The 72089-nt window shown below is 39.4% G+C and overlaps 5 protein-coding genes across 6 annotated transcripts; 3 read left to right on the plus strand and 2 right to left on the minus strand.

Annotated features, from left to right (window-relative positions):
- Positions 1-16631: 16631 nt before the first annotated feature.
- Positions 16632-19296, minus strand: LOC122010858 (U-box domain-containing protein 7-like). The gene is made up of 5 exons (XM_042567329.1): positions 19246-19296; positions 18944-19129; positions 18748-18858; positions 17550-18667; positions 16632-17478 (listed from the first exon to the last, which is right to left on the minus strand). Exons 1-5 carry the CDS (start codon positions 19294-19296, stop codon positions 16632-16634), a joined length of 2313 nt encoding a protein of 770 aa, XP_042423263.1.
- A 3651-nt stretch (positions 19297-22947) lies between these two features.
- On the minus strand, positions 22948-29817 carry LOC122009165 (mitochondrial inner membrane protease subunit 1-like). 2 transcript variants are annotated; one of them, XM_042565192.1, is made up of 5 exons: positions 29572-29817; positions 29256-29480; positions 27828-27938; positions 23776-23831; positions 22948-23073 (listed from the first exon to the last, which is right to left on the minus strand). In XM_042565192.1, exons 1-4 carry the CDS (start codon positions 29740-29742, stop codon positions 23787-23789), a joined length of 552 nt encoding a protein of 183 aa, XP_042421126.1. In that variant the 5' UTR covers positions 29743-29817; the 3' UTR covers positions 22948-23073; positions 23776-23786. The 2 variants fall into 2 exon arrangements, with proteins under 2 accessions (XP_042421126.1, XP_042421125.1); XM_042565191.1 differs by lacking the exon at positions 22948-23073 and adding an exon at positions 23195-23652.
- A 337-nt stretch (positions 29818-30154) lies between these two features.
- Positions 30155-32177, plus strand: LOC122010859 (pollen receptor-like kinase 3). Its single transcript, XM_042567330.1, has 2 exons — positions 30155-31511; positions 31609-32177. Exons 1-2 carry the CDS (start codon positions 30155-30157, stop codon positions 32175-32177), a joined length of 1926 nt encoding a protein of 641 aa, XP_042423264.1.
- A 1372-nt stretch (positions 32178-33549) lies between these two features.
- On the plus strand, positions 33550-34420 carry LOC122011992. The gene is made up of 2 exons (XM_042568438.1): positions 33550-34087; positions 34169-34420. The coding sequence occupies exons 1-2, from the start codon at positions 33805-33807 to the stop codon at positions 34279-34281; spliced, it is 396 nt and encodes a 131-aa protein (XP_042424372.1). The 5' UTR covers positions 33550-33804; the 3' UTR covers positions 34282-34420.
- A 4105-nt stretch (positions 34421-38525) lies between these two features.
- Positions 38526-39248, plus strand: LOC122010860 (secreted RxLR effector protein 161-like). The gene has a single exon (XM_042567331.1). It carries the CDS (start codon positions 38526-38528, stop codon positions 39246-39248), a length of 723 nt encoding a protein of 240 aa, XP_042423265.1.
- Positions 39249-72089: the final 32841 nt, after the last annotated feature.

A 72089-nucleotide genomic window follows, 5' to 3' on the forward strand; every position in this document is an offset into this window, starting at 1 on the left:
AGGATATTTGATCCTGATTAGGTGAAGACTGGATGTGTGATTCCAACAAGTCAGGATGTTTGATTTCTGGCAGGTTGAAGTCTAGATGTGGGATTCTGGTAAAGGTCGGGATGTGCGATTCTCGATTGGAGAAGACCAGATGTGCGATTCTGGTAGGTCGGGATATGCGATTTTCGATTGGAGAAGACCGGATGTACGATTTCGGTAGGTCAGGATATTTGATTCTCGAAATTCAGATGTGTGATTCCAGAGATAATTATACATATGGTAAGTATGTTAGGATCGACGGTCGCGGCTAGAGAGGGGGGTGTGAATAGCCGACCCCAAATCGCTCGTTTCTTCCTACGATTAGGGTTAGCGCAATGGAAATAAAAGTAATAGAAATGAAAGCGGAGAAATCAAACCTTAATACGCGTCAATGTAACGAGGTTCGGAGATATACTCCTACTCCTTGGCGTGTCCGTAAGGTGGACGAAGCCTATCAATCCGTCGGTGGATGAGTCCCCGGAAACCCGGCTAATAATCACTCCTTCTGGGTGGAGAAACCTCGCCACAATGTCTTGCAACAGCAAGATAAACAGGAGTACAAGAATACAGCAGGAAACTAAGTACAATACAAAAATGTAATAACCCTAGCTTGCCTTCTTGTCGACTGGATGAAGCAGCAACTTCACGGGAATCCAACCACAGCACCAACTGTCCAGTTGAAGTCCCAGTCGAGGGAAGCTCACGCGAAGCTTCAGCGAAGAAGAGCTCAACAAAGCTCAAGCGACAGCAAGAAGAAGGTAGGGAAGAAGAAGAAGAAGGAGAGTTATTAGTGCCTCTCGATCCTTTTATAACCTCCGATATCCCGAGCCAACCTGCGAACCTACAAGGCAAAAGGCGAACACGAAGTTCGAAATAGCCTGGCTTGAGTCACAGCGACCGATCAGCTTCACCGATCGGTCCAGGTCTTGATCGGTCATGGGGACCGATCAGGCTCTGCTGATCGGTCCCTAGACCGATCAGCCCTTCCCCAGCTCTGTTGCCTTCTTCTGATCGGCCTCCTGATCGGTCTTCAGTCCGATCAGATAACACACAGAAGCTCACTGTGTGGTTACTGATCGGTCTGGAGACCGATCAGCCGTATCACTGGATCGATCCACTAATCGATCCAGAGCTTGGTTTTCCTCAACACCAAGTCCCAAGTTTCTCGAAACCAACATCCGGTCAACCTTGACCTGTTGGTACATCATGTTTAGCATCCGGTCACTCCCTTGACCTGCTAAGGCTCCCCACCAAGTGTCCGGTCAATCCCTTTGACCCACTTGGACTTTTCTCTTCGTGCCAAGTATCTGGTCACTCCCTTGACCTACTTGACCTTCTCAACACCAGATGTCCGATCACCCTTGATCCATCTGGATTTTCCCTTGCCCGGCTTCACTCACCAAGACTTTCACCTAGCTTCACTCACTAGGATTTTCACCTGGCTTCACTCACCAGGATTTTCAATCTGCCCGGCTTCACTCACCAGGACTTTCCAACTGCCTGGCTTCACTCACCAGGACTTTCCCACTGCCTGGCTTCACTCACCAGGACTTTCCCACTGCCTGGCTTCACTCACCAGGACTTTCACCATCCGGTCCAGAGAACGAGCTACCGAGCCCTCTCTGACCACAGTCTGGAGAACGAGCTACCGAGCCCTCTCCGACTTCCCATGTGCCAAGCTTCCATACTTGGACTTCTCCGTGCCAAGTCTCCATTCTTGGACTTTTCCCATGCCAAGCTCCCTGCTTGGACTTTTCACCATGCCAAACTCCCTGCTTGGACTTTTCACCATGCCAAACTCCCTGTTTGGACTTTTCCCATGCCAAGCTCCCTGCTTGGACTTTTCCGAGTCAGGTCAACTCACCTCGGGTCAACCAGGTCAACCTTGACCACGGGTTGCACCCACAATCTCCCAAGCTTGTATCCTTGTAAAATATCAAGATACAACTTTTCTGTTCACGTCAAACATTGTCAAACATAACTCGTCAAACATCAAAACACAACTCGAGTCAAGTCAACTCGAGTCTGGTCAACCAGGTCAACCTTGACCTAAGGTTGCACCAACAATCTCCCCCTTTTTGATGTTTGACAAAACTCATAATCAAACTTAGGTTTTCTAATGTTCTTCCTTGAACATTCTCCCCAAACCTACACTCTCCCTCTTTTTGACACACATCAAAAAGAGTGAATCAAGGTCAAGAGTTTCTTTCTAATGAAGGTCTCATACCTTTCATTGAAACCCTTAATTTCCCCCTTGATACTAAGGTCAACAATTAACTTAGTGATAATCTCATATCACTCAAGTCTTTAGGAGTAAAAACTCCCCCTAAAAGTCAACTCCCCTTGACTAATAGGTAAAATTCTCCCTAAAGGTCAACTCCCCCTTGACCATTGCACCAACAATGTCTTGGAGAGTTTCAACCCTTTAGAAATCTAAAACACCAACTTCATTGCTGAAATTTCAGAAATTTCAGACAGCACAGTCGAAACTGGCACGCCCTGATCAGGTCTTCCCTGGATCGGTTACAGTGACTGATCCACAACTGCCTGGACCGATCAGACTCCCTTCTGATCGGTCCACAACCTCTGATATCAGTTTCTGAATTTCCTTCCGAAATTCAGAAGCCCTTACAAAATTTCAGAAAATTCCAGAAATTATAAAACTTTGAGGATACATTCCTCATAACATATACTATCAAGGAAAAATAGTTTTCTATGAAAATAGCTTCCATTTTTCAATCTTGATACAAAGTTCACAAGTCTTTGAGATAGCTCAAAGTTAACTCATCTTTGTATCACCTTGTTCAATGATGAATGCTATCACTAGAAAAGCTTCATCAAGATTTTTCAAATCAATTTTAAAATTATTTTAAACCCTTTAATTTGGGACCACAATCTTAGGGCTAAATGTACATGACTTGTACACAAGCTTTCCCTATGATCCCCCTATTAGAATTAGGCTCATCTAGGTACAAGAACTATGCACCTTGATCCTAACTCACAATCCTAATATCTCACACACATCTAAGGTGTATCAAACACATCCAAGTCAATTTTGATGTGAGATATGAGTTTAGGTTAGCTTAATCTAAGTTCTCATGCATTTTTCTAAATAACAATTTGATCTCCATATCAAATTGTGTTTTAGTCCTTAAATCAATTTCATTGATCATTAATGCACAAGATGATGACATAGCATAAAATTGTATCATAAATGGAAACATGTGCCAATGTCATGATGTCATGGCATAAAGTATGAAACTTAAATAAAGCATGACATTTAACTAACCTAAGCATTAACATGACATTTTAAATGATCATAAACTAAATATGATGTCATGACATGGCATATGGCAAATAATATATGGCAAATAACATGTAAAGGTACAGAAGATACCTAATTCTAGCCTTAGTTGCCATTTTTGATAGTTTTGATCATTTTGCCATAGGTTCTATATTCCTAAGTGTAATAGACCTAAAATCATATACCAAAGATTTTTAGATCACTATGTGCCAACTAGATTGACTCTAGAAAAATTCCTCAAATGTGGTTGGCACATCCTAATTATCTTAGGAATAATTTTCACTTTCATTTTCAAGGCTTGATTAGACCTTGAAAATTCCTAAGGTGCCACCTTTTGTCATGATTAGGTTAACTACCTATTCAAGTAAGGTTGGCACACCCTAAACCATCTAGTGTGATGGAATCATGCTCCTAGGAACCCAATACCTATTGGAGCTCATTGGGTTCACTAAGTATTCACTAGGGATGACTTCCCTAGCAACCCTTCTAATGACCCTCCTAGGCTTTGAAGCCTTGGTCATTTGGGACTCATCAAGATCAACTCTAGGGGTGACTCCCCTTGTGACCTTGGTGATGGTCTTCCTTGCCCTAGATTTTGTTCCATAATCTAATGGAACATTGTGATAAGTGGGCTTGACCACTTGGGACTTAGGTTTGTGACCCAAACCTTTCATGTCCTTGGGCTTTGGTTTTTGCCCCTTAAACCCTAGAGATGACTTCTCCAAGTTCTTAAGAGTCTTTTCCAAAGTATCAAGTCTTGACCTCAAGACTTGATTCTCCTTCTCTAATACCTCAATTTTTAATTTTTCATTTTTCTTTGAGGTATTCCTAGGCATGTGTCTAGTTGATTTGGGATTCCTACCTGAGTTTTCCTTAGCCTTAGATGGGTTAATTCTAGGGTTGGCTTTCCTAGTGTTATCCTTATCTAGGTTAACATGTTTGGCTCCTAAGCTCATGTATTGGTTCCTAAAGTTAACATGCTTATCATTATTAACAATTGCAACAAAACTACTAGCATGTGTCTTATTGCAAGAGTAAGACTTAAATGTTACCTTAGGGTTTGCCTTCGCTCCCCCTATAGACGTGCTCGATCTTTAGTCCTTGTGAGGTTGCCTCCCCCTCGGACATTGACTCCTATAGTGTCCCCTTCGCTTGCATTGGAAGCACACCACGTGCTCCTTGCCCTTGCGTGTTGGGACTCCGGCTTCCTTGACCTTTGGCGCCGGTGGAGTCTTTCTAACCCTCTTTGGACATTTACTCTTGTAATGTCCAAATTCCCTACACTCAAAGCACATTATGTGTAATTTGCTAGAAACTAAATGGCTTGAGTTACCTAGAGTTGAGGATGGATGAACGCTCTCTCCTTCATCCCTTTCGGAGGTAGAAGCTTCTTCTTCTTGCTCCGAACTTGAAGAAGAACTCTCCTCCTCTTCTTCTTTAGATGTTGAGTGGCCCTCAACTTCTAAATCCATTCCTCCATGAAGTGAGCTACTTGACTCACTTGACTCCTCTTCATGACTTGAAGTGGAGTTCTCCTCATGGAACTTTGCCAAGTTGTTCCACAACTCCTTGGCATCGTTATATCCACCTATCCTACACAAAACATCATTAGGTAAAGAAAATTCAAAAATTTTCAATACCTCATCGTTGACTAGGGATTGGTGGACTTGTTCCTTGGTCCACTCCTTCTTCTCTAGGGTTTCTCCTTTCTTGTCCATCGGAGGCTTGAAACCTAATTGAACACAACTCCAATTTTCAAGGTTAGTCATGAGAAAGTACTTCATTCTTATCTTCCAAAACGCGAAGTCGTCGCGATCATAGAAAGGTGGAATTGTGACGTCTTCTCCAAATAACTCCATTCTCTAGCTCGTGCTCCCCCGGGTGTTGATCCAACGAAGAGCGACCTCGCTCTGATACCACTTGTTAGGATCTTAGATGGCTAGAGGGGGGTGAATAGCCTCTTGAAAACTTAAACACAAATTTCTACAAAGAAACTTGTTAGCACAGCGGAATTAGGAAACTAAAACAAGGAGGAAACAAGCACACTAACACAAGGATTTACGAGGTTCGGGGATAACTTGCCCCTACTCCTCGGCGTGTCCGTAAGGTGGACGGCCCCTCGATCTTCGGTAGATCGCACCCCGGAAAAATTCCGGCTAAAGATCCTCCTTCTCGGTGGAGTAACCTCTCCACAAAGTCTCAAGAAATATATATGTTAAAGCACAAGACTTACAGAGCTCGGTGGCAAAGAAGAATGAACTAACGCTTACAACCACGTGAGGATCAGTGGAAACAGAGAACTCACAGACAGCAGTTTCTCACCCGAGAGCTCAAGAACTTAGCACACCACAACAATCAACAGAACGTATTGTTTTTTCACTTTCTTGCTTTCTTGTTGTGCTTTCCTCTCGCTTTTTACTGCTTCTTAAGCCTCTATTCTCTGCTGTCATGGATCGTGGTCAATCTACACAGAATCGTCGATGCAGCCAATCCATCTTCCTCCTTACCTGGTTCTCTGAACTCACACCAATGAAATCACAGCCTTCACTGGTGTCTTCTGAGCTCGAACCAATCACCAGGAGTCAAGCGGATCGCAGCCAGATCACACCAGTAGCCGTTGATGCCTCAAATGCACCATGCGCCGCGAATCATAGCAGAAAGGTCATTTGTCGTATTCCTCTTATGGACTTAATTTGAAATTAGGCTTGGAATGATACCTGTGATCCTGCAAACTCAAAAGCTAACAGCACAGAGGGTTATATGAATCAGGCAGATCAAATGCAGTGGAGGAATCGCAGAAACAAATCTGATTGTGTGTGTGGATCGGTCACCAGACCGATCCATGGACCGATCAGGACATATCCTGATCGGTCCACATCTTGTCTGATCGGTCGTGGAGACCGATCAGACTGCAGGTGGATCGGTCGGCAGACCGATCCCCTGCCTTCTTTTCTTCACAATATCATCTCCTGATCGGTCTCCAAGACCAATCAGATTGCACTCAGTGTGCTACTGAGTGTTTCCTGATCGGTCTACAGACCGATCAGATTGTACTCAGTGTGCTACTGAGTGTTTCCTGATCGGTCTACAGACCGATCAGATTACACTCAGTGTGCTACTGAGTGATCCATGGAAACTTAGTTTCACTGGATCGGTCTGCCGACCGATCCACTGTCTTATGTGTCACTAGATCGGTCTGCCGACCGATCCAATGTACCATGGAATGTCCACTTAGGTCCCTTTCTGACCTAATCCGGAGAACAAACTATAGAGCCCTCTCCGACTTCGTCCGGTCCAGAGAACGAGCTACCGAGCCCTCTCTGACCTAGTCCGGAGAACGAGCTACCGAGCCCTCTCCGACTTCGTCAGGTCCAGAGAACGAGCTACCGAGCCCTCTCTGACCTAGTCCGGAGAACGAGCTACCGAGCCCTCTCCGACTTCGTCAGATCCAGAGAACGAGCTACCGAGCCCTCTCTGACCTAGTCCGGAGAACGAGCTACCGAGCCCTCTCCGACTTCGTCAGGTCCAGAGAACGAGCTACCGAGCCCTCTCTGACCTAGTCCGGAGAACGAGCTACCGAGCCCTCTCCGACTTCGTCAGGTCCAGAGAACGAGCTACCGAGCCCTCTCTGACCTAGTCCGGAGAACGAGCTCTCTCCGACTTCGCGTGCCAAGTTTCCAACTTGGACTTTTCCCTTCCACTTGATCAACCTTGATCATTAATCAAACCAAGTTTAATTAACATCTGATACAAACTTAAATCCGTGTCAACATCAAAACAACAGCCAGGTCAGACTGTATCAACAAAGTAGAGGTAAGTCATTGGAGGAAAGTGACTAAGTGAGGATGTGTCCCCGTTCAAAGGAACAGTAGGCGTCGGTGTAATTTAGGTCCATTTCATAAACCTAAATTAAGACTCTAACTAGATCATGGTCTCGAGGAGACATAGTCCAATTACTACTTCTTATTATTATTATTCTAACATTTATCTTGCAGGTTATTGAACTAACACTTTTTATAGGGCAAAAGGAGTAAAAAGGACTCGGGTGAATAGTACCCAAGGCGCCTTCAAGTTTTGGAAGGCCCCTTCATACTATTCATAGAAGGTGCCTTTGATGTTGTGGAAGCCACCTTCTATAGGATAAACTTTAGACTTCATCGCAGATAAAGAGCAAGAAGTTTGGGATCAAACTTTGCAGGTTCGAGGCACCTTCAAGTCTATGGAAGGCACCTTCCACACCCTTTATAAGGGTATCTCGACCAAGCTTCAAGAGTCAACTTCTATATGAGCTCCTACGTGCTTGATTTGGCTTTCTTATTGGTTCGGCTTCCTACTGCTGCCCTGTTGCGACTCTACTAAGCCCGACTGACACCTAGAAGCTGTCCAAACATCGAGCTCAAGGAGACCATCTATCAAAGTGTTTGGTAACATAACATAATTTCTATTTTTAATTTTTGCAAACAAAAAGTGTAGTCTGCTACACTTCTTCAATTCTTTTATACTTGATCCCCTCTTCTAGTAGTTCTGGAAGAGAGTTTTAGTGAATTACTCATCGATAGGTCCGCGGGACCTGAGTCTTAGAGTAGAAGTCGCCAAAGGCTCCGAACCAAGTAAATTCTTGTGTTTGTGTCTTTTTTTTCATTTTTGTCTATTTCTTTTTCTGCTACGTACTCTTGTTTTAAAACAAAAAGTCAAGCTTTTGAAAACCACATGATCCCCCCCCCCCCCCCCCCCCTTCACGTGTGTCTCAATCCAACACCATTAACACATTGGTATTGTTATTCAGTGAATATGATAGACTTAACTTCAACAGTAATTTTGTGCCAAATTTATTCAAAATTGTATAAATTTCAAAAACTTACAATAACCAATCTAAGATGTAAAACTAAGGTTGGAGTGCATAATTATACTTACAAGACACTTATGAATGCATTGGTCCTCGTTTGGGTTGAATCTCATAAGCATAAGTCCATCAATGTGTTTTAGCCAAAAGTGGCTATCAATCCAACTATAGAATTTTAGACAAACTCACTAATAATCATACAATGTTCAGAATATGAAATTTTCAACATGGTCAAAGTCAAGGAGTCTTAGAAATAAATTGGTGATGTTGTTGAATGAATATGATAAGCATAAGTCCAACAGTGTATTTATGCTAGATTTACAAAGTTGTATAAATTTTAAAAACACATAACAACCTATCTAAGATGTGAAACTAAGGTTAGAGGACATGATTACAATCAACTCTGCAAATATTTCTAAGTTAAAAAAACTCTTGGTTAAAGAATATTTTGAAATTCCTTCGAACCTTTAGAATTTTTTTTTAAACGTACTTTGCAACGAACTCTTCAAATATTTTGAAAAGTTAGTTTGAAAATATCTTAGAAGTTAGTTTTAAAAATGTTGATATTATTTTGTTAAAGTTAGCTTTCAAAATCTATTATAAATTTTGAAGACTTTTTTCAAATTATGTAAAAAAAATTTAAACCACTTAACTCCTCCCTACAATAAACCTACAAGTTTTTATGCTTCTTTTAAAAAAACTTATACTCACTTGTGTGTTTTAGTACTTTGGTATACTTACTTGCATATTTTTTATGAATGCCAAAGGGAGAGGATAAGGATTAAGTAAGAAAAATGGAAAACAAAACTATATATTTGAAAACCTTAATCTTAAAATGATTAATAGAATAGAACTTGCTTAATTACTATTCCTTCTGCATTATTTTTTTTAACTTTGACACAGGTTGGCATTACATCAAAAAATGGGAGATTGTTGGTGCAGTCAGCACCAATGGTCAAACTTGAGTTTTGATGAATGACAAATAGGCTAAAGTTAGACATGTTGTTATCTAAGCTTGTTACCGAGTGTGCAGGGTTGACTAACCCCAATCAGGATGTTTGATCCTTATTAGTTTTAGACTGAATGTGTGATTCCAGCAAGTCAGGATGTTTGATTTCTGATAGGTTGAAGTCCAGATGTGGGATTCTGGCAGAGGTCAGAATATACGATTCCCGATTGGAGAAGACCGAATGTGCGATTCTAGTAGGTCGGGATATGTAATTTTCGATTGGAGAAGATCGGATATGCGATATCGGTAGGTCAGGATGTTTAATTCTCGAAGTTCAGATGTGTGATTCCAGAGATAACTCTACACCTGGTAAGTAGAGGTAAGTCATTGAAGGAAAGTGACTTAGTGAGGATGTGTTCCCATTCGAAGGAACAGTAGGTGTCGGTGCAATTTAGGTCTATTTCATAAACCTAAATTAAGACTCTAACTAGATCCTGGTCTCGAGGAGACATAGTCCAATTACTACTTCTTATTATTATTAAGCTAACATTTATCTTGCAAGTTATTGAACTAACACTTTTTATAGGGCAAAAAGAGTAAAAAGGACTCGGGTGAACAGTACCCGAGGCGCCTTCAAGCTTTAGAAGGCCCCTTCATACTGTTCACAGAAGGTGCCTTCGGTGTTGTGGAAGGTGCCTTCGGTGTTGTGGAAGGCGCCTTCTACAGATAAACATTAGACTTCATCGCAGATAAGGAGCAAGAAGTTTGGGATCAAACTTTGCAGGTTGGAGGTGCCTTCAAGGCTATGGAAGGCGCCTTCCACACCCTTTATAAGGGTATCTCGACCAAGCTTCAAGAATCAACTTCTATATGAGCTCCTACGTGCTTGATTTGGCTTTCCTACTAGTTCGGCTTCTTGCTGATGCCCTGTTATGACTCTACTAAGCCCGACTATTGCCGAGAAGTTGTCCAAACACCGAGCTCAAGCAGACCATCTATGAAAGTATTTGGTAACATAACATAATTTCTATTTTTAATTTCTGTAAACAAAAAGTGTAGTCTGTTATACTTCTTCGATTCTTTTATACTTGATCCCCTCTTCCAATGGTTCTGGAAGAGGGTTTTAGTGAATTACTCATCGATAGGTCCACAGAACCTGAGTCTTAGAGTAGGAGTCGCCGAAGGCTCTGAACCAAGTAAATTCTTGTGTGCATGTCTTTTTTCATTTCTGTCTATTTCTTTTTCTACTGCGTACTCTTATTTTAAAATAAAAAAGATCAGCTTTTGAAAATCACATGATTCACCCCTCCCCCCTCTCACGTGCGTCTCGATCCAACACCATTGACATATTGGTATTGTTATTCAATGAATATGATAGACTTAACTTCAACAGTAATTTTGTGTCAAATTTATTCAAAGTTGTGTAAATTTCAAAAATTCACAATAACCCATCTAAGGTGTAAAACTAAGGTTGGAGTGCATAATTACACTTACAAGACATTTATGAACACATTGGTTCTCATTTGGGTTGAATCTCATAAGCATAAGTCCATCAATGTGTTTTAGCCAAAAGCAGCTATCAATCCAACTATAGAATTTTGGACAAACTCACTAATAATCATACAATATTCAAAATATGAAATTTTCAACATGGTCAAAGTCAAGGGAGTCTTAGAAACAAATTGACGATGTTGTTGAATGAATATGTAGGCATAAGTCCAACAGTGTATTTATACTAGATTTACAAAGTTGTATAAATTTTAAAAACACATAACAACCTATCTAAGATGTGAAACTAAGATTTGAGGACATGATTACAATCAAGAGCCTTATAAGAATGCATTAGTTCTTATTTGAATTGATTTGGATGTACTTAAGGTCATAGGTGACTTTTGGCCAAAACTCACTAATAAGTCCATTAGTGAGTTTTGACTATGTTACATTTTCCTCAAAGTTAGCCTATTTAGAATTAAATATGAATTTTATCCTATAATCTATATTTTCCTTTTATCAAATAATCTATATTTTATAGTATAATTTGAATTTTTCTATATTGGATAATCTCAATTTTATCATATAATCAGCATCTTCGTGCATTGGATACCTTAAATTTAGGATGATAATTAATGATAACTTCCTTTCTTATTTTTAGAAATGTTTACTTAAAATTGTTTAAATTTTAGAAATTCACGACATCCCATCTTGGATGTACCAAGGTTGGAGGGTATGATTACACTCAAAAGACTTTTACGAATACATTGGTCCTAGCTTGAATTGATTTAAATGTTTCTAAGCCCATTATTAACTTTTGGCTAAAACTCATCTAGGACTCATCAATAAGTTTTGAGCAAAAGTCATTGATTCTCTTAGAATTATCATATTCAATCTAATCAAGACTAATATATTCTTGGGATTCTCCCGAGTGTAATCATGTCTTCTAATCTTGATTATACACTGTATTTAATTTGCTATGAGTTTTTGAAAAAAAAAATCAACATTATGTAATTTTATCACAAAGTTACTTACGGATATAGACTTATCATATTCACTCAATAATAATAATTATTTATTCTTGAGACTCTGACCATATTTAAAATTTCTAAATTTGGACAGTGTACAACAATGGGTGAGTTCTAGTAGGAGAAATGTTTTCCCATCATTTTGTTGCTTTGTCAAGCAAGAATGGTACTATACTTTCCACCTTAATATCTTTCGGTACTTCCAACAATTTGAGATGATTCTCGATCTCTTTTGACCAATTTTGTACAACTTTTAGGTTTGGATTCCCATCAAAATTTGGGACACGAGCTCTTGGACGTGTAATGGTGCTTGGTATCATTAGGTTGAGGTTGTAGGGGTGGTTGCGGTTGGTTGCTAAGTTCACTTACCCTTGGAGTGTAGTTGTCACAATAGTTGCTTTGGCCATTAAGTTCTCACGACTTGGGCCTTAAACTCTTGGGGATTATTGCCTACTTCCACTGGCCTCGTCATTGTTTTCATGGGGAAAGGCATAGCACAGATTACAATTAATGCGGGTGGTCTTCATACCATTTCACTAAAAACATTTCAAGTCTTTCTAAAACTATCAGAGTTTTATGATTGAAAGAAAATTCAAATAATCACTGCAAGAAAAAAGCTTATAGACGATGCTTTAAAAGTGTTGTCTATGTAGTTGAAACAACATTGTTAAAAGCATTGTTGTTAAAAGTCTGTTCAAAGACAACGCTTTAAAAGTGTTGTAATTTGTAGCAAAGACAACATTTTTGCAATGCTTTAAAAGCGTTGTCATTTTTTGCAAAGAACGCATAAAAAGAGTTGTATTTTTTAAAGACAACACATAAAAAAGCATTGTCTTTTTTAGCAAAGACAACAGTTTCACAACACATAAAAAAATGTTGTCTTTTTTAGCAAAAGACAAGAGGTTTTAAACTATCATGTTTTAATACCAAAGACAAATAAAGATAAATAAAAATGAATCTACTTCAATCAACAGCATATTATTAAATAAACAACCAAGATAAATGTACAAATTATCATCTTTACACTTATATAATAAACATAATTACTCGCATACAAATAAATTTTAATTAGGAGATACTCAAAACTACTCTTATCGACTACATATTATTGGATGAATTTAAAAGATCTTGATAGATGCTACTTATCCTCTTAACTTGAAAGTTCTTTACTAATTGATTTTAACCATCTTCTCGCTTAAATCTCAAAGTCTTCTTGATAGTTCTTCATCAAAGTACTTTCCAGTCACACCCCTGAGGTTCGAATGCAATGTCACATAGTATGTAGTTGCTACTCCTATAATTATCCATACCCGAGTTGTTTAGCTGGAGTTTTTGAATATCTCCATTCACCTTCAAAATATCTAAAAAGACACTGCATGTGAAATTTCCACAATCTCAACATCTAATGAAAGGCAACAGGAATAAGCAAACGACATGTGAAATTTCTACAATCTCAACTTCTATCATCCAAGAAGTCAAAACCTTATTCCAAAAAGTCAAGAAATTGATGCATCAGAACAAAGTCTTTGTCTTTAGCAAAAGATACAACTTCATACAATTCAAACAGAAAAGATGAATACATGTATCTTAAGGTTCTTAGATAAACACAATTACATTTCTCAAATGGGACTGTAAGATTCAAAACAAAGTGTAAGTTAGTCCTAATAACCCACAAAAATGGAACAACAACAATATCTCTAGTGGATTCTATAAACTTTGAGATTCTGAAGTAGGAATCAAGACAGTTTACTTAGCATTAAATCAACAAACAACACAACATAAACCAAAAAAGGAGAACAAACTCATGGCTTAATGTATAATATCTTATATAATCAACATCCACATTTCACTATGTGTTACCATGTCATGGTTGTGCTAGCAGAAATGTTGATGCTACTATTTTAGAATTCCACAACATCTTCCCATTGTGATGTTCGTTCAAGATAGAATGGCAAAAGCACACAACCAATATGAGCAATCAATAGAAATATGAACAAATCCACTTGAAAACCAAATAATTTTTTTTTACATACCTCTAGGAACGATGGTCGAACTTCTATAAGTTGCACAAAGGCAAAACAAACCTGTGTATCAGAGAAAACAAACACAGATCGATGAAAGATCAAAATGCTAAGGTAAAAACACTTAAGCAATACGTAAGTTTGGATCCAATCTACACAACATTGGAAGATTTGTAACAATCACAATCTAGGTATATACAAACTTTAGATCCACAAACTATGTTAGTTTGTCCAGCACATATAGAAGTTATCCAATCTGCACAACATGAAAAGACATTCAATCAGACACTACAAAACAAGACTAAAAACTATTTAAAGAAAGATTAACATGACACTAAAATTAATTTGCTTACAATCTTTTGTACTCTTTTCGTCAAATCCTCTCCTTCAAAATCTCCTTCTTTGATAAGTCGCCAACACTACAATAAATCAACTAACGGGTAATATGTCGAGTTAAAAGAATCTAAGACACTCACCATGTACCACATGCAAACAACAACCCAATTATACCACAAATAAAGTACAGCTAAACCCCACAACTTATCTTGAACCTTCTGCACCTTCTTCTTGACCTTAACCTTACAACCTTCATAATGTATATTGACTATAAGAACACAAGTCAGCAATTAAAACATGTACTGATTTATATGCCATGAAAGTCAATATTTTCTATAAATAATTCAGTTATCACTTCATTAAAAAAATAGAAACTAAAAATTTAAAACAAAAGCAACATAAAATAATTAAGCAAAGCATTTAACAAAACATTTAAAGAAACATCTAATCTATAACCTAATTACATTTAAATGATGACATGAACATAAGAGAAACATGAAGCATTCAATTAACAAAGTATTGCAAGAATCTAAACTAAAGAAAATACAAAACTAAAGTAGGATAAATGGTTGGGACATTTCATCAGACATTTGATGATCTGGATCTTGAATTGAAAATAATCAATGAAGAATTGATGACTTGTTTCTGAACTTGTTTAACAATATTAAACTAGTTTAAATTGAGATGCTAAGCAAGCAACACTTCATTACTATGGCAAAAAAAAAAAAAAAATCAAAGATTGATTCATTAAAGCGAATGAAATGCTAGGAAAGAAACAAATCTATCAAACAGAAGCACCAGACTACAGCAAATGAGTAAATAGAACTCCATGGAAGCATTAATAATTCCAAATATGATATCATATAACTCGAACAATGAACGAATGAAACAAAGAACCATGATTTCTTTCTCAAATCTTAGCAGCTACAGGAGTTTTCTTACTGATCCGGTGATAAAGACGGGGGACCCCCATTGACGGAAAGTCAACGACACGTAGAGGTCAAAGATCAAGAGATGCAACCCTGAGACCCGACCGACCGGACTGAGAGGGCCGACCGGCATCGACCGACCGTAATGAGATGGCCGACCAGCGGGAATCCCCCGAGCCAAATGAAAGACAACCCGACTAGGGGTCGGGTTTCCGATGCTCAATTTCAGGGCCGAGCGGGATGTCCGTTCGGCTAGGGCATAAGGCAACAAAGAGTCAGGAGCAATCTCATCCGAGCATACGACCGAGGCAGAGTAATATGCCTGCCGAGCGGCCGAACTGCTCGGCCCGGAACAGACAAGAAGCGCAAGATGACAAAGGAGACAGGGGATAACATCATCCTCGAGACGTCTGCCGCCGACAAACAGCAGAGTTGGCGGTCGAGCCGTACACAGGATCATACGGTGGAAGCTTCCACCGTCACATCCGGGATATGCTCGGACGATTGCGGAATGACGCCAGAGGTACTTTTCTGACAGATGCTTGTTAAGGTATGTTTGGGGAAGCGTGCACACATAGAGAAGTGTGCCCGTGCCTCCCCGGGGTCCTATATAAGGACCCCTAGACGTCGGCGAAGGTATGCGTAAATCTTTACTGTAGCCACATTACGCTGCCTCTCTCGTTGCTTGACTTGAGCGTTGGAGGGCCGTCGCCAGGAAACCCCTCCCGGTTCGGCTTCTTTGCAGGTTCGCCGGAGATCTACGCCACCAGTCGCAGACAGCGGAGCGTGTCACATCTCCAGCGTCCGTCGACTCAGCGCTCGGACAGGATCACTTACATAAAAGATAAATCTTGCATCTTAATCAAGAAACAAAAATATTTGAACAAAAATGGGCGAGGATTCATGCAAAGAAAACAAAAACTACATAAACGACTTTTATCCTCCACTTCAATTGCATAGAAGCAATAGCGAAGGATCAAAAAAAAAAAAAAAAATTAGACAAAATATATGGAGAGGGAATGGGGGATGCCGGAAGGAAGCTATGACCTCTCCTCTTCTAACCCAAATAGGAGATGAGAGTAAGTAGCTCCGCTAGCGATGATGGAGAGGAGGTGGTTGGCCGGATGTAGGAAAGGAGGAAGATGGAGAAGAAGGCAATGACTTGTGTTGGCGTCAATAAGACGAGGTTGGGTGTCTACTTGATAGGAGAAGATGGAGTGAGGGATGGTGCGGAGGAGTGGCGGAGGAGGGTTTCGACGGAGATGATTTTTGGAGTTTTTGCGGAGATAGAGTTTAGACTGGGTTTTAATTTCGTATAGTTTTTGCAAATGGAGATTTTGACGAAGGAAGTTTGGTGACATAGGGTTAAAAATTGATAAACCATGCTTTTTAAAAAGACCTAAATTTTAAATTCTAAATCTTAAATCCTAAACCTTAAAAAGACCCTAAACCCTAAATTCTAAACCCTAAATCAAAAAAAAATCCAATAGACAACGCCCAATTTAGAATGTTTTAGAATCCACTGAGCAATCAAGTCCCGCTGGTCATGATAAGTCGCAAGGTTGATTTATTAGAATCGTTACCGTACACTACTCAACACTTAAAAAATTGCCACGCCCGCAGCAGAAAAGAGATTAAAGAATAAAATTGACGATTGATTACAATCCTTCATTTTTTTATTTTTTATTTATTTTTTTGGCATCCTATCGATGATTCCTCACGCTCCAGGAACCCCTCAGCTTCCACATCAACGTGAAAGCTCTCCCGAGCCTCCGCGATCTTGATTTCTTCAGCGGCATCTCGTCGGAGACAATCCCTTCGGAGCTGTCGATGATCTCGTCACCAGTTCCGCCGTAGGCCGGCGCTAACTGGGGCGTCTGATCCAGTACCGCCTGGTGCGCCATTTCGCGTTGCCTCTGCTCCCTGAACAGCTTCAGCAGCCTCTGCGCTTTCTCTCTCCCTCGCGGCGTCCCGTTCACGGAGACGCAGACGAGAGAAGGGATGACGCCTTCTTGGAGCACCACGTGGCTGCAGCTCTTGTCGCCCTCGCACAGCAGCAGGAAGCAGGAGGCCGCCTGCTCCTGCTCCACAGCCTCCCCGTTCTCCAGCACGCTCGCCATGGCCGCAATGAGGCCCGCGGTGGAGACTATTTCCCTGTTGGCGGAAGGGCTCGACGACAAGTTTATCAGCACGGCCAGAGCCTTCTCCACCCACATCTTGTTCCCCGATGCTGCGGGCGCTGCGGCGATCAGGGAATGAAGGACGTTTATGACGCCGGCGGAGAGCAGGGGAGCGACGTTGGCTGGGTGGGAGGAAAGGTGGTACAAAGCGTATAGGGCGTCGTGCTTGCAGCTTCTTCTGCAGTTGGCGGCCTGCAGCAGCTGAACCAGGAAGTGCACCGCCGATGGGCTCGAGCCGATCATGACCTTGGCCGATTCGAGACATGACAAGTTGAGGTAGAGAGCGGCCGCCGCCTCATGCATTTTGGGATTTCGAATCATCTCCTCCAAAAGCTGCATCAGTCCGGCGGACACCAACTTCTCTTTGTTCCTATTCATCAATTGATTAATCGATCGATCGAATCACCTTTGAAATCTGTAATGAAGTCGTAAGAAAATCACCTGTTATTGTTGACGGCGAGATTGAAGAGTGCCATGGCTGCAGTTTCTTGTGCTGGTTCATCACCCTCATCGACGGCCGACTTCAGGAACTGGACGAGCGCCTCCACAAAGCCACTCGCGCCCATGTAGATCCTCGCCTCTTCGTCGTTCTTGAGAAGAAGCCGAATTTTCTCCGCGGCCTCGCGTTGCTCCTCCATGGTCCTCGCTTGATTCAACGCGGCCAGCAAGTTCTCGCACTTGGCGACCTCATCCAGCTCATCGTCTTTCTTCTCCAAGCTCACGCTCTCTTCCGCCTTGAGCGGCTCCGGTGTCTTGGCGCTTCCGTTCTCAGGCGGCGCGGTTTGGTTGTCAGGAACCGACAGAGCCAGCCTCCAGTAGTTGAGATCGAGCGATTCCGGCGGGCCGCTCGGAGCCGCCACTCCATTCTGTTCGCACCAACTCACGATCAGCCCCTTGACGCAGTAATTCGGAGTGAGGCAGAGGTGAGAAAGCTGCTGTCGAGTCTTGGGACAAGTACTGTGACCGTCGCCGAACCATTTCTCGATGCACACGCGCTCGTACGTCTGCCCGGAAGATATGACGATAGGGTCGTACATGAGCTGCAGAGAGATCGGGCACCTCAGCTCCTCCGGCGGCACCGGCGCGTTGCCTGATTCCTCTCCACTCTGCTTGAAATTGATCGAGCAGAGCTTGGAAGCTGGCTTCTCCAAACGCCAACCTTTCTCCTGGACGGCGGTGCAGTCGACGGTGGGGGACGAAGGACAGGAACCCTGCTGGAAGTCGGCGTCGTCCGGCAAGTCTTTCCTGAACAGTTTGGAGTATTTCCTCATGAGATGGAGTAAGTAAGCGACGATGGACTCCTTCCTCTCGTCTTCCTCTGCGCGGGCGCTCTCCAACAGTTTCTTCAGCGATCTTCTCTCCCAGAGAGCTGTTTTGTAGGAGGTGATGCCCAGCTTCAAGACGGCTTGATGAAATATCTTCAGTTCTTCGTGATCATTGGAATCGCCGTCGAATCTTTTCTCCTTGTTCAGCAAAGAGATCACCTCGTCGCCTACTTGCTTCTCCGATTGATCCAGAGCGAAGCCAGTCGCCGCCGCCGCCTCCATGATCTCCTTAATCTAAAATTAAATACCAAAAAAAATCTACATCAAAACTAATTGCGATCGATAGCTATCTAGGGAGCTTAGGAAGAGAGTACCCGACGACTAATGTCTTGTTGGGGGACTATGCCATGGACAAGCTGAAGACCTTCCTCGAGACCACATTTCACCTTGTTAAATTTCACAAGAACAGAATCTGAAGTTATAGCCTGAAAAGCACAATATTCACGGAATCAGACAATCAGACAGTGGCTGAAGGATTGCAAAAATGCTACTTTTATTTTTAAATTTTACCAGGTAAAGCTTGCTGCACTCGGAGCAATGGCGAAGAATGTTCCTGGCCTTGTCGATGGCGACGTGCAACGAACACAGCGCTTGTATTCCTGACTTGCTTCTGGGTTTTGCTTCCTCCACGCTGGGAAAGATTTTCAATATGTCGTAGACAATCGCAGAAAGTTGCTTGCACATTTCGCCATGCAACTGCAACAAACCCATTTTCAGGTGAGAGATTTGTCGTGTTCCACATAAAAGTTGAAAGAATTTCAGCTAATTAAAGATCTGGAGATCGAGGAGATCGATCGAGTTGGACATCGAACCTTTGCATCGCTCGCGGCGTACAGATTCTCCTCGGCCTCAATGGAGTCCATGTTCTCCTAAAATGGTAATCTGTCGACACAATACATTGGAAATAAGTGAAAAACGAGTGAGAGAGCATGGGAATATGATAAAGAACTAGCAAACGATCATTCGGGAAAAAAAAAGGGTAAATTTTGTTGGTGAATGCGAAGATAAAAGATACGAAGCATTGAGAGAGAATAGAGAAACATATCTTGAAGGTAATGGTGAAACATACCTGTGAAAAATATAGTAAAGTCTAACGAATTATGGAGAACTTGGAAGGTTAGTTTAATTGTGAAGGGGAAAATGATGGAGATGAGGTGCTAGAGGAGCAATCATTAATTAGAAACTTAACCAAATTAAGGCTTCCAGAATGAGATTACAGCTCTTTTCAAGCAATTGTTATTACAGATGGAAAGAGTGAAACCTAAAATCATGGAACTCCACAGCTAAATTGGGAAGTTTTTTTTCATGAAAACTCTAAATAAACGTTGAATTGGTCATTGGCACCATAAAAATTTTAATACGGTATACCTAAATTTAGGTTATCAGTATCGGTATATACTAAAATAATGAAATACCAAATAATTTTGGTGAATTGAGTAAATATAATTTTTTTTTCTTTTATAATTTTAGTATATAAAAATACCAAAATTTAAAATAATTTTAGTATGAACAGTTGACCGTATGTATGCTGAAGTATAAAATTTAGTATATATTTTTTAAATATCAAAATATTCCATAATATAATATAAAATTTTAGATATGGTACACTCCTACTTCTTTTAACGTGGCAACAAGCTACAAATAAAGGTTTGTTTCTATCAATGTTCTCAAGACGTCGAAATCCATAGTCAATCTACAAAGTAGACTGTAGCTATTTTGGTTAAAATTTATAAATTTTTAAAATGAGATTATAAAAAAATAATTTGATTTTTAAAATATTAGAGAGAAAAGTAATATAAATTTTTTAAAAACTTTTGTGATATTTTTTTAAATAAAACTTTTTTAAAAAAAATTATATCTTTTGATTTTTTTTAAAAAAAAATTATAAATAATGATCTCTAAGTTCATACAAAATAAATGCAAAATGGATAAACATGGCCGACACAATCATTATTGAGCCTAGGCAAAAAATTATTAAATCCTTTAATTTTTTTAAAAAATATAAATTTATAAAATATTTTTTTTATATAAAATATAGTTTTCTAACTTTTGTAACATGTAAAGTGTTTAATTACAATTTTATATTCAAATTTAGATAATAAATCTTTTCAATTGATAGAATAATTAAATTATTTAATATTTCTGACACGTAAATAAAATTTTATTAATTTTTAGTTAAAAAAATTGTTGAAGCTATATTAATCTTGAGATATTATATAGGCTATTGTCAGTAGTGTTTTATACCTCAAGTGTTATTTTGTTATTTTTTAATTCTGATGTCCTTATTTCTTTTAAACTTTTCATTTTAAAAATAAATCTAAACCATAACATGTTTTAAAAAGAATTGTTCAAATATTTTTCTTTCAGAAATTCATCATCAAATAATTTTAACTTTTCTACCTCATAAAACAAATCAAAATAATTTTGTATATCTTAAAATTTTCAAACCTATGAAGAAATTACATTACCAAAATATAATTTAAATAATTAATTTTTAAAGATTTTTAGGTAAATAATTTACTTCATTAATTTCATTCTCATCAAATTGTTTGTTACTTTTAATTATATATTCTTCATGAAATTTTGATTTTATAATATATATTTTTTTTTGGTAGAAATCATAATAAATATGAATACTCTATGGTAAGACTTGGGAGTCAAGTTCAGACTATAGCCTGGTGTCTAGCCTCTCCCATGTATTATTTAACTATCAAAGTTAATAGTTATTTATGATTTTTTTTTTTTTTGTATTAGTCTAGGGATGAACTAGCCGAGACATAGGACAAATAAATGTCCTTTGCCACTATTAAAACTGATATAGTAGAACAACCGTCATTATATATTTATATTGTAAAAATTTATTAATGGTGGTCATTTTATACTTTGTATAATTAAAAAAAAAGAATTAATTTGATGTTTTAAAAGACAAGCATTTTGCTTTGCTTCGAATAGAGTAGGAATCCTAGGAAGAAAGAGTGAGGAAGGAAGATCATCAAATGAGAAAGGCAAAAAGAAAGAATTATCATCGACGAGGAAAGGCAAGGATACAGTCTTACTGCACGAAGGAGGAAAATAACACAGAAAAGAGAGTAAAAAGGCATGAGATCACCAGTGATTATGAGGGCACGTGTCCTTTACAATTGTGGAAAAGGAAGAATGAATTAGGTTTTAAAAAATAAAATATACAATTAAAAACTTTGTAATAAATAAAATTAAATTAAACTAAAACTAAAAATAAATATTTTTAAAGATAATTTAAAATTAAAAGTAAGCTTTTTATAGAACTAATTAATATTAAAATATTATAAATTAGGGGTCTCAATTGGCCCTAGGCATTGGCTCACCTTAATGCATTGGGTTGGAGTGAATAAAAAAGCTTAACTAGATATTGTTATTTCTTTTAGCACTTGATTAAAAAAAAAATAGATCTATTATCTTAACGATTCCTTAATATCAACCCCATAAATATAGAAAGAGGTAAATACAGTTACACAGGAATTAGACGCATGATAGAATAAACCTCATATCACTAATTCTAGATAATCAAATAAAATTGAATAAAATGAAAAATGTTCTTAGATTTTTTTTCAGGTAAATACCTTGTCTTAAAAAAATACTGAATCGTACAATTGATTTGACTCCACAGACATTTATAAAATAAATCAACAAAATACTGAATCGTACAATTGATTTGACTCCACAGACATTTATAAAATAAATCAACAAGTACTCACAATGAAAGACATAAAAGTCTAACATCCTGTAATTGTGAATCCCTCGTGCCTTAAGATCTAAACCAAAACGGTTTATAAATGAGGAATTTTTTACACTATTTTTTTCTATTTCAATTGTATATTCCTAGGGGTGTAAATGAGTCAAGCCGCTTGTGAGCTATTCAAAACTCGTTTCGATAAAAATTCATTTGAGCTCGTTTAATGAGGCTCGTTAAGATAAGCAAACCAAGCTCAAGTTTCACAATATTCGACTCGTTAACTCGTGAACATATTTGTTAAGCTCATAAATCAACTTTTAAATAAAAAAATAATAGTTTTGATATTGAATTTATAAATTTTACACCCTACTTATGAAAAACATAGACAAATATATTAAATTTATTTATTAGAATAAAATTATAAATTTTAACAAAAATATTATAATTTTTTAAAATATATAATTTAATTTTTAATGAATATTTAAACTTATAATTTATATTTATTAAACTCGTTTAGGCTCGATAAAAGCTTGAATAAGCTCGTGAGTCATGAATATATTCGTTAAATAAAATTTGAACTCGACTCGATTATAAACGAACCAAACTCAAATATTTAAAAGTTCAACTCGGCTCGACTCGATTACACCCCTATATATTCTGTTGGTCTTTACTAATTCAATATATAGGTGATTCATTTTAAAGAAGTATATGAGAAGAGTATTGTCAGTTCCCATCAAATATTTTCAATTATTGCAGGAGTAGTTTCACACAATCCATGATTAACATGTTTTTGCCTTTTGAATTTACTTTGAAAGATACCTGAACATTTACACCGTCTCAACAGTTCGTTTATATCATTAATTGGAAAATGCAATTCAAGCTTGCTTCAATGAATTTCAACGGGCACTACTTCTTTGGATATGTAAAGCTGTAGTTCATAAATAAATCAAACGTTAATAGATTGATTCCATAAATAGTCATTTATATTTGTTCAATAGTAATATATAATAAATAAACTTGGGCACTAATAAACTCAATTAGAAAAGAGCTAGTCTGGTAAATAACTTAATTACTATCATTTCAAATTGTCAAAATGTTAAACCTCAAACCACGCAATGCGTGAGCAGCTAGGCTTGTAACAAGATTTATATACATGCCGCATGTTGGAACATGGATCAATCAACAAAAAAAGTGTACTAAAAAATCCAGGAAGAAACAAAGCAAGCTTCACAAATATACCAGGCAATTCCCTGACAAATTTTACCAGCAAATAAGTCAGCGGGAGTCGATTACAAACACAATGTTTATACTCATTATGGATAGCACGTTAGCTTTTGGAGAAGGCTTATCCTTCATACAAATCTATGATCCTCCTCTTCACTCTCCCTTAAATTTCCTACTCAAGCTATCTCCACGCCAAATTTGTTTACGGAAAGAATAGCTAACATATACCATTCAGAAAAAGTTGGCAAGAATCACTACTCTAGTAGATTTGGATGGCAAACACCTACGCATTAAAGAAAAAGAGAGAAAACGTAGTAGTTAATCTGAATTGCCACATGCTAATCAGGACGGAACAGACAAGTAGATGGTAAACAATCAGCAAATTGATGAAATAGTTCAGAAGTACCTCCATTCTTTCTAATATTTTTCTCCTATGAATCCAACAGCTTCAGGTGGCCACACCTAATATTAATGAAGCACAGGGAAATAAACTGTCAACAAAGATTTTTGAACAAACACTTTGAGACTCCATAATGTTACATCCAGATTGAAAATGATCTCAAGACCACTAGAAGATGAAATATGTAAAAAAGTGACAAGAACTGATGGTTTCTATGAATCACCAATACTCAAGTTGTGTTAAACTGAACTATCGGTTATCTGAATGATAAGACTCAAGTATATGTATACGAATGGTAAGACTTAGAACAAGTAAAACTAAATTAAACATATGAAGCATAGTTTCAATAATAACTAAAAAAAAATCAAGGAACAGTTGATGGATGAACATAAAACTCAAGCAGAAGTCTAGTTATTTTATCTGTCATTCATCAAAAACTATATATCCAAAAAGGTACCACTAAAAGGATAACGAATAAGTTGTTTAAATGGAAAAAAATCTGGAGGAGCTTTTAGTTCTAGATTCCATGGATGAAAACCATAATAGAAGGAAACATACCTAAGAAAAACTACAAACAACATGCATCATAGTGTGTCTTGGATATGTCCAATGAGTTATTAGTGTAAAAGGATATAAACTTATAGCTGATCTTTAATGTAATTCTATCTTTATAGAAAATGTTTTGATTAATCCGCCTAAAGTTTTTACTCTTATCATTCCATCTTCATACATATTTTTAATTACTTTAATATAAACTATGCTAACACCTTTATTTTTTAGAATTCTCCATATAATTTTATTCAAAATTTTATCTTAAACTTTTTCTAGATCAAGAAATACCATGTGTAAATCTTACTTTTTTTGAGATATTTTTCAATTAGTTGCCTCACAAGATTTATAACTTTTATCGTCGACCTTTCAAGCATAAATCCAAATTGATTTTCGATCTATCACCCTTTCAAAAGTTAAGTTTCATGGTATGACTCATTAAGCAAATGCTCCTATAATTGTCACAATTTTGTATGTCTCCTTTGTTTTTACATAGAGGGACTAGAATAACTTGATCAACAATTTTCTTTATTTTTAATATGAGATTCAATAACTTTGTAAGTCATTCAATACGTTACTTCCCTAGGTACTTCCATACCACTATTGAATAATCATCCAGTCTAATCGCTTTTCCATTTTGCATCCTTTTTAATGTCTATTCTAATTCTGAAATTTAAATTCTCTTATAAAAATTAAAAGTTTTGTACTCCTTTAACCTACTTAAATTTTCTAACCTATGTTGATCACTTAAACCAACTTCCATCGCTCATTTATTTCATCATCCTTCACTAATACTCTATTGAATTCATCTTTAATGCATAAGATCTCTTATTTTTCTCTCTCACTTTAACTATTCTATAAATGTCCTTTTCCCCTTCTTTGTATCAAGTTAGCGATACGAGCATTCAAAAATTTCATTTTTTTGCCTCACTCACTGCTTTCTTGACTTTTTCGTGACCATTATATACTTTTAAAAGTTTTCTTCATCCTTACAAATGTACTATTATAAATTATTCGTTTTTCTATAATTTTCTTTTATACTTTTTCATTAAACCATCAAGGCTTTTTATTGGGTACACTGTCCTCTGACTCATTAAGTACACTCTTAGCCACCTTTTTCAAATTTGATGTCACTTTATCCCATGTCATATTTGAGTCATTATATATTTCTCCTAATACTTGTATATTTATCCTCTCCTTAAAAGATACTTTATTTCTCATCCTTTAACTTCCACGACTTATCCTAGAAGTCATGCACATTCCACTGATATTATGCTTGAGGCATATATCTAATATCACTAACATATATTGGGTGGTTAAGTTTTCTCTAAGAATGATCTTGCATTCTTCACGATTTTTTCTATCCCTCTTCATTAGCATAAGAAAGTCAACTTGTGACTTATTATTCCCACTTTTAAACGTACCCTAGTGTTAGCTATTATAAGTTTGTAATTTAATATAGCTTTTTCTTCTTTATTTCTTATTATAAAACTAAAGCCCCCATGCACCTTATCATATTCCTCATTTTTTATTCTATATACTCATTTATATCTCCTATTAAATTCATTTTGCTTGTACCTCATTTAGGCCTTTCAAAACCTAAAATTGGTGTCTTCATCTAATCTACTTGAAGTGCATATATATTAATTTTATTAATATTTTCTTTTGCTACCACTATCTTAAGAGTTATAATCTTATCTCTTTTCCTAACTACTTCTAATACTTCGTCCTTTAGCAAACTATTTACAAAAATTCCTACTCCATTTTCTCATTTTACTCTTTCTTTTGTATTATAACTTAAAATTTGAGTTCACTGTCATCTTTACCTTTTTCCTACCCATTTTGTTTCTCGTAAACATAAAATTCTAATACTTCTTCTAATCATCATATTTACTACCTCCATTGTTTTGCAAGTGGGCATTCTTATAATGTTTGTTCTTATCCAACCTATTGTGTAAGAACTCTTACATATTTAACTACACACCTAAGTTCTCGTAAAGATGTAGAGATTTTTATTGAGATGTTGCAGTTGGATCCTATAACGCATTACTTCCAAAGAACAACCTAGCATTAACACAATAGTTCGATGGATCCATACATAACATTTGTTTATATCTACCTAACGTACCTCTCCTCTATTCGGGTTTGAGATCGGTCATGGCAAAGTTTGTTCAACATGAGCGGATTTAGACTAATCAATCAAAAATTGATAAAAAACCGTGTACCAATCAACATCTAATCTAGACACTAAAATACTTTTTCAATCCAAAAGTTTAGTATATTCTATTGAATCAATGAATTAGAAAATCTAAAGTTTTTTTATGCTGAATAAGAAAAAAAGGGGATCAATCTTCAAAAATTAGATTGTAATTGAAATATTCAATGCAAAATAAATAAAAATGTGGGAGAAATCAAGATGATGCAACATGATCATTTATTTGATTGGTTAGTAAATCATAAGCTAATTTGTAGATCATAGTGTTATGATCTTTGGCTACATTAACATTTTGTACACATTATTTCTAACTACTCAATATGGTAGGCTCTTCTATAGAGCTTAATGGCGTGCACCATGATATAAATTATCCACTCTTTAACCCAAGGCTTAGTTCAACTATCCACTATTTATCCTATTAATTCTATCTTTATGATATTTCTCTTGAAAAATATGTCAAGATATTTAAAAATTTTACTTTTAGAAATTTCACGGCCATTATTATTATCTGTTCTATTCTTTTTTATCAATAAAAATACATTCATTTCAATACTGCTTAACTTGGAGTGTTTAATTTCTAAATTTTCTCTTCATTCAGCCATTGAGTGTATATACTTATGATCTAATTAATTAGCATAAACTCATTTTAAGGCCATTATCTACAATATATATTAGAAAGCTCACCTGGTACTGATGGAAAAAGGGAGTTGATCATGCCTTGATGTAGACCTATTGTTACATGAAAATCATTTGTATGCTTTTAGTAACTCTAAGTCTAACATGGCTAATTATATTATCATGTGGCAAAAAGACGATTCGATCGCCCCCAGCGCCTTCACCAACCCGTCCTTAGGTCAATACGGAGGAGGTAAATCACAGGTGACTACTAGCCATTAGTGTAGGCGGCAAGTCATGAGAGAAGGCATGCTCGGACACGCCGAGTTTTGATTATACTCCTTTTAAGTAGGTTAAAGAAGTATAATTTAAGTAGAAGTATTAGAGTTTCCATTATAAAGTTCTAATTTAAAGTTCAGTCCCATCTGGAAATGAGATATTAGAAGTATCATTTGGTAATTTCCTCTAGAGTTTCCATTTATAAAATAATTGGAAGCAACATGAACCTATGTGCTAAGATATTTCAAGTTCTCAGTTAGGGAAACTAGTCATTCATCATCCAAAAAACTAAGTTACTAAACAAAAATTTGAGAAAATGGAAATTTAAACCAGCTGGAGCAACCAAACCTTTTTTTTAGAAAAAAAAAAAAAAAAAGTTAGCAATAATCAAAGTCTTCACCTTACAGAAAGCTCTCCCTTGGATGAGCCCATAAGGAACAGGACCAAATTGCCTTGAATCTCTTGAAGAATATATGTTATCACCCTGCACCCATACATGCCCCATCGGCACCTGCAGTAGATAATCGAAGAACTGTTAGGTTGTACAGTCGTTACAAAATCATAAAATCCTTACACACTATTATGTTGAGATTTATAACCTTGTAACAGTCTGCTAGTCCCTGAATTCAGATTAGAATAGTTGTGAAGAAAAGGCCAAGAAGAAATAAATTCAACCGAATTGAGTTATGGTTTGGGTTTGATACAACCAAATTTCTCAGAGTTCAGTTGAATTGAATTAAGTTCGGCCGCATTACAGGAAACTCGCCCAATGGAAGTATAGGTGAGGTTTCTTTTCTTTATGACTGAGTCTATATGGCTACAGTCAAGTCAGTTTTGATGTGTGGAATACAGTGAAGCAAAGTTAATTGTACCAAAGTGACAAACTTTCAGAAAACTAGTTTGAATGGCAAAAGTTGACATCCTAAAATACCCAAAGGTTTATTGATTTACTATAGCTAATTTTTCAAAAAAACAAAAAAAAAAATTACATTCCGAGTATTCTTGGCTCTCTTCTAGAAACATTACAGTTAGCATGCTTACTCAATAACAATGTGTAATGTGGGTAAAAAAAATCAATGTGAGGATAGTCTACCAATGCAATGACTCCTAGTGTTGATTCAACAATATTTGGTTAGGCAAGCTAGAGAAAGATAGAAGGAACAGACCACGAACATCTTTTTCATTCTATTCTTTCTGTTCAATTTGAGTGGAAAGCACACTTTTGCATGGAGTAAACTAGGGGTGTCAAAAATGAACCCGACCCGACGACCCAACCCGAGTCGACCCGAAAAAAATCGGGTTCGGGTTGGGCATTTTCGGGTTCGGGTCGGGTTCGGGTTGGAGGGTTGGAGAGTAAAAAAATTTCGGGTTGGGTCGGGTTGGGTTCGGGTTGACCCGGGTTGACCCGGGTTGGCTTAAATATAGGGTTTTGTGGGTTTTTTTAGAGTTAAATCAAATTTTATTTTAAAAATTTAGATGTTTTTATGTATATTAATATCATGTTTGTATGATAATGATGGAATATTGAGATAAAAGTGAAGAATTATAGGGAAAATAGCCCAAAAAAGTCGTTTTGAATCGGATTTTCGGGTTATATGGGTCGGGTTCGGGTTGATCGGGTTGGTCGGGTTCGGGTTCGGGTTGAGGTGTTTTGGGTTGAACTCGGGTTCGGGTTAAAAAAAAAACTCAACCCGACCCAACCCGACCCGACCCACCCGAATTGACACCCCTAGAGTAAACCTTAAATACAATCTTAAAAATTTTAAATTATACAGGTCCTTTTCAAATATCATGAAAAATTAACTAGAAAAAGAATTTCTATACATACCGCCACTGTACGTGTAGCGTTCCCATGGATGGGATCGACCAGGAAAGTGACAGCGTCTCCCTGAAGACCCACTACTCTCTTCGCGACGGTCTTCCTCGGGTTCTCCGGCGAAATGAGGATGACAACGTCTCCGACTTCAACAGTACCCCTTCTCGGAGTGATTCTCTCGACGGCAACGACATCACCGGTGAGATTGATCGTCGGCAGCATGCTGGGACCTCGCACCTGGAAACCCAAGGAAATAGGGGCGGACAAGAAGACGCGATCATGAGAAGGATGCGGAGAAAGGGGAAGAGCGGATGGGAGATGGACTAACAAAGGCGATGCCGACGATGTAGGTATTGACGACATGGACGAAGCAAGCGGCCTTGACGACGAGGGAGGCGCGGTCGAGGGCGTCCGATCCGATACTCCGCCAAGGTATGTGGCTGAAACGGGAGGCGGCATCGGTGAGAAAGGCGGCGATGCGGCCGCGGGCGGCTGACATGAGGGCGTAACCGGGGGCTGCCGCGGAAACGCTGCTGGAGCAGACGAGGGCCGCAGTGAAAAACTGAAAATGCGGCTCCTCTTCCCATTAATTCCCAAATTCTTCATCATCTTCGACCTCGTCGTCAGCACGAATCTTGATGCATATGACCTTAAATTCCTATCATTCATTTTTCTTAAGGTTTTGATCAATGAAGATGTTTAAATGTGTGTTTGACCTCGTCATTTTATTCCTTTTGTCAGCCTATGAATTCTCCTTTTATTTCCATTCTTTTCGATATCGGCTATCTAAATTTGGCACCTCGCTCGACCCTCCCTGCGCTCCGCGCCGAGCAGAGTTAGACAAAAAGAAGAAACATACGCCAAAGAAAGAAAGAACGAAAGAAGAAGAAAAGTGGAGGAAAATAGAGAATATGGAACAGCAATGGCGAACAGCCTTTGCTCTCGTCTTATATTTCACGATCCACCCGGCGATCTTCAACGTTTTCACGATTGCCCAGGAGACGGCAGCTCCGGTGACCGACGACGCCGCCGCCCTTCTCTCGCTTAAGGATTCCTTCACTGAAGGCGGCGACGCTCTTTCCTCCTGGTCGTCTTCTCCCGCCACCTCTCCCTGCGGTTGGTTCGGCGTGATTTGCGTCAGCGGCGTCCTCACCGGCCTCCGCCTTGCCAAACTCGGTCTCTCCGGCACCGTCAATGTCACTGCCCTCTCTCATGTTAAGGGCCTCCGATCCATTAGCCTCAACGACAATAAATTTTCCGGGCCACTTCCGCCGGAACTCTCTACCCTCGGGAGCATCAGATCCTTATTCCTCTCCCACAATGCCTTCTCCGGTGAGATCCCCGACGGGCTCTTCGCCTCCATGCGCCACCTCAACAAGCTCTGGCTAGACGACAACCAATTCACCGGGCGCATCCCCTCCTCCATCTCGAATGCGCACTCCAAGCTCATCGAGCTCCGGCTGGAGGATAACGCCTTCGACGGAACCATCCCTACTTTCGACCACATCTCCAGCACTCTCAAGGCTTTCAATGCATCCAACAACCAGCTCAGCGGTCTCATTCCCGCCTCCTTAGCTCGCTTTGGCGCCTCCTCCTTCGCGGGGAATCCGGGTCTCTGTGGACCTCCTCTCGACTCCAGCTCATGCGGAACGGCGCCATCGCCGGCAAAATCCTCGGAGGGGCCGCCAATGGAGCAGGCCAGATCTCAAACCCACATCAACGTCGTGGTCGGGGTGGTAGCTGCAGTGCTCGTCCTCCTCGTCCTGGTGGCGTCACTCTTCTGTCGCAGACGGCATGATCATCAGGAAAATCTCGATGCGTCCGCAGAGGCCATGGAGTCGGGAACAGCCTCTGTAGCCGCGGCTGCCGCGACACAGAAGGAGGAGAAGGATTCCGAGGCGACGTCGGGCCGCAAGCCTGTCGGAGCGAGCCGCGGGGCGACGGGGATGGCGGGTCTGGTCATGATTAACGAGGAAAAGGGCGCGTTCCGACTCGCTGACTTGATGAAGGCCACCGCTGAGGTCCTGGGGAACGGCGGCCTTGGTTCTGCCTACAAGGCCGCCATGGCTAACGGCTTAACCGTCGTCGTCAAGCGACTGTGCGACATGAACCGGATCGGCAAGGAGACCTTCGACGGTGAGATGCGGCGGCTGGGGAGCCTTCGCCATCCCAATGTCCTCACTCCGCTAGCCTACTATTATCGGAAGGAGGAGAAGCTCCTTGTCTCCGAGTACGTGCCCAAGGGTAGCCTGCGCAACGTGCTCCATGGTAATTCGATCGGCCGACGGTCAACTTGCTAGTGATCATCCGGTGACCGATCGCACGTCAATTAATTATAATCTTAATTCATGTTGGTGGCGCGCAGGTGATCGTGGCGCAGAGCACCCGGCGTTAGATTGGCCAACGAGGCTCAAGATCGCGTTAGGGATCGCGCGCGGCATGGCGTACCTCCACGCCGAACTGGCTGCCGTGGACGCGCCGCACGGCAACCTCAAGTCCTCCAACATCCTCCTCGCCGACAATTTCGAGCCACTCATCGCCGACCACGGCCTCGTTCCGCTGGTCGGAGTGGCGCAGGCCTCGCAGGTTATGTTCGCGTACCGGACGCCGGAAGGCACGCAGCACCGCCTCGTGTCGCCTAAGTCGGACGTCTTCTGTCTCGGCGTCGTCATCCTCGAGCTCGTCACCGGCAAGTTCCCGTCGCAATACGCGAACGACAACAAGGGCGGAACAGACGTCGTGCAACAGGCGACGTCGGCTATCGTTGAGAGGCGAGAGGCGGGCGAATTGGCCGGGGACATCGCCGCACCAGACACGGTCCAAGGCATGGTGCGGCTCCTCAGGGTGGCCGCCGCCTGTGTGGATGCGAACCCAGAGGAAAGGCCGGAGATGTCGGAGGTGGCGGAACTCGTCCAAGAGATCGCGAGCGGGTAGGGGCATGCGCAGGATCTACACATGCATGGTATTCAGTAAGGCTCACGGGGTAGGATTAGTAGGGTGGATGTGAGCTACGAACAGGGCAGATTTTAGTTAATTTGTAACTTCACCGTGCTATTCAGTCTTGCTGAGGGGCATTTAATTAGTTTTTTTTAGATTTTCTATTTTTCCAAAAAGATAAAAAGCTTTGCAATTTACTCCTGCATCAGTATTTATAAACGGCAGAACCGCGCAACCAAATGTCGACAAAATCTAAATATGTTGGCTGTCCCTGGTCGTTGACAATACTAACAGGATGTTAATTAGCAGATGATTTTTTTAATGAAGAATTAATCTAATAATACTTGATTGATAGGCCGTTCAAGTACTTCTCAATTTGTCTTAATAATTGATAAAAAATTTCATTCGCTAAGTAAGTTATCCTTAAAATTAGTCCGAGTAAGTTACATACCTAGTAGAGAAAGAGAAAAAAAAAAATTAACAATGGAGAAAGAGAAAAGAAAAAAAAATTAACAATGCTAGATAGTTGTATTAAAAATTTGATGTTTACAAAGGATAAAGAGATGTAAACCGACAATAAAAGTATAATAAAAGATTAATCTATCTTTATATAATAATAATTTGTTATATATTAACATCCTCTTAAATTCATGATGTACTAATATAAATCCTGAGAGTTTGTTAACCAGAAATTGAAAACGGATGCTAGAATATACCTTGATGAGTAAGTGTACAAATTATATAGAAGATGAGATAAATGACAAAGTGATGGTGTCATTCTGATAGTAATGACGAGTGAGATGATAATCAATCTCAATATATTTGGTGCGCTCATGAAAAATAAAATTGTGAATAATTTGAATGACACTGAAGTTGTCACAATATATAGAGGTATGGTTCGAAAGAAAAATATTCATATCAGCAAGTAGCCAACATACCAAATAATTTCAACAATAGTAAAAATCATAGCACGATATTCTACTTCGGTAGAATAACAAGAGATAACATGTTACCTTTTATACTTCCAAGAGATAAGAAAATATCACAAGAAAACAAAAAATCTTGTAATAGACTTAAGATTTATATAATTACCATTCTAATCTGCATCTAAATAGACACATGATACGAAGTATAACTCCCTAATGTATTAAAGTGAGAGAAGTAACAAATTGATTGATAATATATAGAACATAAGTAATGTTAGTAGTGATGATGAGATATACTAGACTCTCAATTAAAATGCGATATAAAAAAAGATCTAACAAAAATACTAAGTAAAAAAGTATTGAGCATTAATCTGAAGTGAAGTATCTATAACTTGATGCAACCTTGTCTTGAATTACATCTTAAAAGTAAAATTCATTCAAACCTTTATTATCTCTTGAAAATGAAGATAATTGGTAAAAGTAACATTATTTTTTAAAAAACAAAAAATACACACTTTAATATTGACATGGAAATTCCAATCCCTCCGGCGTCCACCACGACTACCAAATCCCTGTATCCTTCCTTCCCTTTTCTCCCCCTCCGGCGGGTTTTGGTATCTCACCTTTTTCTTCACATAATAACGTAACGTAATCCCATCCCATCTCTTCCTTCCTGCCACAGAAGTCGATCGAGAGAGATGATCCAGCTTCTCTTCACCGTGCTGGCTGCGGAGGCCGCGACGGTGACCGCGCTGCTCTTCAGCACTACGCTCCGCAAGCTCGTCGTCATGGGCGTCGACCAACTCAAGCGCGGGCGCGGCCCCGTGGTGGTCAAGACCGTGGCCGCCACGGCCCTGGTCGTCTTCTGTTCCAGCCTCTATAGCATGGTCAAGATCAACCGCCGCTCCGTCGAGCACGGCACGCTCACGCCCACCGACCAGGTCCTTATGAGCCGCAACCTGCTCGAAGCCACCCTCATGGGTAAAAATCCTCCATTTAACGTCACCTTTCTTCTTTCACAGCATTCGATTCAAAAGTCTCATCCCACCCAAAATTTCACAGGTTTCATTCTGTTCCTTGCGCTCGTAGTCGATCGCCTTCATCACTACGTTAGAGAATTGCGTTGGCTGAGAACCAGCTTGGACTCTGCGACGAAGCACGACAGAGCATTGTAACAAGAAACCAGCAGACTCTCCTAAATTAGATTGATTAATTTGTGTGGAAGATCGACAAACACTTGTAAATTTACTAGTATATCAGGCCATTAACTATCTATTATTCTATTTTAGTTAGTGCCGTGATCTATATATGGTTGATGTGGTAGTATTGGGAACCTCTAATTGTCCTAAAAAGTGAATATTCAATCCGAGAGGTAGGTCAACTCTCCCACTCGGCCTATTTTAGACGAGCTGCCCCACCAGTCTATTCAGTCGGATCAGCTCCTCCAACCTGATCATCTCGCTCAGTTGGATCAGCTCCATCTATCTGATTGCAGCTCCTTCCCTGCTTGGCCCGTCGAGTGGGCACTCCCATCTACTGGACTCCCACTTCATTCCTTTCGGTCTCCTCGATCCAACTTTTGGCCTAATTAATTCCATGTTATGTGGGAAGTATTACCACACATAAACTAGATACGTGGGAGTGATCTATAAATACCATATATATATATATATATATATATATATATATATATATATATGAGAAATAATATGCTACGTGTAGGAAAATAATTCGGACATGGCATGACCACGTTTTATTTCTCCTTCCGCAAATTTCTCGTTCATGATTTATTTATTTTTTTCCGTGATATTAATCTTTCCTATTTTAGTGGTATGAGTCATCCTATTCTTATGGTTAAATCTTATCACTTGAGTTGTATTTAAAGGAGTCGAAGCTGTGAAACAAATCAGATCTCAGAACTAAAGTTTCTTCAGTTTCTATTTTCGGTTATTTGTGCATTGCTTTCCACCTGTGCAGTTTTTCTCCCCTTGCTACTGTGTTTTTTTTTAGTGCTACGTGTGTTTTTTTTTTCCTTTTTCCTACATCCTTTGCTATTCATCGATTCTGTGCCAACACTTGGTATCAGAGCGTTGGTAGTATAACACATCCAAGAATCTACGATTCCATAAAATGTCGAGCATCCCAGTAAAGGAGAACGGCGGAGTGTCATTTCCCTATCCGATGCTAAGTCCTCACAATTATACTGTGTGGGCAATAAAGACAGAGGCGATCCTTGATACCCAGGGAGTCTGGGAGGCGGTGGAGCCAGCGGAATGAGCCCAGGTGGATGCAAAGAAGGACAAAAAGGCACGTGCATACATCCTGCAGTGTGCCCCCGAAGACATCCTTCTCCAGATCGCAACAAAGAAGACGGCGAAGGAAGTCTGAGACAGCCTCAAGACGAGGTACCTTGGTAGTGATCGGGTGAAGAAGGCACGTGTACAAACATTGAAGAGCGAGTTTGACGCTCTCCGGATGAAAGAGACCGAAAGGATTGATGAGTTTGCTGGCAAACTCAGCGCCCTAAGCAGCAAGTTCTCCACCCTTGGTGCCACGCTTGAAGATTCCTCATTGGTAAAAAAATTGCTCGATTCTGTCCCTGATAAATTCTTTCCTATTGTTGCTGGTATTGAGCAATTCTACGATCTTGAGTCTATACCATTTGAGGAGGCTATAGGGCGACTGAAGGCGTACGAAGAACGAACGCTACGACTACGCAGCAACACCAACGACACTAAAGGTGAGCTCCTATTAACTCATGCCGAATGGCAAATGCGACAAAAGGGGAGCAACGTGGACACTTCGTCAGGAGGAAAGGGCGTGGGTACAACAGCCCTAGTCATGGCAAATGGAGTGGACGTGGGCGAGGGCGCGGTCGTGGCCGTGGTACGCAACTCCAAGACAGTGCAAGAGGGACTAGCGGCAACAACAGTGACACTCGAGACAAGAGACATATAAAATGTTTCAATTGCGAGAAAATGGGGCATTATGCGTCCGAATGCTACAACAAGCGGCGTGATGATGAGGCTCACCTCACTTGTGCCACCGATGAAGAGCCGACACTGATGATGACCGTGTCCCACGAGGAGTCTGACACTAGGCGTGAGCGGCAGGATACCATTCTGCTCAGTGAAGATAGGTTGCTACCGGAGATGTACCGCAGCATTAAGAAAGAAGATAAAGACGTCTGGTACCTTGACAACGGTGCCAGCAACCACATGACTGGCCATCGTGAGAAGTTTCAAGAACTAGATGAAACCATCACCGGGAGGGTGAGATTTGGCGATGGATCAACCATTGAGATCATGGGCAAGGGGACGGTTGTGTTCGAATGCAAGAATGGCGATCGGAAGGCTCTCCACGAGGTATACTACATTCTGAAACTTTGTAGTAATATCATAAGTCTCGGTCAATTGATAGAAACTGGGAACGAAGTGCACATGGAGAAAGATATCATGAAGGTGATTGATAGGAGCGGGAAGCTCTTGATGCGGGTAAAGCGAACACAAAATCGCTTGTACAAGGTAACCTTGAAGACACGCAAGCAAGTCTGTCTCCTAGCAAGCCTAGAAGACCCAACCTGGTTATGGCACACAAGGCTCGAACATGTCAATTTTCACGATTTGAAGCTGTTAGGGGAGAAGAAATTGGCAGTTGATGTGCCTCCATTGCCCCAGCCGAACAAGCTTTGCGAGGTATGTGTGGTCGCTAAACATGCAAGGTCACCATTCCCGCACCAAGCAAACTTTAGAGCGACAAAGCCGTTGGAACTTCTCCATGCTGATATTTGCGGGCCAATTTCACCAAGTACACTGGTTGGTAACAAATATTTCTTTTTGATTGTTGATGATTGTACAAGATGGATGTGTGTATTTGTATTGGCAGCAAAGAAAGATGTATTCCAAGCATTCAAGAAATTCAAGTATGTGACGGAGAACACGACTGAGTACAAGATCAAAACACTTCGGACAGACCGTGGCGGTGAGTTTCTATCCACAGAGTTCACTCGATTCTGTGAATATGAAGGGATCGAGCGGCACCTTACGGCTCCCTACACACCCCAACAGAATGGCGTTGTAGAGCGCCGTAATCGCACTGTGATGGCCATGGCAAGATCTCTCCTCAAGGGTACACATATGCCGGCAAGGTTCTGGGGAGAGGAAGTTAGGCATGCTGTATATCTGCTAAATCGTCTCCCAACTAAGGCGCTAGGAGACCGTACCCCATTTGAAGCTTGGATGGGGAGAAAGCCACATCTCACCCACTTGAGAGTGTTCGGTTGTGTTGCATACGTGAAAAATACAACCCTTCACCTGAAGAAACTTGACGACAGAAGTTCACCCATGGTATACTTGGGTGTCGAGGAAGGCTGCAAAGCTCATCGTCTATTTAATCCAAGGCATGGCAAGCTACAAGTAAGTAGAGATGTAGTATTTCAAGAAAATAGTGAATGGACATGGACTGCAGGTGCTAACCATGAAGAAAACTTACCGGAGTTTATGGTGGAGGATGCACTCGACACCGACGAGGTGATTGTTGTAGCAGACATTGAGGCAGGAACGGAAGATGTCGCACCACCGGCAACAGCCGTGGTACCCATGACAAGAGCATCAAGTCCATCTACATCATCATCGAGCACCCATACAACTACCTCACCTGACTCTCATGAAGGGCCAGTTCGGTTTAGGTCCATTGCCGATATCTATGCCAACACTGAGGAAGTGGTTGGTATTGATGAAGAAGAGGATGAGGTAATACTGATGATGTCTGAAGAGCCGACCTGTTACCAAGAGGCTGCAACCGAGGCTTGCTGGTACGAAGCAATGGAGGAAGAACTGGAAACTATTAAGATGAACAAGACCTGGACCCTAACTGAGCTCCCATTAGGCCACAAACCTATTGGCCTAAAGTGGGTGTACAAACTTAAGAAAGATTCAGCTGGGAAAGTTGTTAAGTATAAAGCAAGATTAGTTGCTAAAGTCTATGTACAAAGACAAGGCATCGACTTTGAAGAGGTATTTGCACCGGTCGCTAGACTTGATACTATTCGAGTCATTTTTGCACTTGCAGTGAATCGAAGCTGGGAGGTACACCATCTAGATGTGAAGTCAGCATTCCTTAACGGAGAGTTAGAAGAAGAAATATACGTCTCTCAACCGGAAGGGTTTGAGGTACAAAATCAGAAACATAAGGTGTACAGGTTATTCAAGGCCCTCTATGGACTGCGGCAGGCTCCACGAGCTTGGAACATGCGGCTGAACAGGAGTTTGGTAGAGCTCGGCTTCAAAAAATGTATTCAAGAACATGCAGTATATACAAGAGGTGAAGGAGAAGCAAGTATACTTATTGGAGTGTATGTCGACGACCTCATCGTGACAGGAAGTAGCACAGGAAGATCAACAAGTTCAAGCAACAAATGATGACAGAATTTGAGATGAGTGATTTGGGTCTTCTCTCCTACTACTTAGGGATTGAAGTGGAACACCAGAAGAGCCGAATTTTACTTAGACAATCAACTTATGCTAAGAAAATTCTGTCTCAATTCAAGATGGCAGATTGTAATGCCACAAAACATCCGATAGAACCCAAGACACAACTACATAAAGACTTGGAAGGGACTCCAGTTGATGCCACAGAGTACAGACGCGTCATTGGTTGCCTGAGATATTTGCTACACACACGACCAGACTTGTCATATCCTGTCGGGATGGCGAGCAGATACATGGAAAGGCCTACAACCATGCATTACAAAGTGGTCAAACAGATTCTCAGGTATTTGAAAGGTACAATCCATTTTGGACTTACTTACATGAAGGGACCCCAGGAAATTAGTATATTCGGCTACTCGGATAGTGATTTAGCCGGCGATCTCGATGGGAGGAAAAACACAAGTGGAATGACTTTCTATTTTAATGAAAGTTTGGTGTCCTGGAATTCACAGAAACAGAAGATAGTGGCGCTTTCATCTTGTGAGGTAGAATTCATGGCAGCCACAACTGCGGCCTGCCATGCTTTGTGGTTGAGGAGTCTTACTAGCGAATTAACCGGTGAAAAGCCAAAGCCGGTAACGTTGTTTGTTGACAACAAATCTGCTATAGCACTCATAAGAATCCAGTATTCCATGGTCGAAGCAAGCATATAGATACAAGATTTCATTTTATCAGAGAATGTGTTGAGAATGGATAGATTGTGGTTGAGTTCATTAATACTGGAGAACAGCGAGTTGATGTATTGACTAAAGCACTGTCAGGAGTGAAGTTAGCTGTCATGCGACAACTACTCGGCGTTCGTGACTTAAAGCCATGTCAGAATTAGGGGGAGTAAATGTAGGAAAATAATTCGGACATAGCATGGCCACGTTTTATTTCTCCTTCCGCAAGTTTCTTGTTCATGATTTATTTTTTTTTTCTGTGATATTAATATTTCCTATTTTAGTGATATGAGTCATCCTATTCTTATGGTTAAATCTTATCACTTGAGTTGTATTTAAAGGGGTCGAAGCTGTGAAACAAATCAGATCTCAGAACTAAAGTTTCTTCAGTTTCTATTTTCGATTATTTGTGCATTGCTTTCCACCTGTGCAGTTTTTCTCCCCTTGCTACTGTGTTTTTTTTAGTGCTACGTGTGTTTTCTTTTCCTTTTTCCTGCATCCTTTGCTATTCATCGATTCTGTGCCAACACTACGGACCATTATTTATGGATTGCTACGGACTTAATGTCATGTCATTTTTTTATTAATTTTTTATAAAAAATTTTCTCTTTCTTCTTTATTTTTTTTCTCCTGCTTCGTTCGTTCTCGGCGCGTTTCGCCGAGAAGCAGCTCACGTCGCGCGCCCGCCACCCGCCCTGCCGCCGGCCATTTGCCCACCGCCGGCGGCCTCCGGCCGCCTGGACCCACCCAAGGCGATTTCGACAGTGTTGGGCAGGCGACTGGATTCCGGCGCGGTCGCATCCGGATTCCGGCCGTGATCGCGCCGGAATCCGGACGCGCCTTCATTGGAATCCTGACGCGGGTGCGTCCGGACGCGATCGCGACGGAGGCAGGTGCGGTCGCGATAACGATGGCGCCATCGCGGGCGGAATCCGGCACCATCGCGGGCGGAATCCGGCGCCATCGCGGCCGGAATCCGGTCGCTGCCAGACTCCATCCGATTCACGGCCGGATTTCAACCGGAATCCGGCAGAAATCCGGGCGCGATCTGGCCACCACGCTAGCGACCGCAATTGCGGCCGGATTTCTGCTGGGATTCTGGCTGCCGGCGGGTGGTCAGCGGGTGGTGGGCGGCCGGAGGCGAGGAGGCGGGGTGGCCGGTGGGTGGTGCCCGGCCGGCCAGCGACGAGGAGGCCGACGAGGTTGGCACATGCACACGACGACGAGAGAGAGGAGAACGAGGAAGATAAAAAAAAATCAAAAATATATTAAAAAAAAAAAAAAAAGCAAAATCTGTAGGTCGCGGATGAGTCCGCATGTAGAAGTCCTCATTTTAACAAAACTATATATATATATATATATATATATATATATATATAGTTGATATTGTGCGCGATGTGCACAGTGCGCTACTGTGCGCGTCGCGCACAATATCAAGTTTCTTTTTTTTTAATTATTATTTTTTAATATTTTGAATTTAAAAAATTCAACATTTTCTTATATAAATTTCTAATACATTAATATATCCCCTCAATATATTACAATACCCAATAAATACTTAAATTAATTTTATTTTAATTTTTTTTTAAACCAAACACTATAACCTAATTGGGAAGTCTGAACCCTAGAGGTAAAATATTAAAAAAAAAATAGTTTTGATACTATAACTCAAAGCCTAAACCCTAGAGCTAAAATCTAAAAAAAAATAGCTTTGATACTATAACTCAAAGCCTGAACCCTAAAAAGCTTTAATACTATAATCCAAAGCCTGAACTCTAGAGATAAAATATAAAAAAAAATAACTTTGATACTATAACCCAAAGCCTAAACCTAGAAATAAAATTTTTAAAAAATATTTTAATTATCTTTTTTTTTATTCAAAAATTTAAAATAAAATTAAAAAAAACAAAAAAAACTAAAACGATTGATATCCTGGGCGCGCGCACAGTCACACATTGTGCGAGCGCGCAGGATATCAAAACTATATATATATATATATATATATATATATATATATATATATATATATATATATATATATATATATATATCCTGCGATACGCTCCATGCGGTTTGGTGCGCCTGCGATACACTCCATGCGGTTTGGTGCGGCGCACATCAAAATTAGTACTAGATCGATCCACTGATCGATCCAGCGGGGCTGAATCGATCAGTGGATCGATTCAGCCTTGCTTGTCTTCTCCCGTCGGTCGCCGTTGATCTTCACGGGATGCTGACGGATCACCCCTCGAGTAATATTTTCGAATATATATATACACTTTTGATTAATCACCACATCTCATTACTCTACTATTCATTTTTTCTGCACCTCTCCTTTGGAGACTGAATTGAGTATCGGAATAAGTGAGCTGAGCATCCCTTGGCCTCCATTCTAATTCTCCCTTTTCTCTCTTCCTATCTCTCTTCTTCTAAGGCTTCATGGATACCCCTTGGCGACTGGTCTTCCTTGGCGTTCAAAGACTTCATCAATAAAGAAGATAGCTCATCAGACTATTTTTTTTATCATCTCATATAGGAATGGTCTTTTTGAAGAGACGGGATCCTCTGTCTCGGAATCCACGTGCCCCACTCGTCATAGCCTACCCATAGTCGACAGCCTTTGGCCATCGGCTTGACCTAAATTATAACCTAGGGGGAAGGTAAACCCAAAGGGATCATGGCCAGTGCGATTGTGGCTGGATCCACCCGCGGAGGAGCTGGAGTAACAGCTGATCTAGGAAAGCCAGGGTCTGACAAGTGGCCGGATTCTAGCAGTGATCGTGCATTCTGCAAGGTGGGGACACAGGGATTTCGGGACTGAGGATCTTGTGATCCTGTCTGAGAGTCGAGGCTATGGATGCTGGGAGGGACGTGACACTCCTGTTGACTGTTGGTGAACTCCGAATCAAAGAGACCTGCAACCACAGCAGTGTCAGTGCCGAGCCAGGGAGGGGTTCCTCGACGATGACCCTCCGACGCTTAAGTCAGTCTTCGATGATGTATAAGCGAGGAAGCGGAGAAGCAGAGTAACAGTAGCTATAGTAAAGTATATCTCTATCTCCGTTGAAGCTTCAAGCCCTTTATATAGGGCTCCGAAGGCTCGCGTGCATGTTCCTCGAGGTGTGCACGCTTCTCAAAACTAATCCTGAAAAGACATGTCAGGAAAGCGTCCTTGACATCATATCTCAATGACCCGAGCATATCTCTGACATGATAGTGGAAACTTTCGCCGTACGATCCTATACTGTCCATGCCACCAATCATGCCATCTGTCGATGGCGCGAATTCCCAGGAGGATATCGGCTGATCTTTCTTTTGTCTGTTAGTGGGCCGAGCGGGACAGCCGCTCGACCAACCCTTAGGCGTTCGGGTGATCTAGCCCTTTGGCCGAGCGGAGTGGCCGCTCGGCCAACATTCCACTGTCAGACCTCCGTTGTCGTACTGTGATCCTTTTTTACCGGTTCCAAGGTTCGATGTAAATCCGAGTGAGCTAGCCGCTCAACGTATGTCTTGTTTTGAGCGTCAGAAGCTCAGTGCTTGACCGAGCTGTGGTGATATCTGATCGGTACTTCTTTGTCCCGGTCGGACAAGTGAGCTGTCCGATCGGCCAGCGACATATGGACGTCGACCGCCTAGATTTTGACTTTCACTATGTGCATGACCCTACGAGGTGTGGGCTCTTATCACCGGATCATCCTGTTTGATTTTTACATGATTAGTACCATTCAGCTTTGCTATGGTGATGGAAGCAGTAAGTGGAGCAGCAGCCTCGACACAAACTGAAGTTGTTATACCGAAAAGCCTCAGATAATAATTCAGTGGCACGATAACAAACAAGCGACGTATAGGATGAAGGTGGAGACTAAAGAAAATAAAATTTAAAATTTTAGATTTACCTGGTCGATCCAAATAGGCTTGATCTGCTGAACTCAAGGCTATCAAATTGAAAATGTTGAGTGTCTGAATTGGAAGAGTGATTAAGCTAGTTGCATTGAATTACCGAGTAGCTGAATGCCCGTGTTGTCGAGTGGTTGAGTGCTCAAGCTGCCGAGTGATTAATTGTGAGTGGTCGAATCGCCGAGTGAGTTGACAAGTGCCGAACTGCCAAGCCGCTAATTGTCGAGTGAATAGGTAGAGTGTCAAGTTGACAAATAAAAATAATAATAATAAATTCAGTTAATCACATTCATTAATTCTGAGATAATTAATATAAAATTTTTATTAATTCATCATAATTAAGGATCAAATTCTAAATATCTAGATGACAACCTAAATTATTATAATTTATCATGATAGCATAATTGACAAATAAGCCGAGAGTCAATGTTGACAAGTTAACAAATTAAATAAGCCGAGTGCCAAGGTAGGCTGAGCACAATGTTTGTATTAAATATTAAAAAATTAGAAGGGCGTTTGGTTCTTTCCTAGAAATAGGAATCGGAATGGGAATCATTATATTGTGGAATGAGAATGGGTATGAGCATGGATATCACTCTTAAAAGCAATGTTTGGTTAGTTGTATATCTTCTATCGGAATAAATCAAAGTTTCATTTTTTACCCTTAAAGGAAAATAAGAAAAAAAATTAGATGTGAGAGAAAGATAAATGTAAGAGAAAAATATGATGAAAGAGAATGATGAGAGAAAAGTATTATGAGAAAGAAAGTGTGATAAGAAAGAATGAAGAGAGAGAAAGTGTGATGAGAGAAGATATGATGTGAGAGAAAGTATGATAGGAGAGGATGAAGAGAGAGAAAATATAGTGAGAAAAAATGAGGAGAGAGAGTGTGATGAGAGAGATTGAGGAGAGAAAAAGTATGGTGAGAGAAAAAGAGAACAGTGAATATGATGGGAGAGATTGAGGAGAGAGAAAATATGATGAGAGAGAAAGTGTGTTGAGGAAAAAAGGAGTAAGTGTGGCAAAAGGCGAAACCCTCGCCCTCAGGGCCCCCGCCGCACCCTGCCCAGGGTCATCACGAGGGAGGTAAATCACGGTAGCTCGGTGGCAAGTACGCAGTGGGCCGAGACTTTTTGCACAGGGATAGGGAATAAATCCCCGTTGCCCTGCGGACTTGAACCCATGTTCTCAGTGGCAAACTTCCACGCCTTTACCAGCCGAGATAACCCCGTGGGGCGAAAAGAGGAGGAAGTGTGATAAGAGAGATTGAGGAGGAAGTGTGATAAGAGAGATTGAGGAGAGAGAAAGTATGATGAGAGAGAAAGTGTGTTGAGGAAAAAAGGAGGAAGTGTGATAAGAGAGATTGAGGAGAGAGAAAGTATTATGAGAGAGAAAGTATGATGAGAAAAAAGAGAAAAGAGAGTGTGATGGGAGAGATTGAGGAGAGATTGAGGAGAGAGAAAGTGTGATGAGAGAGAAAGTGTGATGAAGAAAAGAAGGAAGAGAGTGCGATGGAAGAGATTGAGGAGAGAGAAAGTATGATGAGAGAGAAAGTGTAATAAGAAAAAAAGAGGAAAGAGAGTGTGATAGGAGAGATTAAGGAGAGAGAAAGTGTGATAAAATGATGAGAGAGAAACTATGATGAGAGAGAAAATATAATGAGAGAGAATAAGGAGAGATAAGTGATATGAAAGAATAAATAAATAAATATATTTTGATATTTGATATTAATGGAGAAAAATTTAGTTTAAAGTTAAGGGTATTTTTGGAATAAGGGAATATTTTGATTGATGAAAATAGGGTAATGACTCATTGAAGGGGAGATACATGAGAATGAGTCATTACCCAATTTCAAGGATTCATTCCCTTATTTGTATTCCTATTCCTATAATCCAAACATTAACAATGGGAATCAATGATTCTCATTCCCATTCCCTACTCCTATTACCCTAAACCAAATACCCCCTAGATTCGCCTCCTCTCCGCAATAGGACTTGGAAGTCGAACTGAATATGGTATTGGAAATGTGTTGTTGTTTGTTAATGGATAAATTGATTACGTATTATTGGCAGCCATTAAAGTTGAGTCTCTTTGAGAGGTGATCAATCACATGCATGGAAGCTATTGTTGGCAGCTAGGGGGCAAACGAGAGCAGGTTTACTATTTTTCGAATAGACTCGAGAAATATTTGATCTGTCTTTAAAATTATCGAATTCAAATTGTCTTCAAATATATTCAATAATTTTTTTTGGAGCTTAATTTGAATCCATAATAATTGATTTGATCGTTCATGAGCTGCAGGCGAGTTGAACTCAAATCAAATTTTAATTATTTTCACACGACTTTAATTTAAATATACTTAAATTAAGGTTCAAATCATTCGAACCAATTTTGAATTTAAGTCATTTCAAATTATTAATCAAAGTTCGAACAATTCGAGTCAAACTCGAACTTGAGCTCGAACTAAAATTATATGTATTTTCAAACTTCAAATATCATATATATATATTTTGTGAGATCAAATTTAAATATCAATATTTTTATATTATTCAGCTTGATTCGAATAGTTTGCACTCCTATTGACAGCCTTTAAAATTGAGTCATAGGAATCTAATTAATTGAAATTATATAAATTCAAATTCAGACTTATCTAGGTTAAGATGGCATGATAATCTCAAATTACTAGATGGACTTGGTTAGGCCGATCCAAGCGGGAAGACTACTGCTCGGGCGCCAAGTGTCATGAGGTTGAAACGATCGAATTACCGACTAGCCAAAGTCGAGTTGCTGACTGTCGAGATTCCAACTAGACTTCCAAAGTCTGAATGGAACATCGTTGGATGAAGACGAGTAATCCCGATTAGGAGCGCAAATGAATCAAGCCAGCTCGCGAGCTTTTCAAGCATCTTTAAATAATTTTGATTCGCATTTGAAATTATCGAATTCAAACCGAACTCGAATATATTTGATAATATTTTGTTCGAGTATTCGCAAGCCACTTTCAAATTTTTGTTTAATTTCATTATATATTTATTATTTTTATTTTTGAAAATCAGTATCATAGTGACGTTGAATTGAATAATTAAGGTTCAAATAATCTGAATTAAGTTTGAATTTAAACTATTTTGAGCTAAAGTTCGATTATGCTCGAATTAAAGTTCAAACAATTCGAATCGAATTCGAAATGGAATTTCATTTTGAATTGAGGTTGAACTAAAATTATTTATATTTTACTTAAACCAAATTTTAATATCATATATACTTTTCGAGCTCGAATTTGAATATCAATATTTTCATACTATTCGATTCAGTTTATTTGCACCGCTACTCCCAAGTGCTGCGAGATTCGAGCGGCCAAAGTGCTTCTTTAGCCCGAGTGGGAAGCGGAGAACTAAGTGCTACTCGAGTAATATGCTGAGTACCCCCGAAAGGTGCGTCAAGTGTTCCCAAGTCGAAAAGTTGAGTGTCAAGTTGGGTCACCAAGTGCCAAATCAGGAAGTCAAGTAGCTTGATTGCCGAGTCCGAGTGAGTTGCCGAGTTAGGAGGTTGAGACTGAGTGGGAAATGAGATGTCAAGGCCTGCGTTTGACGTAATTTACTAAAAATAAATTCGTCCAGTGGTGACTTCGAGGTCACTCTGACGTCTATTTTCCATAATACAATAAAAAAATTACATACACAACCAAACATTGATTGTTCACAGTGAACTGAGCATGCACCCAAACGCTATCACAGATAGAGATGTTGAGCAGAGCGCACAGTAGCAAGAAGGAAGCGAAGGGGAAAGAAGGTGGATGAATTTTATTCTTTTTCGTCTACTCCAATGCATTTATCTTTCGGCCAAAGTAGGAGCCTCCTTATATAAGAAAAAATATGGAACTGACACATCAACAACCCCCTAGAGTAGGTCCCACGGATACGGAGAGAGGTAAATATAGGCACACAACTGAAAGCGTATGATCGGGACGCTAACCGCAGGTAATGACACCCCGATGATCAAATCCGGGACCTCTCAGTAACAAAACCATGCACCTCCAGCTGTGCTACGCCCTGGAGACTAAATTTCTTTTTTAAAAGCATGGTCGACAGGATTTGAACCTGTGCGGGCAAAGCCCACAGGATTTCTAGTCATGCCTGATAACCACTCCGTTATATAAGAGCTCTTATCCTTGGTTGAGTAATCATCATTCATTGTCTCTAGCCGCAAACCGAATTGATGTTTACAAATTCGCCATTAATCTGTACATTAATGCATCCGTTATATACTTGAGCAACAAGAAAGAGAACGATTTATGCGCCAAAATTTTGATAGATTTAGTTGGGTCTATTATCGATGTGCATAGGTTATGTTAATACATGAGTTAGCTGTTGGGGTAATTTCCCTAGGTCATGTTTGACCAATTTGACTAAGCTTGAGTTTAGTCAAGCTTGAGTCGGGAATTGAGTTTTGATGTTTGACAATGTATGGAGATTGCTGGAACAATTGTCCGATTATGGAGATGATCAAGGGATTGACCAGGTTGATGAAAAGATAAGTCAAGTGGTCAGTGTTGATAGGACACTTGACTGGGTAAGTCCTAACTGGAGTTTAGGCAATGGGAAAGTCCTAACTGGAGTTTAGGCATCTAGGAAAGTTCTAAATAGAGGTTAGACAAGAGAGAAGTCAAGTAGGTCAAGGTTGACAGAAGACTTGACTGAGAAAGTCCTAATTGGAGATTAGGCAAAGGTAAGTCTAACAGGAAGGTTGGCAAGAGTGAAAATTCAAGTAGGTCAGTGCTGATCAGACTTGGTGGTGAAAGTCCTGATAAGTGAGATCAAACAATTGGAAAGTCCTAGTATAGTTAGGCAAAGGGAAAGTCCTGGTGAGGAGCCAAACAACTGGAAAGTCCAAGTGTGATCTTGGCAAAAGGAAAGCCCTGGTAAGCAGCCAGACAATTGGAAAGTCCAAGTGTGATCTTGGCAAAAGGAAAGTCCTGGTGAGGAGCCAGACAATTGGAAAGTCCAAGTGTGATCTTGGCAAAGGTTGTAAGTCCAAGCATGTAGTATTGGCAAGGTAAGTCCTAGTGTGACTTGGTGAGGAGAACCCGACAACTAGGATGAGGCCGATGGAAGCTCCAGAAGGCAAGGCGTGAAGGATGGGGGGATATCCGAGGGACGCAAGACTGACGGGGGAGGCTAGAAGGCTAGTTCGAGGTTGGTCGGGAGTGGCCAAATGCTAGGCATGGAGACCCAACAGGTCACGGTTGACCGGGAGTTGGGTTTGGGAGTTTGGACTTGAGTTTGAGTCAAGTCCAGGCTGGTCAATCGATCGGGCGATCAATTGAATCAGGGACCAATCGATCAGTGAATCGATTGGAGTGTGCTGCGAAGGAAGGAATGACCCAATCGATTGGTTGATCAATTGGGACCATATTTCGTGAGCACAGAGCCCTTCCCAATCGATCAGGCGATCGATTGGGCAGAGGTGTTCTCGTGCGATCGCGAGAAGCATAGAATGCTTCTGGATCGATCCACTGATCGATCCAGATGTTCCAAATCGATTGGTCGATCGATTAAGATTCGACCGTTGTACAGGATGCAGGTGGTGGACGGCTGGGATTGTCCGGATGTGACGTGGCGATCGATTGGGGATGAATTCAATCGATTGGAGCTACTGTATAAAGCCCAGACGGAGCTTTTTCTCAGTAGATCTCTTGCGATCTTTTGTGCCATTCTTCAGCAATTCACAGCGAGCTTCTCTGATCTACTCACGCCAGTTCTTGAAGGCACTTGGGGAGTTTCTCCAAGATTCAAAAGGCGACGACAAGCACAAGTAAGCAAGAAGAGGAGTGTGTTGCGTTGTATTTTTGTTTCCTCTTGTTGTATTTGTGTTGTGTTGTGTGTGAGTGTTGTACGAGGCTTCTCCGTCTCTGGCTGCGACCGAGAAGGAGGTTTTCATAGTGTAGTGAGTGTGTCGTGTGGATCCTTAGATTAGTCACCTCATCTTGAGGTGGATACCAAGTAAATCCTAGGTGTTAGCATTGGTTGTTTTTATCTTTGTATTCCGCTGCATATCATCAAGACGCAACAGACGAACACCCAACGAGACACTATTCACCCCCTCTAGCGACATATCGGTCCCAACAATTGGATCAGAGTGAGGTCGCTCTTCTACAGACTAACCGCCAAAAGAGCAAGAAGCTAGAGGAAGAAGAAGATGGAGATTGAAGGACCTCTCAGATGGGACATCCGGATTCCACCTCCATACGACAAAGAGGACTTCAATTTTTGGAGAACTCGATTGGAGACATGGTTCCAAATGGATTAAAACTAATGGGTTATTTTAGAGGATCCATTTGAAGCTCCAATGGGCAAGAAGGGTAAACACCTCCGACCTCGACATTAGACTGAGGAACAAAAGGAGCAAGCAGAGGCGGATGAGGAGGTAACAAGAATATTGCATAATTTATTACCTTCTAATATCATTTTGAGTGTAGGTGAATGCACGAGTGTAAATGATCTTTGGAAAAAGATCATTGCCTATCATGAGAACCCCACTCAATTTCAAGGAGTGAAGGAGCCCAAGGAGAAGGGCTTAGTGGTCCAAGAAGAGAAGGATCAATCCGATGTTGACATAAGGTCAACATTCGAAGAGAAGAAGGAAGAGGAGAAGAAGGAAGAAGATGAGAGCTCTTCTACATCTTCAAGAGAGGAAGAGATGGAAGTATCCATATCCTCAAGAGTTGAAGAGGTGGAAGCACCTACACCCTCAAGAGGAGAAGAAGAGGAAGATGATGCAACCTCCACAATGCAAGCTACATCAAATGGAGAATCAAGCATCACCCCTACACATGAAGGTATAATTAGTTCAATTAAGAATAAAAATCATATCATTTGTTTTGAGTGTAGGGAACATGGACACTATAAGAGTAAGTGCCCTAAATTGGCCAAGAAGAAGAGCCAAGTATCACCTAAGGGCAAGGAGAAACCCAAGGAGATTGGTCCCACGAAATGCAAGAGCAAGGAGCACATTGTGTGCTTCTCATGCAATCAAAACGGGCATTACCGAAGTCAATGCCCTAAAGGGAAGAAGCCAATCAAAGTTAAAGGAGGAAGCACAAGTCAAGGGGAGCTTCAAAGAGCAAACCCAAGGTAACCTTTAGTAGTGCAATTCCTTTTAGTCATGATAAAATGCATGTTAGAAATAACACTTATCATTTTAATGCAAATTATCATGAAAGTAGGAAGCATGATAGTGTTAAGGGAAAATACATTCCTCCTCATGCTAAAACTACCACACGTAAGGTTAGGAAGATAGACAATAATTTAGGTAATAACTCTAAGGATTATAGATATATGCCTAAATATAGAGATGCTGATAGGGGTCAAGAAAAATCCAAATCTATGGATTTAATGACGAAGAACCAAGTCTTGAGATTAAGACTTGATAACTTAGAAAGGACCCTAGCAAGAATGGAAAATATTCTTAAGGGTCAAAATGAGCAAACTCTAGGGAGAACTAGGCAAGAGCCATCCAATGGCTATAAAGGTTTGTGATACAAACCTAAAGTCAAGAAGGATGTGCCTTTATTTCATAGAGTTCCATATAGCTATGGGACCAACCCTAGGTTTAGAGGTCAAGTATAAAATATAAGGGAAGTTGTCCCTAAGAGTACTTTTGCAAATACCAAAGTGACTAAGACTTCTAAGAAGTCTAATAATGTCACAAAGAAGGTCACAAGGGAGGTCATCCCTAGAGTTGACCTAGTAAAGGCGACTAAGGCTCTAAAAAGGCCAAACAAAGTCACAAATAAAGTTACAAAGGGAGTTAACCCTAGAAGTGACCTAGTGGAAGTGACCAAGGCTTCTAAGAAGCCTAGAAAGGTCCTTAGTGTTGGTGTAATATTCCCTAGGTCACGGTTGACCTAGTTGACTGAGCTTTAATTGGGTCAAGCTCGAGTCTTAATGTTTGGATTTTGATGTTTGACAATACATGGAGACAAGACATGAAGAAGAGTCAAGTAGGTCAAGGTTGACTGGATACTTGACTGGAAAATCCTGGTGAGAGAAGCCAGGTGAAAGTTCTAACTGGGAAGTTAGGCAGTTGGGAAATCCTGGTGAGTGAAGCCAGGTGAAAGACCTAGTGAGTGAACCTAGGCAGTTGGAAAGTCCTAGTGAGTGAAGCTAGGCAGTTGGGAAGTCCTAGTGAGTGAAGTCAGGTAGTTGGGAAGTCCAAGTAGGTCAAAGGGATTGACCGGATACTTGGCACAAGAAAATCCAGATGGATCAAGGTTTGACTAGATATCTGGTGAAAGTCCAAGTGGGTCATGGAGGACCAGACACTTGGCACGAGGAGAAAAGTCTAAGTGGGTCAAAGGGATTGATCAAACACTTGGTGAGGGAGTCCTGGCAGGTCAAGGGTGACCGGATGCTAGGCATGATGTACCAATAGATCATGGTTGACCGGATGTTGGTTTAGGGGATTTTGGACTTGGTTTTGGCAAAAATAATGAGCTGGATCGATCAACCGATCGATTGGCTCATGCCCAATCGATCAGCTGATCGATTGGGTGAGTCCCCGCGACAAGCCTCCTCCCAATCGGTCAGTGGATCGATTGGGAGAAGCTCGCGATCACACAGAATGGCTCTGGATTGATCGGCTGATCGATTCAGAGCCTCCAATCGATCAGCCGATCGATTGGGAGTCGTGATTATGTGAGATAAGCCCTGGATCGATCGACCGATCGATCCAGGCGATTCCCAGGAGCACAGAGGCGCTCTGGATCTATCGGCCGATCGATCCAAAGCCTCCCCAATCGATTGGGAGCAATCCAATCGATTGGGGTTCGACCGTTGGCGTCGTATTTAGCTGTTGGCGAGCGTTTCTCTCGCAAGAACTCTCAGCTTTCATCTCCGATCTTCACAGCGAGTTCACAGCTTCTCCACAGACTTCTCATCGCCATAACTTGAAGGTTCTTGGAGGCATTTCCAAGTCAAGAGGCGGATCTACAGCAAGAGGAAGAAGCTAGGGTTAGGGTTTCTTGTGTAAACCGTGTAAGCTTTCCCTTGTATTTGCTTCTCTTTGTTTCTTGTTGTATTGAGAGTATTGTAGGGCTTCTCCGCCTTCGGTAGTTACCGTAAAAGAGAGTTTTCATAGTGGAGGGTGCGTGAGTGTGTTGATCCTTGGATTAGTCACCTCTTCTTAAGGTGAATACCAAGTAAATCCCTAGTGTTAGCGTTGAGTGTTGTTTCTTTGTATTTTCCGCTGCACATCATCTCAAGAAACAAGCAACGACGAGCACGAGATCACGCCGAGCTATTCACCCCCCCTCTAGCTACATTTCGGTCCCAACAAGTGGTATCAGAGCGAGGCCGTTCTTCACGGAAATCATCGCCGGAAGGGGCAACAAACCTAGAGGGTGAAGAAGTTGAAGCAAATTCATCAAAGTCAAAGAATTCAAAAAGGCTCAACTTCAAGATGGAATTCTAAGATGGACTTGGATTCGATACAAGGGTGCGTCCACCATTCACAATGATGAACTTCGATCTTTGGAGATCAAGGATCAAGAATTTCTTGATGGTGGAGATAGAGCAATGGTTTGCTCTAATGGAAGGCTTCGAAGCTCCAAAGAATTCAAAAGGCAAGATCTTAAAGAAGAGCAAATGGAGCCAAAAGCAAATTCAAAGGAGCGAGGCAAATGACAAAGTGACCAAGCTATTGGTAAATTTATTGCCAAGCAATATTTTGGCTCAAGGCGGAGAATTCAAAGATGCCAAGGAGCTTTGGAGCAAATTGGCAACGATTCATGAGATCCCCTCCACTATACCAATTCAAGAAGAATCCAAAGAGGGTGACTCCGTGAGTCAAGATCAAGAGGAAGAGGACTCCGAAGTTGAGAGATGCTCAACTTTCGAAGAAGAAGTCCAAGAAGTCTCATCTTCAAAGAATGCAATGGAAAGAGCAAAGAGGGAGCATACTCTTTGTTCCATGTACAAGATGAAGATGATGAAGGCTCCACCTCTAGAATTGAGGGGGAGCGATTTTCGTTGACACCGGATCAAGAAGAAAAAGAAGTCTCCACATCCGGGTCAAGAAAAGAAGAGGATGAAGAAGCTTCCACTTCCACAAGTCGAGTCAAATCTATTGGAGGAGCATCACTGTCGAAACAAGAGGAAGTTTTTACCTCCGGATCCAAAGGAGAAGATGTCATCCCTACACATGAAGGTATAAATATTTCATTTAAAAATAAAAATCACATTATATGCTTTGAGTGTAGGGAACATGGGCACTACAAGAGTAATTGCCCTAAATTGGCCAAGAAGAAGAGCCAAGTGGCACCAAAGGGCAAGGAGAAGTCCAAAGAGACCGCTCCCGGAACAAAGAAGAGCAAGGAGCACATTGTGTGTTTCTCTTGCAATCAAAAGGGGCACTATCGGAGTCAATGTCCCAAGGGGAAGAAAGCGATCAAGGCTCAAGGAGGAAACACAACTCAAGGGGGAGCTTTCAAGGTAAAACGAAAGGTATCATTTATTGAGCTTACCCCTTTAAATAATGGTAAAAAGAATGCTAATTCCAATTTTTATCATTTTAATGCTATTTACCATAAAAATAGGGAGCATGATAGCATCAAAGAAAAATATATGACTCTCCATTCTAAGACTACCACACATAGGGTTAGGAAGGTAGGTAAAAGTTTAGGCAATAACACTAATGACCATAGTTATAATCCTAGAAATAAAATTGCTCAAGGATTAAATGAAAAACCAAAAACTAAGGATTTAATGAGAGAAAATTAAGTCTTGAGATCAAGACTTGATAAATTAGAAAAGACCCTAAAAAGGATGAAAAATATCCTAAAAGGGCAAAATGAGCAAAACCTAAGTTTAGCATAACAAGAGTCATTCAAGGGCCATAGGGGTTTGTGTTGGTTGCTACTCGGAAAGCCTAGAGGTTCCACTGTACAAAAATTTTGTACAAAGGTCTGAACCTTTTCCTAGCTACCATGTGTTCTTTTAAATTAAATTTTGGATCGCCTGCGGAACTTAACACGTTTGATCCAAAACTTAATCTATTTGTTCTTTTAGGTTTTGACTTGGATCTCCTGCGGAACTTAACACGTTCGACCCAAGTCACCTTAAGTTATTAATTCCATTAAATATTAATTTCCATAATCGGTTCCCAGTACTGACGTGGCGAGGCACATGACCTTCTTGGATATGGGAGCAACCACCACCGACTAGACAAAACCTTTTATGGAAAGCTAATATTTAATTTCCTAAAATAACTTTAGGTTAACCGAAAAGAACAATCAAATCACAAGGAAAAGAAAAACAAAAGAACACTATATCGAAAACAAATTCGAAACTCTAGAATCATATGCCTCTTGTATTTAGTATTATTTCCAAAAATAACTAGTATGATGCGGAAAGAAAAATTACTAGTTATACCTTTAAGAAAAACCTCTTGATCTTCTACCGTATTCCTCTTCTAACCTCGGACGTTGTGTGGGCAACGATCTTCCGAGATGAGAAACCACCAACCACCTTCTTCTCCTCCTAGCTAGGTTCGGCCACAAAAGAAAAAGCTTCACCAAGGAAGAAAATCAAAACATTAACCAAGCTCCAATAGATGCTCGCTTCCTCTCCTTCTTCTTCTTCTTCTCCAAGTAGTATCCGGCCACCACAAGAGCTCCAAGGAAAGAGAAGGGTTCGGCCACCACAAGAAGAAGAGAGGGAAATGATGGCCGGCCACACCAAGGAACCAAAAGAGGGAGAGAAAATAATAGAGGTTGTGTCTTGTGAAGGCACCCTCACCTCTTCTTTTATATTCCTTGGCCTAGGTAAATTAGGAAATTTAATAATAAAATTTCCTTAATTACCTTGACATGATTTAATTGAGAAAAATAAAATAATATTTCCCCAATTAATCTCTAATGGCCGGCCACATCAAGAGGAAATAAATTAGACAAGTTTTAATCAATAAATTAAAACTTCCTAATTTGTTTCCGGAAATTTTAAAAATAAAATTTCTCTTTAAAAATCTCTTCATGGTTGATAAAAGGAAATTTCTATAATTTTAATTTTATCAACATGTGGATAATTTTAAAGAGAAAATAAAATATCTCACCAATCTACAAATAAGGAAAGAGATTTAATCTCTTTCTTTAATCTTTTGTAGATCTTTTACAAGAGAGATATTTTAATGTTAATTCTCTTTAATAAATTATTTCTTCCACATAATAAAAATTAAAATTAAAATCCCTTTTTAATTTAATTTGGCCGCCCTACTAGCTTGGGTTCAAGCTAGGGCCGGCCACCCAATATTATACCTAGGCCGGCCCCAGCTTGTTCCCAAGCTAGCTTGGCCGGCCCCTATTGGGTGGGTATAGAAGGTGGGTATAGGTGGGTATAGAACTCTATAAATAAGAGGCTACGATAGGGACCGAGAGGAGGAATTGGTTTTGGTCTCCCGATAAAATTAAGCATCCCGTGTTCGCCCCGAACACACAACTTAATTTTATCAATAATAATTCATTCCACTAGAGAATTATTATTGAACTACCGCACCAATCCCAAATTACATTTTTGGGCTCCTTCTTATTATGAGTGTGTTAGTCTCCTTGTGTTTAAGATAACAAATGTCCACTAATTAAGTAAGTTACTGACAACTCACTTAATTAATATCTAGCTCCAAGAGTAGTACCACTCAACTTCATCGTCATGTCGGACTAAGTCCACCTGCAGGGTTTAACATGACAATCCTTTTGAGCTCCTCTTGGGGACATTCTCAACCTAGTATCTCTAGGACACAGTTTCCTTCTATAATCAACAACACACACTATAAGTGATATCATTTCCCAACTTATCGGGCTTATTGATTCATCGAACTAAATCTCACCCATTGACAAATTAAAGAAATAAATATCAAATATATGTGCTTGTTATTATATTAGGATTAAGAGCACACACTTCCATAATAACTGAGATTTTTGTTTCTTTATAAAGTCAGTATAAAAGAAACGACCTCTAATGGTCCTACTCAATACACTCTAAGTGTACTAGTGTAATTATATAGTTAAGATAAACTAATACCTAATTACACTACGACCTTCAAATGGTTTGTTCCTTTCCATCTTGGTCGTGAGCTACTGTTTATAATTTATAAGGTACTGATAACATGATCCTCTGTGTGTGACACCACACACCATGTTATCTATAATATAAATTAATTGAACAACTACATTTATCACAAATGTAGACATTTGACCAATGTGATTCTTATTTCTAGATAAATGTTTATACCAAAAGCTAGGCTTTTAGTATACACTCTAACAATCTCCCACTTATACTAAAAGACTAAGCTGCCATATCTGCTGCCATACATCTGATTCCCATCCCTTCAACATGCCCATCAAAAGCTCTTGCCTTAAGGACCTTAGTGAAAAGATCTATAGGTCATCACCTGATGCAATCTAGGCGGCAACAACTTCTCCTCGTTTATACGATTCCTCGTATTGGGTGGTACTTGCGCTCTATTGTGTTTACTTGCCTTATAGACTTATTGTTTCTTCGATTTTGCTACTGCACCAACATTATTACAATAAATTGTAATAATTTTTGGACAAACCAGAAATCATATCTAAGTATATCTTGAGGTTATTGAGTCATTCAGCTTTTATGGCTATCTCAGAGGCTTGCCATATACTAAGCTTTTATGGTGGAGTTCAGAAAAACACCTATGCTTATCACTCTTCCATAGTTATGACTTTACCTCCTAACACAAAACCCCGAGGTTGACTTATTATTGTCCCTATCCGATTGGAAGTCAAAATCCATGCAACCCACAAGGACTAAATTAACTGCCTTGTAAGCTAGCATATAATCTCTAGTGCCTCTAAGGTACTACAATATATGCTTTACTGCAGTCCACTGTCCTTGTCCAGGGTTACTTTGATATCTGCTAACTATGCCCTTGGCAAAACAGATTTCTGATCTCGTGCATAGCATACATTAGGCTTCCAACAGCCGTAGCATAAAGAACTACCTTTATTTCCTTTATCTCCTTTGATGTCTACAGAGACATATCTTTAGATAAAGTTACTCCATCCTGAAAAGGTAAGAAACCTTTCTTGGAGTTTTGTATGCTTAAAACGAGCAAGGATTTTTTCGATGTATGAAGCTTGGGATAAGTAAAATATTCTTTTCTTGCGATCCCTTATTACTTTGATCTCAAGAATATATACATTCTCCCAAGTCCTTTATATCGAATTGTTTGGACAACCATACCCTTACTTCTGACAACATTTTGATATTATTTCCAACTACCAAAAATGTTATCTAAGTATAGTACAAGAAATACCACCACGTTTCCATCACATCTTTTGTATACACAAGACTTATCCGGTTACTAAATCCATAGATCTGGATTACTTTGATAAACCGGATGTTCCAAGACCTTGAAGCTTTGCCTCAGTCCATAGACCGATTGAGCTTACACACAAGATGCTCTTAGCCCTTTGCAATGAACCCTTCTGGTTGCTTTATATGGATGTTTTCTTCAAGACTTCCATTAAGGAATACTGTCTTGACATCCACTTGCCAAATAGATAAAAGAATCTGGATAGACTTAAGCATGGCTACCAGTGAAAAAGTTTCCTTTTTCATCTAGCCTTGCTTTGAAAGTTTCTATCTTCCTGTCTATCCCTCTTTTCCTAATATAGACCTTTTTATACCCAAAGGCTTTTATATCATTTGGTGGTTCTATAAGCTTCCAGATTTTATTAGAATACATATATTCTAATTCTGTTATTCATTACTCTTTGCCAAGATATTGCATCTTTATCTTGGAGTGCTTCGTCATATGTCCGGAGATCAGGTTCATGTCCTCCAGGGATCGAGTCCAAAAACTCTCCCAAAACATAAATCTTTTTAGGTTGCCTAACAACCCTCCCACTACGATGAGGCACTTTCTACAATTGTGTATCATTTGTGATACGTGTTGCAGTTTCCTTGTGGTATCTCATCTTGTACAGTTGGTAACTAGATTAGACATGTCTTTTATTATTTCCTTAAGAACAAATTTTCTTATGGGCATGAGGTTTATTACATAGTCCTTTTCTAAAAATCGGTCATTGATGCTAACAATAACCTTCTGATTTTTAAGACTATAAACCTACTTTCATTTCTCTAGGATAACCCACAAACAAGTGAATTCCTGTCCAACTTATCATTGTCTCTCTTCAGCATATGTGCTGGACTACCCGAATCCGAATATGCTTCAAAATAGGCTTACACCTATTCAGCAATTCTATATGAGTAGAGAGTTCTGACTTTGGAAGGTACTATGTTCACTTTCGTTTCCAGAGTATATCCTTAAAATGAATAACTCATCATCAATCTACTTATTTCCATAAGAGTCCTATACCTTCCTTTTTCTACACCATTCTGTTGGGATATACCTAGGTGTAGTTAGTTGGGATTGAATCCCTACTTCTGATAAGTGACTCCTAAATTCTCCCAAGAGGTACTTGCCACTACGATCTCACCGTAGTGTCTTGATACTTTTACCTTGACATTTCTCCACATCAGCCTCATACTCTTTGAACTAATCAAAGCACTTAAACTTGCGGCACATCAAGTAAATATATCTGTATCTCAAATAGTTGCCTAGATGAAATATTTGAAACAACCTCTTGCCTGGATGCTCATAGGATCACACAAATCAGAATGAACCAATTCCAATATATCTTTGACTTCATACCCCTTAGACTTAAAAGCTTCTTGGTTATTTTTCCTTCTAAGTAAGACTCGTAGGTTGGAAAGATTTCCACTACTAATGAACCCAAAAGTTCATCAGCTACCAATGAATCATACTCAAGTTAATATAACCTAGCCTTAGATGCCAAAGATATAATTGGTTCATTTTCGAAGGTTACTTTCTCTTAAAGTTAGAAGATGTGTTTCCATTTGTTGCATCGTGAGAGTTATTGGATTTATAAATTGCCAACCAACGTACCAGAACAGATAACTTCCCTCTTTTTCTTAATAACAACTTTGTTATTAAAAGAGGCAGAATATCATGTTCTTTGAATAGTTTAGAAACTGAAAACTAGTTCTTTCTAAACTTGGTGCGTAAAGATAATTACTCAAAAAATCCATGTTTTATTTTTATCAAAAAATAAACATCTCCCACTGCAACAGCTGCCACTTTTACAGCAGTGCCCATGTGGACGGTGTTTTTATTTTCATATTTCCAATCAATTATAATTGGGACCACTAAGTCTATCCTAAAGTATATCAGCTAGGGATTGACCATCATCCTAAGAATCACAAAAATATTTGGTTAAGACCAACTCCTTAAAAATCCCCATGAATTTTGTATGCCACGTTAGTGTGGGCGTATACAAATTCAAAGAGGAAATTTTATCATTTAATTTTATTATCTCGTCAACCTTACTTTATGACGAATAAAATTAATAGTTGGTCTATCTTTAATCAAATATTTGGTCAAGACTTCTAAATTTAAAATAATATTGATTCCTCTAACAATACTATTTAAATTTACCAACACCTCAAAACACCGTGAATTTTGCATGCCACGTTAGTGTGGACGTATACAAAATCAACATTTGTAAGAGGAGGATTTTACCCATTAACTATCTTGTCAACGTAACTTTATGACAAATAAAATTATCTCAAACACCGTTAATTTTGTATGCCACGTTAGTGTGGATATATACAAAATCAATCATTTGTAAGAGGGGTTTTAACTCTTTAATTTTATTATCTTGTCAACCTAGTTTTATGACAAATTAATAGTTGGTTTCATTTGGTCACACAAATAATAACAGTGACTCCGATGGGGAGGATACTATTAGATGTGTCTAAGTGTATACCATTACTTGACACTAAGTCCATTAATAAGATTATGCCCCTTCCGTTGGGGAAGATCACACACTCTTAATTAACTTCCTATAGTCATCCAAAATGGAAGTCATTTCTAGTGATCTGCAAACTAGCTCATCCGTTATGGAGGAAGGCACTCGAGCCAACGCAAGCTTGTTTGCATCACTTACAAACCAAGAATGGAGACCATGGGATTTACTTAAAATCCCTCTCCCACTTAGTTATTTATTAATGAGGAATTTTAACTATGCTAGCCTACTAAACTTGTAAACTAACATGCACACACAATAAAAGCAATAAATAGAAAATCTAATTTTCAACTATTATGGCTTTTATCTCTAGTTGTCCTCCGTGTGTTGTCATCCCAAGCTGCTGCCATATTTGGCCACCGCCACCGGGTCTAGCTGTCGCATCCATCTTGCTCCTTGTTCCGCTGCGCCTCTGGTCCTTAGAAGGTTCCACGCTTTGCAAGATTCGATCCGCGACATAAATAGAATTTTACAATTTTGATCCTATATTCCATAAAAGGAATGTACATGTATCTAGATCAAAAATAAAATCCTAATAAAACTAAATACAGCTCCTGCTGTATTTTATAATACAATCATGCACACACATATAAATGCCCTTGACATGTCCAAGGGTCCAATCACACACATAAAACTATAAGCCATAATAGTTGGATCCTGCATCCACAAAGTTAGCACATCCTACTATTATCCTGCCTAAATTATGTATGACATGTGCATAATTAAACTAATACCAAATACACAGAGGCAAAACCCTAGCTCTGATACCAATTGTTGGTTGCTACTCGGAAAGCCTAGAGGTTCCACTGTACAAAAATTTTGTACAAAGGTCTGAACCTTTTCCTAGCTACCATGTGTTCTTTTAAATTAAATTTTGGATCGCCTGCGGAACTTAACACGTTTGATCCAAAACTTAATCTATTTGTTCTTTTAGGTTTTGACTTGGATCTCCTGCGGAACTTAACACGTTCGACCCAAGTCACCTTAAGTTATTAATTCCATTAAATATTAATTTCCATAATCGGTTCCCAGTACTGACGTGGCGAGGCACATGACCTTCTTGGATATGGGAGCAACCACCACCGACTAGACAAAACCTTTTATAGAAAGCTAATATTTAATTTCCTAAAATAACTTTAGGTTAACCGAAAAGAACAATCAAATCACAAGGGAAAAAAAACAAAAGAACACTATATCGAAAACAAATTCGAAACTCTAGAATCATATGCCTCTTGTATTTAGTATTATTTCCAAAAATAACTAGTATGATGCGGAAAGAAAAATTACTAGTTATACCTTTAAGAAAAACCTCTTGATCTTCTACCGTATTCCTCTTCTAACCTCGGACGTTGTGTGGGAAACGATCTTCCGAGATGAGAAACCACCAACCACCTTCTTCTCCTCCTAGCTAGGTTCGGCCACAAAAGAAAAAGCTTCACCAAGGAAGAAAATCAAAACACTAACCAAGCTCCAATAGATGCTCGCTTCCTCTCCTTCTTCTTCTTCTCCAAGTAGTATCCGGCCACCACAAGAGCTCCAAGGAAAGAGAAGGGTTCGGCCACCACAAGAAGAAGAGAGGGAAAGGATGGCCGGCCACACCAAGGAACCAAAAGAGGGAGAGAAAATAATAGAGGTTGTGTCTTGTGAAAGCACCCTCACCCCTTCTTTTATATTCCTTGGCCTAGGCAAATTAGGAAATTTAATAATAAAATTTCCTTAATTACCTTGACATGATTTAATTGAGAAAAATAAAATAATATTTCCCCAATTAATCTCTAATGGCCGGCCACATCAAGAGGAAATAAATTAGACAAGTTTTAATCAACAAATTAAAACTTCCTAATTTGTTTCCGGAAATTTTAAAAATAAAATTTCTCTTTAAAAATCTCTTCATGGTTGATAAAAGGAAATTTCTATAATTTTAATTTTATCAACATGTGGATAATTTTAAAGAGAAAATAAAATATCTCACCAATCTACAAATAAGGAAAGAGATTTAATCTCTTTCTTTAATCTTTTGTAGATCTTTTACAAGAGAGATATTTTAATTTTAATTCTCTTTAATAAATTATTTCTTTCACATAATAAAAATTAAAATTAAAATCCCTTTTAATTTAATTTGGCCGGCCCCCACTAGCTTGGGTTCAAGCTAGGGCCGGCCACCCAATAATATACCTAGGCCGGCCCTAGCTTGGTTCCCAAGCTAGCTTGGCCGGCCCCTTATTGGTGGGTATAGAAGGTGGGTATAGGTGGGTATAGAACTCTATAAATAAGAGGCTACGATAGGGACCGAGAGGAGGAATTGGTTTTGGTCTCCCGATAAAATTAAGCATCCCGTGTTCGTCCCGAACACACAACTTAATTTTATCAATAATAATTCATTCCACTAGAGAATTATTATTGAACTACCGCACCAATCCCAAATTACATTTTTGGGCTCCTTCTTATTATGAGTGTGTTAGTCTCCCTGTGTTTAAGATAACAAATGTCCACTAATTAAGTAAGTTACTGACAACTCACTTAATTAATATCTAGCTCCAAGAGTAGTACCACTCAACTTCATCGTCATGTCGGACTAAGTCCACCTGCAGGGTTTAACATGACAATCCTTTTGAGCTCCTCTTGGGGACATTCTCAACCTAGTATCTCTAGGACACAGTTTCCTTCTATAATCAACAACACACTATAAGTGATATCATTTCCCAACTTATCGGGCTTATTGATTCATCGAACTAAATCTCACCCATTGACAAATTAAAGAAATAAATATCAAATATATGTGCTTGTTATTATATTAGGATTAAGAGCACACACTTCCATAATAACTGAGGTTTTTGTTTCTTTATAAAGTCAGTATAAAAGAAACGACCTCTAATGGTCCTACTCAATACACTCTAAGTGTACTAGTGTAATTATATAGTTAAGATAAACTAATACCTAATTACACTACGACCTTCAAATGGTTTGTTCCTTTCCATCTTGGCCGTGAGCTACTGTTTATAATTTATAAGGTACTGATAACATGATCCTCTGTGTGTGACACCACACACCATGTTATCTACAATATAAATTAATTGAACAACTACATTTATCACAAATGTAGACATTTGACCAATGTGATTCTTATTTCTAGATAAATATTTATACCAAAAGCTAGGCTTTTAGTATACATTCTAACAATTTGGGATACAAACCTAAAACTAAAAAGGATGTGCCTTCTTACCATATGGTTCCATATAATTATGAAATCAACCCTAGGTTAAATGGTCAAGTCAAAAATACTAGGAAGGTTATCCTTAAAAGTATTTTTGCAACAAACGTGACTAAGACTTCTAAGAAGTCCAAGAAAGTCACAAGGGAAGAAATTCCTAGAGTTGACTTAGGAAATGTGACCAAGGCTTCTAAGAAGTCTAACAAGGTCACTAGGAAAGTATCTTGGGAGATTATTCCTAGTGAGTACCTAGAGCATCCAAGGAAGACCAATAGGTTTTGGGTTCCTAGGAGCATTTTCTCTACCCCTTAGATGAGTTAGAGAGTGTCAACTCAAATTGAAAGGGTAGTTAACCCAATCATGATAAAGTTGACACTCTAAGAGCATTTTCAAGGTTATTGTTAACCTTTGAAAATGATAAGGATTATTGATTTACTCTTAGAAAGAGTAAGATGTGCCATAATGTGAGAAGTTTGATTTTAAAATAAAATTGACACATTTGGGAAAATCATAAGAACTACCAAGTTGGGATTGTGGTATGTTCTTAGAAAGTTAAGGGCAAATCTAAGCCTTATTTTTTGGTTACTCTTGAAAGAGTAAATTATGCCAAAATTTTAGGAATATGCTTAATTTAAATTGGCACAATGTAGGAAAAGCAGAGGAAATGTCAAAATTGAGTTTTGGTATTTTTTTTTTTTTGGAAATATTGGGAAATCTAGGTTTAAACTTTAAGTTAGCTAAGGTTTAAGGATACCTAGATAGTCATTCTAGGTATTCTATTTATGCTAATTTTCCATGCTTTGTTTGTTTATAAGATGCCATGATATCATGTTTTGCATTCATGTTTTATTATGAAAAATATAAAAATACCATGTCTTGTCATACATACATCATGTAGTTATAGGAAATTTTCTTTTGAGAATTATTCACTTTTGATGTATGCCATAACATCATCATGCATCATGTTTAATTCCTTGCAATTAAGGACTAATGACATTCATTAACAAGTAACATCCTTAGTGGATGTTCATGACCTCAAAATGCCTAGATAGATATGCATGATCTCTAGATTAGGGTAAAAACAAAGTTTACATCTCACTAAAGAACTATAAGATGACTTGTATGTGGTTTCGTACACATTAGATACAAGTGAGATGTTAGGATGATGAACAAAACTCAAGATGTTGATTTAGTACATTTTTATGAGTTTTAGGTTCATCAAACACATAGTTATGTGTTTTCCAATCATCGGGAAAGTTAATGTACAAGTCATGTGCATTGAGCCCAAAGAATATGGTTGGATATTGGTTTTGATAATGATTTTAAATATGTTTTGGAAAACTTTGATGAAGACTATCTTTTGATAGTAATCATCATTGAATAGTTAAACATAAACTTGAAGAAAATACTAAAGTTTTTTTACAAGTTTCCAAGTTTGTGTCAATCTTTGAAAATAGGAAGTATTTTCATAGAAAACTATTTTTCCATGATAATATATATTCTAAATAATATCTACAAAGAGTTTCATGATTTTTGGAATTTTGTAGAATTTTCTAGGGATTTCTGAAGTTGACTGAAATGAAATTTCAACAACTTCAGACCTTCAATCGATCACTCGATCGATTGAAGGGTCTTAATCAATCAGGCGATCGATTGAGCGTGAGCTTCTCACGAATAGAAGCTCACTAGATCGATCCACCGATCGATCCACGCAGTCTGAATCGATCAGTGGATCGATTCAGTAGGGTTCAATCGATTGGAACCCAACTCCAATTGATTGGGAATGCTGATTTTGGCTGGGCAAGCCTAATTTCAGCATTTTGAACCACCTTTAGTCTAGGTAACCATTCCTTACCCCTCAAAACAGATTTGTATACATTTATGGGGAATTTTCATGATGAAAACAAGGATGGATTGAATAAGGAATACTAAGTAGAGGTTTATGTTGAGGTTTGGTTTTAATATTAAATTTTTGAACCTCAAAACTTCAAAATTTGGGTTTCCTGAAGATTTAAGAATTCCAAGTCATTGTTGGTGCAATGACAGAAGTAACGTGCATGTCTTTAGGGGGAGCTACTCTTTAAGGACATGAAAATCTATTTCTCATACACCTTGGAAGGTGGTTAATCTTCTTTAGCGATGATGCTCAAGGTTGGGCATGTGAGTAAGATGGAGAGTGAATATCTTCATTATTCATGTGATGTATGCTCACGGATGAGCGTTTGATGACAATGAAGGGTATGAGACCTTCATTGGAATCGTGTGTGAATATACCAAGTGGTATATGCTCAAGGATGAGCGTTTAGAAGAAAGAAGGGTATGGGACCTTCGTTAGTGTGTTGTGAATAACGAGTGAAGTTGTAAACAACGTTGGGTAACTCTTCAGAGGGAGAGTTTTTGATGTATGCCAATAGGGGGAGAATGTAGGGTTTAAGTTAGGCTTTCATTACCTAAGAGGGAGTTTGCCCTCTAGGAAAGGGGGAGAATGAAGGAAACCCTCATTCATACATTGGCATGAAGGAAGTTGAGGCTATGGGATTAGCCTAACTTAAAGGAGGTATTGTCAAACATCAAAAAGGGAGAGATTGTTGGTGCAATATTCCCTAGGTCAAGGTTGACCTGGTTAACTGAGCTTGAATTGGGTCAAGCTCGAGTCTTGATGTTTGGATTTCGATGTTTGACAATACATGGAGATAAGAAATGAAGAAGAGTCAAGTAGGTCAAGGTTGACTGGATACTTGACTGGAAAATCCTGGTGAGAGAAGCCAGGTGAAAGTCCTAACTAGGAAGTTAGGCAGTTGGGAAATCCTGGTAAGTGAAGCCAGATGAAAGACCTAGTGAGTGAAGCTAGGCAGTTGGAAAGTCCTAGTGAGTGAAGCTAGGCAGTAAGGAAAGACCTGGTGAGTGAAGCCAGGCAGTTGGGAAGTCCAAGTAGGTCAAAGGGATTGACCGGATACTTGGCACAAGGAAATCCAGATGGGTCAAGGTTTGACCAAACATCTGGTGAAAGTCCAAGTGGGTCATGGAGGACTGGACACTTGGCACGAGGAGAAAAGTCTAAGTGGGTCAAAGGGATTGATCAGACACTTGGGGAGGGAGTCCTGGCAGGTCAAGGGTGATCGGATGCTAGGCATGATGTACCAATAGGTCATGGTTGACCGGATCTTGGTTTAGTGGACTTTGGACTTGGTTTTGGGCAAAAACAAGGAGCTGGATCGATCAGCCGATCTATTAGCTCATGCCCAATCGATCAGCTGATCGATTGGGTGAGTCCCCGCGATAAGCCTCCTCCCAATCAATCAGTGGATCGATTGGGAGAAGCTCGCGATCGCACAGAATGGCTCTGGATTGATCGGCTGATCGATTCAGAGCCTCTAATCGACCAGCCGATCGATTGGGAGTCACGATTCTGTGCGATAAGCCCTGGATCGATCGGCTGATCGATCCAGGCGATTCCCAGGATCACAGAGGCGCTCGGGATCGATCGACCGATCGATCCAAAGCCTCCCCAATCGATTGGGATTCGACCATTGACGTCGTATTTAGCTGTTAGCGAGCGTTTCTCTCGTAAGAACTCTCAGTTTTCATCTCCGATCTTCACAGCGAGTTCACAGCTCCTCCACAGACTTCTCATCGCCAGATCTTGAAGGTTCTTAGAGGCATTTCCAAGTCAAGAGGCGGATCTACAGCAAGAGGAAGAAGCTAGGGTTAGGGTTTCTTGTGTAAACCGTGTAAGCTTTCCCTTGTATTTGCTTCTCTTTGTTTCTTGTTGTATTGAGAGTATTGTAGGGCTTCTCCGCCTTCGGTAGTTATCGTAAAGGAGAGTTTTCATAGTGGAGGGTGCGTGAGTGTATGGATCCTTGGATTAGTCACCTGTTCTTGAGGTGGATACCAAGTAAATCCCTAGTGTTAGCGTTGAGTGTTGTTTCTTTGTATTTTCCGCTGCACATCATCTCAGGAAACAAGCAACGCCGAGCACGAGATTGCACCGAGCTATTCACCCCCCCTCCCCTCTAGCTACATTTAAGTCCCAACACTTAAGAAGGTATCTAGGGAAGTTATCCCTAGTGAGTACCTAGAGCATCCAAGGAGCACCAATAGGTTTTGGGTTCCTAGAAGCATATTCTTGTTAGAGTGTATACTAAAAGCCTAGCTTTTGGTATAAACATTTATCTAGAAATAAGAATCACATTGGTCAAATGTCTACATTTATGATAAATATAGTTGTTCAATTAATTTATATTGTAGATAACATGGTGTGTGGTGTCACACACAGAGGATCATGTTATCAGTATCTTATAAATTATAAACAGTAGCTCACGACCATAATGGAAAGGAACAAACCATTGGAAGGTCGTGGTGTAATTAGGTATCAGTTTACCTTGACTGTATAATTACACTAGTACACTCAGAGTGTATTGAGTAGGACCATTTGAGGTCGTTTCTTTTATACTGACTTTATAAAGAAACAAAGACCTTGATTATTATGGAAGTGTGTACTCTTAATCCTAATATAATAACAAGCACATATATTTGATATTTATTTCTTTAATTTATCAATGGGTGAGATTTAGTTCGATAAATCAATAAGCCCGATAAGTTGGGAAATGGTATCATTTATAGTGTGTGTTGTTGATTATAAAAGGAAACTGTGTCCTAGAGATACTAGGTTGATAATGTCCTCAAGAGGAGCTCATAAGGATTGTCATGTTAAACCCTGCAGGTGGACTTAGTCCGACATGATAATAAGGTTGAGTGGTACTACTCTTGGACTAAGATATTAATTAAATGAGTTGTCAGTAACTCACTTAATTAGTGGACATTCTATATCTTAAACACAGAGAGACTAACACACTCATAATAAGAAGGAGCCCAAAAATGTAATTTGGGATTGGTGCGGTAGTTCAATAATAGTTCTCTAGTGAAATGAATTATTATTGATAAAATTAAGTTGTGTATTCGGGGCGAACACGGGATGCTTAATTTTATCGGGAGACCAAAATCAATTCCTCCTCTCGGTCCCTATCGTAGCCTCTTAATTATAGAGTACTATACCCACCTATACCCACCTTCATACCCATGAGAAAGGGGCCAGCCAAGCTAGCTTGTGGTTCAAACTAGGGCCGGCCAAGCCTTGGTTCATGGGTGGCCGGCCCTAGCTTGAACCCAAGCTTAGGTGGCCGGCCCCCATTAAATTAAAAGGAATTTTAATTTTAATTTTTATTATGTGGAAGAAATAATTTATTAAAGAGAATTTAAATTAAAAATATCTCTCTTGTAAAAGATCTACAAAAGATTAAAGAAAGAGATTAAATCTCTTTCCTTATTTGTAGATTGGTGAGATATTTTATTTTCTCTTTAAAATTATCCACATGTTGATAAAATTAAAATTATAGAAATTTCCTTTTATCAACCATGAAGAGATTTTTAAAGAGAAATTTTATTTTTTAAAATTTCCGGAAACAAATTAGGAAGTTTTAATTTATTAATTAAAACTTGTCTAATTTATTTCCTCTTGATGTGGCCGACCATTAGAGATTAATTGGGGAAATATTATTTTATTTTTCTCAATTAAATCATGTCAAGGGAATTAAGGAAATTTTATTGTAATTAAATTTCCTAATTTGCCTAGGCCAAGGAATATAAAAGAAGGGGTGAGGGTGCCTTCACAAGATACAACATCTATTATTTTCTCTCCCTCTTTTGTTCCTTGGTGTGGCCGGCCATCCTCTCCCTCTCTTCCTCTTGTGGTGGCCGAACCTCTCTCTCCCCCTTGGAGCTCTTGTGGTGGCCGGATACTACTTGGAGAAGAAGAAGAAGAAGGAGAGAAAGCTTGCATCTCTTGGAGCTTGGTTGGTGTTTTTTCTTCTTCCTTGGTGAAGCTTTATTTTTTATGGCCGAGCCTAGCTAGGAGGAGAAGAAGGTGGTTGGTGGTTTCTCATCTCGGAAGATCGTTGCCCACACAACGTCCGAGGTTAGAAGAGGAATACGGTAGAAGATCAAGAGGTCTTTCTAAAAGGTATAACTAGTAATTTTTCTTTCCGCATCATACTAGTTATTTTTGGAAATAATACTAAATACAAGAGGCATACGATTCTAGAGTTTCGAATTTATTTTCGATATAGTGTTCTTTTGTTTTTCTTTCCCTTGTGATTTGATTGTTCTTTTCGGTTAACCTAAAGTTATTTTAGGAAATTAAATATTAGCTTTCCATAAAAGGTTTTGTCTAGTCGGTGGTGGTTGCTCCCATATCCAAGAAGGCCGTGTGCCTCACCACGTCAGTACTGGGAACCAATTATGGAAATTAATATTTAATGGAATTAATAACTTAAGGTGATTTGGGTCAAACGTGTTAAGTTCCGCAGGAGACCCAAGTCAAAACCTAAAAGAACGAATAGATTAAGTTTTGGATCAAACGTGTTAAGTTCCGCAGGCGATCCAAAATTTAATTTAAAAGAACACATGGTAGCTAGGAAAAGGTTCAGACCTTTGTACAAAATTTTTGTACAGTGGAACCTATAGGCTTTCCGAGTAGCAACCAACAATTCTCTACACCCTAAATGGGTTTAGAGAGTGTCAACTCTATTTGGAAGGGTAGTTAACCCAACCTTATTAAGGTTGACACTTGAGAGCTTTTTCAAGGTTATTGTTAACCTTTGAAAATGAAAAGGATTATAGTGTTACTCTCTGAAAGAGTAAAATGTGTTACAATTTGAGGAGTTGAATCTAATTTAAATTGACACACTTGAGAGAAGTAAAAGAAATGCCAAATTGAGAATTCGACATTTTCTTATGGAATTAAGGGAAATGTAAACCTTAATCCAAATTGTCACTCTTGGAAAGAGTAACATGCGCCAAATCTTAAGGAATTATGTTTGAATTAAATTAGCACAATGTAGAAAAGGATAAGAAATGCCAAGTTAGGGTTTTGACATTTTCTTAGAAGGTTAAAGGTAAATCCAAGCCTTAATTTGATTTCATTTACTCTTTGGAGGAGTAAAATGTGCCAAGTTTTGAGGAATTGGACTTAAATTTAAATTGACACAAATGCAAAAAGAAATACCAAGTTAGAAATGTGGTATTCTCTTAAGGGGTTAAGGGAAAATTTAAACCTTAATCAAATTAATTACTCCTCGGAAGAGTAAGTTGTGCCAAACTTTGAGGAATCACATCTAATGTAAGTTGGCACACTTGGATACAGGATAAGGAATTGTCTAGCTGAGATATTAGTATGTTCTTAAGGGATTAAGGGCAAATTTAAGTCTCAATCTAAACATTTAATCCTTAAAAGGAGTAATATGTGCCAAACAAATACTTATGTATTGAAGTCTTAGTTTTAATTGGCACAAATAGAATAAAGGCAAAAGAAATGCCAAGTTAGGTTTTGACATTCTCTTAAGGAAGGCATAGGCAATCTAGGATTAAATTAAGGCTTAGCTAAGGTTTAAGGATACTTAGATAGATTATCTAGGTATATTTTATTTATGTTAAAATGCCATGATTGATTGCTCTTCATATGTCATGACATCATGTGTTGCATTCATGTTTATTATGAAAAATATAAAAATACCATGTCATGCCATACATACATCATGTAGTTATAGCATGTTTTCTTTTGAAAATTACATATTTTGATGTATGCCGTGTAGCATCATGCATTAAGTTAATTTCCTTGTGATTAAGGACAAAGGCATTTATTATGAATGGTGAATATCTCAACAAGTGGGATTCTACTAAAATGACATCCTAGGTGGATGATCATAAGTCTCATAATGCCTAGATAGATATGCATGATCCCTTAGTTTAGGACAAAACCAAATTTACATCTCACAAAGAATCATAAGGTGACTTGTATGTGTTTTAGTACACATTAGATACAAGTGAGATGCTAGGATGGTGAACAAAACTCAAGATGTTGATTTAGTGCATCTTGTTGAGTTTTAGGTTCATCAAAACACATAGTTATGTGTTTTCCAATCATTGGGAAAGCTAATGTACAAGTTATGTGCATTGAGGTCAAAAACATGATTGGATATTGATTTTGAAAATGATTTTAAATGTACTTTGGAAAACCTTGATGAAGGCTATCTTTTGATAGTAATCATCATTGAATAGTTGAGCACAAACCTGGAAGAAAACACTAGAGTTTTTACAAGTTTCAAAGTTTGTGTCAATCTTTGAAAATAGGAAGTATTTTCATAGAAAACTATTTTTCTTTGATAGTATATACCCTAAGTAGTGTCTATATGAATTTTCATGATTTTTATAGAATTTTTGGAGAGTTTCTAAAGTTCGCTGAAATTGAATTTCAGGAAATCAGAAACCCAATCGATCAGTCGATCGATTAGATTGGGTTCAATCGATCAGCCGATCGATTGGGAAGCCAATTCCCATGAACAGAAGGGTAGTGAATCGATCAGCCGATCGATTAACCCAGTCTGGATCGATCAGTCGATCGATTCAGAGGGAATTTCTACGAGCAATAGCTTGCGGAATCGATCAATGGATCGATTGAAGTGATTTCAATCGATTGAGTCCCAACTTTAATCAATTGGGAAGTCTGATTTTGGCTGGAAAAGCCCGATTTCAGCACTTCAAGTCACTTCGAGTCCCGTTAACCAATCCAAACCCCTTGGAATACATTTGTATACATTTAGGGGGAGTTTTCATGTGAAAACAAGTATGGATTAGTTAAGAAATACCAAATTGAAGTTTAGGATAAGCTTTAGTTTCAATTCTGAATTTTGAAACCTTAAAACTTCAAGTTTTGGTTTTCAAGGGTCATTAACCATTCTTAACCCTTTAGAATACA

This window comes from Zingiber officinale, chromosome 8A (genome assembly GCF_018446385.1).
Source record: "Zingiber officinale cultivar Zhangliang chromosome 8A, Zo_v1.1, whole genome shotgun sequence".
NCBI lineage: Eukaryota > Viridiplantae > Streptophyta > Magnoliopsida > Zingiberales > Zingiberaceae > Zingiber > Zingiber officinale.

Excerpts from the sequence above, each read along its gene's own strand:
- LOC122010859 (XM_042567330.1), top strand. The coding sequence starts at position 30,155 with ATGGAACAGCAATGGCGAACAGCCTTTGCTCTCGTCTTATATTTCACG. Across the intron at positions 31,512-31,608 it reads CCTGCGCAACGTGCTCCATG|GTGATCGTGGCGCAGAGCAC; the intron begins GTAATTCGATCG and ends GGTGGCGCGCAG.
- LOC122010860 (XM_042567331.1), top strand. The coding sequence starts at position 38,526 with ATGACAGAATTTGAGATGAGTGATTTGGGTCTTCTCTCCTACTACTTA.
- LOC122009165 (XM_042565192.1), bottom strand. The coding sequence starts at position 29,742 with ATGTCAGCCGCCCGCGGCCGCATCGCCGCCTTTCTCACCGATGCCGCC. Across the intron at positions 27,939-29,255 it reads ACGCTACACGTACAGTGGCG|GTGCCGATGGGGCATGTATG; the intron begins GTATGTATAGAA and ends TATCTACTGCAG. Across the intron at positions 23,832-27,827 it reads AAGGGAGAGCTTTCTGTAAG|GTGTGGCCACCTGAAGCTGT; the intron begins GTGAAGACTTTG and ends CATTAATATTAG.
- LOC122010858 (XM_042567329.1), bottom strand. The coding sequence starts at position 19,296 with ATGGACTCCATTGAGGCCGAGGAGAATCTGTACGCCGCGAGCGATGCA. Across the intron at positions 18,859-18,943 it reads AGTGCAGCAAGCTTTACCTG|GCTATAACTTCAGATTCTGT; the intron begins GTAAAATTTAAA and ends TGTGCTTTTCAG. Across the intron at positions 17,479-17,549 it reads CTCGCCGTCAACAATAACAG|GAACAAAGAGAAGTTGGTGT; the intron begins GTGATTTTCTTA and ends ATTGATGAATAG.
- LOC122011992 (XM_042568438.1), top strand. The coding sequence starts at position 33,805 with ATGATCCAGCTTCTCTTCACCGTGCTGGCTGCGGAGGCCGCGACGGTG. Across the intron at positions 34,088-34,168 it reads GCTCGAAGCCACCCTCATGG|GTTTCATTCTGTTCCTTGCG; the intron begins GTAAAAATCCTC and ends AAAATTTCACAG.